A 72,089-nucleotide genomic window follows, 5' to 3' on the forward strand; every position below is an offset into this window, starting at 1 on the left:
CGAATGCAGCTGATATGCAAAATAATTTGAACATGCTGGAGTTGTGCGCATACGAAAATAGCTCAGTTCAATGTTAGTAAAGTCATTCATTTTGGTGTGATGAGATATCCAACGTCATATTATATTGGAGGGATTATACGAGAAGAAACTAATCCACCTAGGGATCTTGGAGTGTTAATAGATAGAAAGTTGAAATGTCAAAAGCCAAATAGCAAATATTTATTGCGAATACAACTCAGAGGATTATTTCAATGCTGCGAAGAACACTCTGATACGTAAAAAAAAAAAGAAAATGATTTTGCCTGTTTGCAAAGTATTGATACAATTTCATGTGGACTGCTGTGCGAGGATCTGGTTTTCTGGTTCCTAAGGTAATGCAGAAACAGTGGAGAGGGTGCAAATGAGTTTTGAAATAGGGAAATATAAATTGAGGAATATAATACTGTGGAATAAATTACGAGGATAGGTTAAGAATTTGCGGGTTGCAAACGATGGAATTAGAATGTGAGTAGAATGGAATTGGCATTGGAGGTGGGTGGCAAAAGCCTACAATGTGAATGAATTCAACAGAAGATATGAAAGCTCGTGTAAGTGAATTGGCCTCTCTCAATGAATCCCTGTTCTGGAGTCCTCTTATATAGTAATAATAATATGAAAGAAAAAGTGAATTTGAAAGAATGACTACTGAATTCAGGTGGTATGTATGCGAGTAATTGATGCAGAAGCACGATTGTTCAACTAATGAGCAACCATTTTGTTAAAACCTATCATCCTGGTATATGCAACATTGAACTCACCGCTACCTCTTCTCCGTATGAGGAAACTCATGTGGATGAAGAGGAAGTCCTAAATGCACACAAACTGGATAAAAATTCAACCGTTGGGACTGAAGAAATATCAGCACGGATGCTAAAAGAGTGTTCAGCTAAACTGGCTGTTCCTTTGACCAGACTATATAATTTCAGTCTCAGAACACTGAAGAAAGAATGTATGGTAATCCCATTGCACAAGGGTGGTGCAGACGGATATATCGAACTAGAGACCAGTTAGTATCTCAGGACTGGTGGTGAAGATTTCGGAAAAGTTGGTTAGGGGCTTGCATTCAGAAATGGGTTGACAGAGAATCTCTAATTTGCAATGGACAGAATGAGTTTACTAAGGCAAGATCATGTTTTAGCAAGCTGCTCACATTCTATAACATAACAATGTTACCACCAAGTTAAACAAGGGTGAATGGATACACCAAGATACTTCTGGATTTGCTAAGGCTTTTGACAGAACACACATGGTAGATTGTTGCATAAATTGGAGAATATGAGTTTGGGTTATAGAATATTAGTGTGTATTAGAGGTGGCTGACGGACAGACATCAAAAAGTGGTATATTGTATTGGGGATATGAGTCTGCAAGATTTGAGGGAACCAGTGGAGTACCACCAGAATCAGTGCTTGGTCCACTGTTATTCAGTTTGTACATTAACCATATTGGGAAATATTAGCGAGATAGAGCTATTTACTGATGATGCAAAAATAGATAGGGTAGTCAGGAATGTGGCTGATTTGCAGCATATGCATAATCATTTCAATAGCTGGAATGCTGGACATGTGAAATGGCTATTAGTTCAATGCTAATAAATATGAAGTGATACACTTTGTGTGCTTAGATATCCAATGTCGTATTATATTGTTGGGATTACACTAGTAGAAACTGATACTTATCAGGCTGGGGGATCTTGGAGTTCCAGTAGACAAGAAGTTGGAGTTCAAGGACCCATATGGCAAAAAATTGTAAATATAACTCAGAGAATAATTGCAACACTGAAACGAACCCTGACATGTAAAGATAAAGAATTCATTTTGTTTGTTTACAAGGCTTTGATAATACCTCACTTGGACTATTGTTCTCGGGTCTGGTCTCCTGATTTCCGCTGCGATTCTGATATCGTGTGGACAGTGCAAAGGGGAATGGATACGCCATGATAATTTCGGATTTTGCTAAGGCTTTTTAGAGAATATAGCATGGAATACTGTTGCATAAATTGGAGAATATATAAGATTCGATTATAAACTATCGGCTTGTATAAGATGATGGCTGACGGACATATCAAAAAGTCGTATATGGGAGTATGAATCTGTAAGATTCAAGGAAACCAGTGGTATGTCTCAAGGATCAGTCCTTGGTCCAGCGTTATTCAACCTGCACATTAATAACATTGGGAAGGATTTGACATGTGAGCTATTTGTTGATGATGCAATGGTTGGTAGGGTAATCAGGAATGCTGCTGATATGCAGTACTTTCAGAATGATTTGAATAGGCTGGAATTGTGGACATGGGAAAAGGGGTGTCATTTCAGTGTTAATAAATGACAAGTCATGCACTTTGGTATAATTAGATATCCAATGTTGTATTTTTTAAAACTCATTTTTCTTACATGTCCAATATATTTCATGCGGTAACTTCATTGTTTTAATTCTTAATGTAAGTTCATTTGCAAGACACATCTTCATCTGTACTTCAGTTTTTCTCTTATTATTAATCTTCGTTTCAAAATGAAATACCGTAAGTAGACACATTTATAATTATAATACCGGATAAAAACTCACGTAATATATTTTATTAGCGTAGAATTTTCGGCTTAATTCTGCTTAACCCACAAAAATTATACACGGCTTACTGCAGTAGTCATACCGGTGGAAAAAAATATACATACCTCGAGCTATCAAAAAGAATATGTGCCCGGATGGACTAACGAAAGCGAATCCCTCTATCGGGAATTCCTTGTAAGGATCCTGAGATAGGAGAACTGCTTTATAGTTTCAATGCTGCTCGAAGGGCAAAGTGGATCCAGTTAACTGAGAACAGATTTTAAATACTCTAACAGAAAAGTTGGTCGCTACTCAAGAATCTCAGCCCAAGCCCTTTTGTACCAAAGAAATCTTCGCCTCGACCCAAATCAGATAGCTGCTCGTATTGTTTCGCTTTCTAGAACCCCTATAGATAAAGAACATACTAGAGAGGCAAAACGTGAATTAAGGGCTATGAAGGCTGAAACTCAAAAGTATTTACAATTCTCCTTGCCTTTTTCTTGTGAAGAAATATCTTTGGCGCTTCAAAACATCAAAATAGGGAATGCTCCTGAATTCGATAATATTTATAATGAATTCTTTATACATCGTGGACCTTATGCTACATTGTGGTTGGCCAAATTATTTAGTGATATATAGTTGAAAGTGGCTGCGTCCCTAGGGAATTTAAAAGGGCAAAACTCATCTCTGTATTAAAACCTGGTAAGTCAGCAGACAGAAGTGAAACCTATTGCCCATAGCCCTTGTGATGCAACCTACAAACTGCTGAAGAGACTGATTTTGAATAGGATCAGTGGGAAAATTTTGGGATGCATTCCAATAGAACAAGCGTGGTTCAGAAGAGATTGTCGCTGCATAGATCAAGTCCTAAGTTTAACAACTTGAAGCAGGATTCCAAAGGTGTCTGAAGACTACTGCAGTGTTTGTTGACTTGACAGCTGCCTACGATACTGTCTGGAGGGAGGGACTCATATACAAATTCCTTAAGGTCATGTATAATATACTGGGGCACCTCATAAACAAATTATGTGATCGATATTTCAGGGAAGTATCAGTCAACAAAAAGTGCTTAAAAAAGAATTACCACAGAGCTCGGTGCTTGCACCACTGCTTTTTAGTCTTTACATTGCAAACATCCCTGAAACAGTTAGAAATTTTGCTTATACAGATGATTTAGCTTTGAAAGAAATCAATATTTCTTCAGAAAGAACTGAAGAAATATTGATGAGTGATATGTCGGCCTTATGGTAGTTCTATAAAAAAAATGGAGACTAACACCAAATCCTGGTAAAACTGATTGTTTATTCCAACACCTAAATACTTCGGGATAACTTTGGATAGAACTTTGTCATATAAACATGTGATTAATATCGCTGCTAAAGTACATACTAGAAATAATATATATAGTCCAGAAGCTCTGAGGTACTACATGTGGCTCATGCGCTACAACACTACGGTGCACCGCTTTGGAATGGCTTTATAGTGCAGCAGAATATGGTGCCCAAACTTGGCTTAATAGCCACCATGTCAACAAATTACATGTTCAACTTTATTTCACTATGCGCTTAATAACTGGTTGTAGCAGAAGCACCCGCTTAGAATGGCTCTCCATTCTGAGCCATATTCCTCTTCCAGAATTGCGACAACAGGAATCTTTGCTTCGTGAATATAAATAAAAGAATCTTAAATAACCAAAACCTCCCAATTCATGAGCTTATTCCAGATGCGTTATCTCATAGATTAAAATCCAGAACACCTGCGATTGGGACAGCCTGTAATCTTCTCAGTCAGAATGTCAGCTTGATGAATAAGTGGGATGAACTGTGGACTCAAGCAGTATCACTTGAAATCCGTAGTTAGGTAAATATTCTTCCGAAACCATCTGGATTTGACATGCCCAGGAATATACGGAAAACTGCTAATAGGATCCGTATTGGTCATGGTGTATGCGGAGACTTACTATCATCAAAGTGGGGAAAGATACCGAATCCCCACTGCTCCTCTGTAGCAGAGACACGAACCATCCTTCGCATAGTTCTGGAATGTAAGTTAACGGCATTTCAGGGTAACTAAAGGAGATTTTTGACCTATCCCCAGAAGCGATCAATTGGATTAAAAATCTAATTATAAAAATATGATTAAATTTTTGTTTGATGCTGTCATATTTAATGACTGTATTTTATTTGTTTCTCCATGTTTCAATTTATATATATTTGTATCTTATCCCTATTCATAAGTGCTTTATTCCCTTTTAGCCATGTACAGTATATGTGCCATACGATAAATACATAAAACAAATAAAGGATGTCTAAATATCAGACATCTTCAGTACAAGAATACAGAGGCAATTGAACATAAACAGACAGTTCTAAAAAAAAGCGCCACCTAAGTAGCTAATGTAAAATATAACTAAAAATGTCAAAACTTATTTTTAAAAAAAAACAAACTATATTTTTGGTATCAGAAGTCTAGAAAAACTAATAACTGGTATGAGACTTAACACAGAGAGGAATAGAGCTGCAAGTTGTCCAATTGTGTCATGCAGACTGCAAACAAGAGTATACAAAACTACATGCAGGTAGAATATTATATCTATCTATACACGAATGCTAGGAGTATCAGTAACAGAGTGGTAGAGTTTGTTGCCTTAGTCAATATGCTGGGACCTCAGATTATAGGCATTAGTGAGACTTGACTAACAGAATCATCCATACTAATACTAAATGGTATCTAGTGTAAAGGTTAGAGTATTTTTGGAAGGATGGAGAGGAAAGGGCGTGCTGCTAACGATATCGGATGATTTGAATCCAGTTAGAGTTGAGACCTGTCTGGTGTATGGTGGAATCTAACAAGGTCAATTACATAGTGGGTGTTGTTACAGACCTGGTGGATCGGTTGCTAGTGATGAAGAAATGCATCAAACAGAAAAGATGAGCGCGAAAAAGAGTAATGATAATGGGAGACTAATTATTTGAATATTGATTGGGTAGCAGTAGAATCTCATGCGAAGAATGAAAATGAATTTGAGCTGTTTTAGGACAAATTCCTCAAGCAGCATGTGACATGGAATTCGTGGTCAGAGTGTTTGATCTGATTACATAGTGTCAAAGTCTTCAGTTAAAGACAACTATTCTCCCTCCGGTTGGTAATGGTGACAGTGGCCACATTTGAGAATGTTCCATTAAGTTTACATGCTGAACTACAAAGCAGGAAATTATGACCAACTGAGGAGTATACAGAGTTCAGTGGAATGGGATAGGTTGCCAGATGGCAATATTATGAGCAGTGCATGGGAAAGATTTAAAAAATCTTTAAATGATCAGAATGTGACGCTATCAAATGGATGTGTGATCTTATTAAGCAAGAGATTCATAAGGAAAAGACGATGTGGAAGGAATACCGCGTGCATAAGGATGGTGTCCGCTGTGGAAATTATATAAGCAGCAGGATAGAACAGTCACAAGTGTAACCTGAAAGCGAAAGGCAGAATATGAAAATAAACTGGTTCTATTAGAACTGTTGCACAAACTCAAGAATTCAGCAATATGGATTGATGGGATATCAGCACGTGTGCTAAAAGAGTGTTCAGCTGAACTGGCCATTCTTTTGACCAGTGTTTAATATGAGTCTCAGAACAGGGAAGATTCCGCAGGAATGGAAAGAATGTATGGTAATTCCACTGCATGAGGGTGGTGCAAATACCGATGTATCCAACTATCGACCAATTAGTATCTCAGGAGTGGTGGTGATGATTTTGGAAAAATTGGTTATGACTAGCATTCAGAAATGGGTTGACACTTTTTTTTAACCCAAGTTGCAATGAGCAACTTGGGTTAAAAAAAAGGGGAAGGTTATGTTTTAGCAACTTGCTCACATTCCATAACAATATTACCATTGAACTAGACAAGGGGAATGGACACCATGATGCTTTTGGATTTTGCTAAGGCTTTTGACAGAATGCAGCATAAATTGAAGAAAATGGATTGGGTTATACAATATTAAAATGGATAAGAGGATGGCTGAGTGACAGATATCAAAACGTGGTATATGGGGGATGCATGTCTGCAAGATTTAAGGTAACCAGTGGTGTACAACAAGGTCAAAACTTGGTCCACTGTTATTGAATCTGTACATTAATAATATTGGGAAAGATTTGACAAGCGACATACAGCTATTTGCTGATGGTGCAAAAGATAGGAAGGTTAACCAGGAATGCCTGATATGCAGCACTTGCAGAATGATTTGAATAGGCTGGAATTGTTGGTATGGGAAAATGGATGTCAGTAAATGTAGTCATTCACTTCAGCGTGATTAGATATCCAATGTCTTATTATATTGGTGGGATTATGCTAGAAGAAACTGCTGAGGCTATCGATCTTTAAGTGTTAGTAGATAGGAAGTTGAAAGGGGCCATGTAGTAAAAAATTAATATAGTAAAGATTGCAAATACAACTCAAAAGATAATTGCAAATTTGAAACGAACGTTCAAATGTAAAGATAAGAATGTCATTTTGCCTCTTTACAAGGCTTTGATAAGACCTCGCTTGGACTATTACGCGCAGGTCTGGTCTCCTGGTTACCGTTGTGATTCTGATATATTGGAGAGAGTTCAAAGGAGAGTGTTAAAAATGATATCGGGATTGTGGAATACTGATTATTAAGACAGATTGAGAATTTGTAGACACTAGCAAACGGGAGAAAGAGGGGTGATATGATTGAGACTTACAAACTTCTGAAAGGGTCACACAAGATTTCAATTGATGGAGGGTGGGGGAAAGGATAAGAAGGCATACTTGAGCTGAGAATGAATGCCGCAAAGGGGGCGAGGGCTAGATTTTTCTCTCAGAGGGTGGTGCGTGATTGGAATCGATTACCATTGGATGTTTTGAGTGGAAGCAGTGTGAATGAATTGAAGAATGTGAATGATAGCTGATGCATGTACTATGTGGCCTCCCTCGATGAGCTCCTGACTCCCTGGATATCTCTCTAAATAATATTTATTACGAGAAAAAGTTAGGAAAGATTAGGTGATGACTTGGCTAGGGAAAATGGATGTCAATTTAATGTGGCAAAGTGTAAGGTTATGCATTTTGGAACAAAAAGATTAGCACTAGTATACCACATTGGTGGAACCGTACTCCAGGAGATTGATGGGGCTAGGGATTTGGGAGTGTTGGTGGATAGGGAGTTGAAGTTAAGTGGGACCATTGCAAAAGTGGCTAAATCAGCTAATCAGACCACTTGGTTGCTAAAAATACTTTAAACATGCAGAGACAAACAAGTTATTGTTCCACTATATCGAGCCTTGATAAGACCTCATCTAGACCATTGTGCCTAGATATGGACTCCAGGGTTTCTTCTTGATGGGGAGGAGGTGGAGAGGATCCAGAGACGAGTGAGCAAGATGATAGCAGGTCTGGAATGAACCTTATGAGAACAGGTTGAAGATTTGTGGGTTGCAAAAATTGGTTGATAGGCAGAAAAGGGGTGATATGATTGAGACATTCAAATTCCTGAAGGGTTTCTATAGGATTAATCCAGAAGATATTTTTGAGAATAGGACTGGTGGTGGGAGGACTAGGGCCATACATGGTAGCTGGGCAAGAATGGAGTTAGCAGGGGTGTTAGAGCTAGGTTTTTTTACTTGGAGAGTGGTGAAAGAGTGGAATAAGCTGCCAGAGTCTGTTGTGGGTGCCATGACCGTGAATGAGTTCAAGGCGAGGTATGATGAATATCGTGTGAATGTCGAATAGTTGTTCTTGACATGTTAAGGCATCCCTCGATGAGTCTGTCGACTCCTTAGAGTTGCCCGAAATAATAATTAGGTGATTTAAAAAAATTTGTTTTGTCTAAATAGTTTTTTTTTTTTTTTTTAAGTTATAAAAATTTACTTACCTTTTCATTAGTTACTTAGGTGACGCTTTTCAGATTTGTCTATTAATGTTCAATTGTCTTTTTTGTGTTCTTGTACGGAAGATGCCTATGACATTTAGGCGAAAAGTGTACGCTAATACAGTATATTATATACGTGAATTTTTATTCGATATTATAAGTATCTTAAATTAATCTTCATTTCTATGCTGCTTAGAATATTAAGTAGTGTCCTCTCAATCAAAAAAATTTCACTTTTGTGGGATTTATCTGTTCAAGACCACTTCATTTAGTCATGAACTGTCCAAGGTAGATGAGATATCCCAATGATGGTGCTAGCACTTTTTTATTCATCCACTTTTCCTCTTTCGTCTAAATGATTTAACACGACTCTCGCAGATGCCAAATGGGATAATTTCCATCTTTCACTCTTATTCCATCTTTAGTGCTAGACAACACGAATTAGTTATTATTAGAAGCAGAGGAAAAATAGCCATAAAATTTCGATCCGAATTGCTTAAGGAGGAGGAAAGATTGGCAATATAATTAAAGGGGTTTCAGTGAAATACCCAGGATTTTCTTTGAGGTGATCTACTGCAAATCTAAATCATACCTGCTCTAATAACAACTGTTATCTTAAGCAACACTAGAGCAAAGAGGTCATCACAAGGCATGTCTACTATATAGTAATAGCTTATTCCTGTTTGGCTAATAAGACGAGTAAAGTGAACAGTAACTACTTTTAATGGTCTCAAATGTCTCCATGTAAAGGAATCAGTGTTAAGGTAGTCTCACACTAAAAAATGACAGAATCAGGTGTCCAGTATTATTTTCCGCTTATGTTGAATGTTAAAAACTACATGGATCCTTCTCCTTTGGCCAATGGTATACTGTTCACTTACCAAAATGTTCTTAATGGAAATATTGCTCACATAATATTTTTAAAGGACATCTATGCTCTCCCTCGTGTTCATATGCATGAAGATCTGTTCGAATACTTTCAACCTCAAGATATCTATATCCTAATCATAAAAGCATACTCGTGCTACGCTGATGAGGATCTATCGCTAGTTTGAAAATAATTAAAATATAGTCACTGTGAAGGATATGCTTTACCCTTTCTAGCTTAAGCAACCAAGGAGTCTCGCAACCAACCCTTAAGTGTTACTTGAATATGAAACTCAAATGTTCATGGCTGCAATACACCATGAAACATAACATACATTAAGGCTGTCGTGGGTGGTTATTTTTGCACAAATTAGTTCATCACCGGATTCATCTGGAACAAGTTCATACAGCATTAAGTTTGGTTACTCTTCTGTGTACGTATTGAAATGAAGATAACAATACAAGTCTCGAAACAATTTAATTATATATCAATGTACAAATATACAAACCTCTCACAAAGTCTAAACACCTCGGAAATGAACGTTTTATAAAAAATAGTTTGGAGTTCCTGAGGTGTGAGGTTTGTAGTGAGAGCTGCATCTGCAATGTTATCTGCGTAAAGTCTTTCGCCGTATTTACACCACTGGAATTAAATATTCGTTTACGGAAACCTTTGGCGAATTCTCACTGAACGTGGACTATCGCAGATACAAGTTATAATAAACATTTTCATTTACCAAAAATATCGCAAAAGTTAACTATAAACAAAACACGTGAATATCAAAAAATATTTACAACACAAAGTCAACATTCTCAGTCACATGCAATAACGATTCTAGTTTCTGACTTTCCTTAAAAAAATAAAATTCTCGGTTAAACAAATAACGTTTTAGAGGAAGACGTTTATAAATGCTGAAGTTTAAATATGGAGTATCCCAACGAATGACACAACGTAGTTGATTGGATAGTTCCGCTGTGCTAGGAGCATCCAACTTCCACTTTGAATGGTTTCGTGGTTGTCGGATGGAATACGAAACTGCAACTCGTTGCATCTTTGCTGTCATCACAGATGGTTGTTTATCGAGATTTTGAGGTTCCGTTGTCGTTGCTGCAGTACATTTCGTCAATTGCGTGCTGGTAGTGTTGCTGAATCACTTTCCGGCGTAGCTTAAAGGCAGCCGTGACCAGTCCGGTGTCAGGCAACCATTCTTCGGAACACAATTTCACTTTGGTCGGGATTTCAGCTCGTTGAAGTCGACCTAGAAGAGGAAAAATATTTCTATGTTAAAAAAATAAATGGATGATTGGAGAAGAAATCTTCAAAAAGAATTACCTGAAAATGATAGTAACTGCTTAGAACAAATGAAGATATTAAGTTATAACAGAAATAAAATTGGAACCCTTCAAGCTTAATTCATAGAGAAGTCTTACGTTTGTGAACGATTGGATGAACTCTCGTATCCTGGTACTGTTATCGGATCAATGGTTGGATAAGCAGAAGAAAATCTAATAACTTTAAAAACTGCAGATTGGGAAAAATCTCCAAGAATAGGCAGCGATATGATTAATAAACATGAGCGGCAAATTACATGTTCAAATTAGGAAGGAGGATGAAAATTAGCTGCTGCTTTTAGGATTACACCACTTCTGTGTTTCTAGTATAGTCTGTTACTAAGGGTGAATTTCAGTTCGCCTCCACGGGGTGCACCCTGGGTAATGCTAAATGAGATAGGTCTGGCTGCCCAGAAATCGCTCTATCTTAATGATCTCTTGGCTATAGACACATGAAATCACAAGTCTGTTAATGGACTGTTTTTCTAATCCCATTTTAGGTGCTAGAAAACAGTTTTGAGGATGAAAAATCGTTCATTTACTTCAGTCGAAGTGCAGTCAAAGAAGCTGTGGAGGCGCAAGATGGATGCCTAAGTTTCCGTTGAAATTTACAAATTCCAGAAACTTCTCTTAATCAGTAAAAAGAGAATACTTAAACATTTAAGTTCTGCTTTGTTACCTAAGAACATGTAACATTAAGGTCTCAGGTAACAGAAACCTGAACCATACTCCAGAACAAAATTTTGGTTAGTTTAGGCTTCGTTGTTGTTGAGGTATTTTTTTTCCTAATATATAAATAAAAACGTGGACAAGCTTGGGTGTTTGTTTTTTTTTTTGCTCTGAAATTTTCCTTAACGCATAAAATGTGGTCAACTATAGGGATCCTGCATGATGGATCTCCACATGGATTTGCAACTTGGAAATCCTGCATGACATACTTTCTTGAAGAAGGTTCTTAACTAAAGAATCTTGCTGAAAAAAAAAAAAAAAAACAGGATATGACATAAAATTTTGTAGCCTATGAGCAGAAGCGATATCCTTCTGTAATTCTCATTTTTGTTTTAGATATTTTTAAAGCCATTCCCAAGCACCCAAGGTTAGAATTTAAACCTTTAGTACTTCGTAATCTAAAATAGGTTTTAAATTTTACATATAAAAAATTTATCTACTCGTAATAGATGTTTGTAAATGCCTTTATGCATTTACACACATCCATATTCACGGCGAGATTCAAAACAACTCAATCAGCAGAGTATAATAAGTTGTTTGAATCTCACCGATTTCATTTTTCTCAAGCTGTATACGTTGAAACTGACAGAGCAAAAGCCTCAAAAGGAAAGGCAAATTAAAGTGAAGACATTCATTATTTGTTCAAATTGAAAGTGGCCATGCAAGCACCAAACCAACGGTAGGGGAAAAAAAAAAAATGGCAAGTAGTATGCATCGCAATTTTTTCCAAATTGGAAAAGCGATTTCTTTCGAACTCGCTACATGATGAATTATGAAGCGAATAATCAGCAGTTTTTCTTCCAATGAAATAACCCAAATTTTTCAATAAAATGTCTACAACATCCCCTGTTCATGTGGATTAAATTACACTGTCAGACCTCAAGAAGTTTGGAAATAAGAAAAAGAGAACACGGAGATGTAAACAATAACAGAACACAACTCTGGGTTAGCCCTTCATTTCTCGAGGACAAACCATACCATCGAATGGAACAAAAGCTCCATGCCCTACTTAGAGCAAGATTTCCGCTCCCGAAACATAAAAGAAGCTATAATAGTCGTCCGTTCTAAACACAACCTAAATAGAAACCAAGGATTATTCTAGCTGATATTTGGAAGATCCTCATAAGATCATTAAGCACGCCAGAGTTAAATTTCGTTGCTAATTACAGAACGTTTCTGCATAACAACAGTTGACATACACGTTCGATGCGTTTGATGTACGCGTTCTTCTGTATTTGGTTCATTCCTTCATGGCCAGTTTAAGTTGTTTTCTATCTCTTATTCGCCCTGACGAAGCCAAACAGCTAAGTTGGCGAAACTTATAGCTGTTTCTTTTACTCAGTATCAATTATTAAAATCCTTCGGCCAATATGTAACCCAGTTTATGTTAATTTCTTACATAACCCAAATTTCCCCTCTTAGTCAAGTATTTATAAAAGATTCAACCCATATTACATTATTTTTCTGGAGATGCCAGTGTAATCTCTTGATGAAAATAAGAATGGTTGGGGGGGGGGGATTTCAACATTCTGCTTTAAGGTAATGTTCACAGTTTTTGGCCTTATGGTTAGACGTATACCTTCCCCATTTAACCGTACTACTCAGCCGAAGTTGGGGATACCAATTTTAGTCCTCCTATGTAAACTTTTTCAACAAATGAATTTGTCACCAATATCAGATGTTCTCAAAGCCAAAGAAAGGGGAAAGAGAAATGGATAAATATTCAACATCATCAACAAAGCCAAGAATTTAATTTAAAATAGTGAATGCATCTATGCTGGGAAAAAAAAAAAAAAAATATATACACACACACACACACACACACACACAAATCTTTTGTTCATTCTTTGTGGCATGGATATTACATGAACGTTTCTTAAAGTATTGATATTAAGTGCACGGCATTATATCATTTTATGGATAAAAAAACTTTCCAGCTTCTAAAAAAGGGACCAAAGGGATAACATTTGTTTAGCTATGCGAGTCCTAAAAGTCAGTTGCATGTACAAGATATATCAGGGATTTAACAACTGTAGGACATTTGGGAAGAGAATTCAGTGCTTCTCTAAAAGCTCATTTAAAAAATATACGATGTAGCCTGGTTATTATTATCCTGAAATTATGGAATATGTTGTAATTTTAGAACAGTCAACTCCAAAGGCGTGCTTGCCATGGATAATGAGAGAGCTGTTCTATCGAAAAACCGTAAAAAGGCAAAACACTCGGGGAGGTGCTGGAATGGCGAAAGGTTATTGGAATAATTTCATAAGATTCAATGAAAATTATTAATGAACCCGAAAAGTTCCTAACCTCTGGGCATAATAAAGGGAAGGGGTACTTACATCTTAGTCCATGTTCTGCAATAGATTTTGTAGCTGCATTGACCATCTCTTCATCCGTGCACATCTCTGTCAAGCTGAGTTTGTCTTTTCCTAAGTCCTTGGCTAAAGTGTTCAACTGCAATTGATTAGGAACTACTAAGGACACTAAATAATTCTGGTAACCGTTGGCTACCACACAGATGTTGTCCACCAATGGACACGTCTTCAACTCTGCTTCTACTTTACCCAGCGAGATGTACTCTCCAAACTGCAATTTAACCAAATCCTTCTTGCGGTCTAAAAAATAAAAGTTGCTATTAGAATAAGATCATCATAAAGTAGATAGAAGTTGAACTAAATGGTTTGACAGCAGGTAATTACCAATTATTTTTATCGTTCCGTCAGGGTAAAGTTCTCCTATGTCTGCCGTGTAAAACCATCGAACTCCATCTTCCTCCTTGTAGCTTTCTTCTGTCAGCGCTTCGTTCTTGAAGTAACCAAGTGTGACGTAGTCTCCACCAATCACAATCTCTCCTCGAGGATAAGGCTTATCTGTTGCTTGATACCCACCTGAAAAAGAATATTCAAGCGTTAGACAAAGAATGTCAATGGATTTCACTCAATTTTCCACCAACTATTTTATATTTGGCATTTCCAAAATAATCACTCACCTTCTTTCCAGTCCACTAGTTTAAAGTAACAACTGTTCAATGGTGCTCCCACTCGTCCAGTCGTGTAATCATCGACTGCAAAGAAAACCAAAAAGAAAGTCGTCAATGAAATCCTAAATCAAATTCTGTCTACACACAAACGAAACCAGAGTTAAATATTTCTGAAGAGATAGTGAAAAAGGCTTCAAAATAAAAGGACATAAACATGCTCAAAACACTCAAATCCATGCGGATATATTTAATCTATTAGTTTGGCAGAGTTGCTGGCTAGCCGCTGATTCTAGTTTATCTACCATTTGCTTGTCCAAGGAACGAATTATTATTAATTAGAAAAAAAAAGAGGCTGAATGTAACTCCCACTTGAATAGATACAAATTCAAGTCTTAAAAAAATATTCCATCTAACTGGAAGTTCAGATAATGGATTACATGCGCTGCTTAATCAGCAGGTCAACTATCTCCAGTTAACTATGTCGATATCTGACCTCATCTATTGGATATTAACAATATGGGTACAATGCCAGTTTGATTCACAGGGAAGTTAGAGTTCTATGGGGTGCAGGTTCAACTCCGAAAATGGACAAATGTTTGCGATTGTCTTTAGGTGGAAGATGAATTTCATCGCTCGGTGCGAGGTCTGAAGTGGCTTGAAAGTTCCATGTTTGGTATGTAGAGCAGAGTTTTAGGACTATATAAACAAATAAGTTTTAAAAATATGAAATAAAAAATAATAAAAATAGAAAAAAAATCTTAGTAAATCTGTACCATGGATGAACTATAGGTTTACAAGAAGAACCTTTTGTGGATAGGAGCAAAAAATAGAAGATTTGTGTAAATTGTAGAACAATGAATGTGGGGTTGGGAACTCCTATTAGGAATCATGCAAAATGAGTAGTATGTTCATTAACGATGGAGTCAAGATTTAATTGTATTTAACAGTAATTAAGAGCATCGTTTGAATCAAATTCGGTGTTTCTAGTTTCAAAACTACTTACGTGACATTATAGAGTTAGTAGCAGCGGTTTCAGTCATTCCGTAACCCTGGATTAGCTTTACATTGAGACAAGCTCGAATGAAGTCCTGAGTATCAGGAGATAGTGGCGCACCTCCACAAGCTATGATTCTTACTCTACCTCCAAGCAATTGTTGAATCTTTTTGAACATCAGTCTGGAATAAACATTAAGAAAAAAATTAAATACACCGAAGCATACAGTTAATACAAAATGCTCAGGAAATGAAGAAAAGCTCAGCACATTTATGGATTTTCCCCTCTCACCTGTCGAGTACAGGACAGCGGAAGCCTTTTTTCCACCAGAAATGTTTATATTGGACAGCATATTCAAAGAGTTCCAAAGCAAATGGACCTTTCGCGCCTGCAACCTCCATGACGCTTTTTCGAATACGATCCAGCATAAGCTAAAGAGTAAATCAAAAAATTCAAATTGGGAGAATATTTCTAAAAACAGCTTTAAACTAAAACAAGTTTGCTTAAATATAAAATATCCAACAGGCTTCATTTCGGCGATATAAACACTATTTAAATTACAGGGATATTAAATTCCACATTGTTTTAAAACTGAAATCAGAGAGTATCATGCCGAATATAGTAAACTATAAAAATATCGGCGAATACTAGCGTGAGTTAATGCAAGTAGTCCTAGTACAATATCGGGCAACTCGTTGCAAAGGTGGGGAAAGTTCTGATCGCTAATCTTGGTATTTTCCATAATGTAAAAACACACGTCCTAGGAAATGTATGCTGTTATTACATTATGGTAGGAGGTCACTATCCAGACCAGTTTCAGCCTTTTTTGAGGCTTCATCAGTGAGTAGCTAGACCAAATAGATACCAAAGGGTATAGCGAAAAGAACTTATATACTCTGCTATACGAGTTGTCCAAAAGGTCAACCTTTTGGACAACTCGTTTTCGGTTTTAAAACAATGTGGGATCTAATATCCCCTTAATTTAAATGTTTATATCGCCGAAATGAAGCCTATTGGCTCTTTATATTTATTTAAGCAACTTAATGGGTGCACCTTTTGGACAATTCGTATAGCCGAGTATATAAGTCCTTTTCGCTATACCCTTTGGTATTAATTTGGTCTAGCTACTCACTGATGAAGCCTCAAAAAAGGTTGAAACCGGTCTGGGTAGTGACCTCCTACCATAATGTAATAACAGCATACATTTCCTAGGAATGTGTTTTTACATTATGGAAAATACCTAAGAATAGCGATCAGAACTTTACTTACCTTTGCAACGAGTTGCCCGGTATTGTACTACGTACTAGAACTGCTTGCATTAGTTCACGCTAGTATTCGCCGATATTTTTATAGTTTACTATACTATATTCGGCATGAAACTCCATGATTCCAATCTCTGAGTTTCTTATTCGATTTTAAAAAACAATGTGGAATTTAATATTCCCTTAATTTAAATAAACAAGTTTTATATTTTACTGTTAAGTGAAAATTTTTTTTCAAGATACACATGTCTGCCCCAAAATATGCACCGAATATGAAACTTTGAAAATGTTTTAATTCACACACCAGCTTCATCTAGTCATCAGTGCAGATAGTGATATCGAAATCCAATAAAAAATTAATTGCCATAATACGCACTGAATTAAGTACTATAGAATAGCTTTCAACTACATCAAGCTTGCCATCTTCGCTGCTCCATAAACTATAAACTATTTAATTTTAAGGAACGATTTGGAGTTATTGTGAAAGATCATGCGAGGCTTAAGCAACATGCATTTCAATTAGACTCCGAGTGAGCCATTAATTCGAATATATTACGGCTCTACCATTGCAAAAACAGAAGTGTTTAACTTGATAAAATCTTGAAATTTCGGACACGCACAGTTCTTCCTGACTTAACTGAGCCAGAGGTGTTTCTTACCCTAGTTATAGAAGCAATAAACACACTATCAAATATCATGTGTTAAAATATTATTCTTTGCTGTCAGACTGCAAATATTTAGTTCATCTGAATTTGCTTTGCCTCAATACCCAAACGCTAATCATTTTAAAAGGCCAAAAGTTGGTTATGTAATATTATGTGAATTATATTTTTATTATCTCAAAACACCAGGGGGAAAATGCGATGTTATCGTCATCTGCACCTTGATATCATAAGTCGCGGAAGCATTTTGTCGTAATTCCTTAAGCTCCAATTTTGTTGCGGAAATGTACGAAACACTACACATGAAGAGGCAAGAATATTCATGAAGCTGAATTGCAGGCATGTGAATATTCGATTTGTAGAAATTTGAGCTGGTGGCGAAATATTTTCAAAATATTTTTGTTAAAAATAATCGTATACGAGACTAACCGCCCATCAGTAACACAAGTATAGTTAAAAAAGTTGTTGATAGATGGCAGCAGAGAATTACGTTGGATATTTCCATCATTTGAAAACAAATTATTTTTCCGGGGGGGGGGGGGGAAATACAAACCAGATTATTACGTAAAACTCGCGTGTATATTTCCGTACAATTGGTCTCGAACCGTATCTTAGTTTCATTTAAATGCTTTCGAAAATTCAACCAATTTTTAATGAAAATATCGACAGAAGTATTTATATAAAGGCATTAATAATATCACATCTGGACTACTACGCACAGATCTGCTCACCTGGATGTCTTGGTGAAGAAATGGTGGAGAAGATTATTTGGCGAGTTACAAAAATTGTTGCAGGTCTGTGAGCTCCAAAAAAACAGCTGACAGACGTAAGAGAGGAGATAGGATGGAAGCATTTAAGTTATTGTGAAAGAGTTTTCTAGGACTGATAGTGATCGCTCTTTTCTCAACAGTGCTGAAAGTGAGAGAACGAGATCGTGCAAGTGTAGCTAAACGTGCAAGTGTTAGGACTAGATTTTTTGCCTAGATGGTTGTGAATGGGGTTGGAAGGCATTGCCAGGAGGTGGTTGAATGCTTCGTCTGTGAATGAATTTAACAAAAAGCACGATAGGTATTAAGTTTTAAAAGAGGTAAACCGTGAGTAGACATATCGGTACACAATAAATAACGGAAAAAACTCACGTAGAAAGATTATTTATTAGTATAATTTTCGCCTGTGTGTCACAGGCATCTTCAGTACATTATACTCAAAATTAAACACTGACAATTCTAAAAAGCGCCACCTAAGTAGCTGGTGTAAGATAACTAAAAAGGTCAATAACTTTCCTAATAAAAAAAAAATTAATACAATAAAAAGTTAAGAAAGATTAGCTGATTTGTAAAGTACTATCTCCCATAAAGGGGATAGACGTAAGCCGTCGGATCTGTTTAAGTTAGGAGAATGAAGTAGAGTTTCACATGTTTCTTTATAAAGGTGTTCCATGAGAAACTGACTTTGCAGAAAGACAAGAGTTCTTCACAAATGAACTCTGTGTCTAGTGAAGATGGCATGTTCAGAAAGTCCAGACTTTTCAGGTTTAAAGTATTCAATATAAGATTGGTGTTCTTCTAACCGAATAGAGGAAGATCTTCCCGTTTGTCCGAAATAAGATAATCCACAAGAGCAAGGAATCTGGTAGACACCTGGATGAATAAGATGTGGAAGCTTGTCCTTAGGAGAAGTGAGAAAGGTGGAGATTTTTTTAAACGGTCGAACGGCAACAAAAATATTTAGTGGTTTTAAAACTTTTGCTATATGTTCGCTGATGCCTTGTACATAAGGGATAGTAATGCGCGTTATTTCCTCTGTGTTTGAAGATGAAGACATATTAAAACTACTCAAAGTTCTTTTAATGAAGCAATTCTTATAACCATTAGAAGGGAAGAAGTTGTGTATTGTAGTTCTTTCTGCAAAAGATCGTCTGAAGAACAAAAGGAGTGGGCCCGATGAACCAGTGTTTTAATACTTCCTTTTTGACTGGGATGGTGATGAGATTCCACATGGATATAATGGCCTGTATGAGTCTTCTTTCTATAAACTGAGAAATGTCGGTTACCATCTGGTTGGCGAAGAATTAGAAGATCTAAAAAGGCTAACTGCTTATTTGATTCTATTTCTAGGGTAAACTTGATCCTAGGATGAAATGCGTTTAACTTAGTGAGAAATTGTTGAAGTTCATCAGAAGAGCCATTCCATACAGCAAAAATGTCATCAAATTTACTCTCCTTTTCAACTAGAAGAACCGATACTTATATAAAAAATACTTTGGATTTCAAAAATAAAATTTCAGATCTTCATTTGGACGTTTCTGATATCATGATCAGTTTAGATGTTTCTTTATTTACAAATGTGCCTCTTTCGGAAAGTATTGAATTACTACAACAGGAATTTCCTTCGGACATTGTAAACGTATTTGATTTTGTAATAAATTCTGGTTATTTTTCCTTTAAAAATAAGTTGTATCAACAAATTGAAGGAACAGCAATGGGTAATCCTCTTTCTCCTGCTATCTCCAATTTCTTTATGGAACATTTTGAACAACGTATCTTTGACAATATTTCTCCCAGACCTACGCATTGGTTCAGATATGTCGATGACATTTTTGCTGTATGGAATGGCTCTTCTGATGAACTTCAACAGTTTCTCACTAAGTTAAACACACTTTATCCTAGGATCCAGTTTACCCTAGAAGTAGAATCAAATATGCAGTTAGCCTTTTTTAGATCTTTTAATTCTTCGTCAACCAGATGGTAACCTACATTTCAGTTTATAGAAAGAAGACTCATACAAGGCATTATATCCATGCTGAATCTCATCACCATCCCAGTCAAAAGGGAGGAAGTATTAAAACACTGGTTCATCGGGCCCACTCCTTTTGTTCTGCAGACAATCTTTTACAGAAAGAACTACAATACATAACTTCTTCCTTTCTATCTAATGGTTATAAGAATTGCTTCATTAAAAGAACTTTGAGTAGTTTTAATATGTCTTCCTCTTCAAACAGAGGAAATAACGCGCATTACTATCCCTTATGTACAAGGCATCAGTGAACGTATAGCAAAAGTTTTAAAACCACTGAATATTTTTGTTGCCTTTCAACCGTTTAGAAAAATCTCCACCTTTCTCACAAGGAAAAGCTTCCACATCTTAATCATCCAGATTCCGTGCTCATGTGAATTATCTTATTTCGGACAAACGGGAAGATCTGCCTCTATTCGGCTAGAAGAACACCAATCTTATATTGAATACTTTAAACCTGAAAAGTCTGGACTTTCTGAACATGCCATCTTCACTAGACACAGAGTTCATTGGAGAAAGACAAGAGTTCTTCACAAAAGTCAGTTTCTCATGGAACGCCTTTATAAAGAAACATGTGAAACTCTACTTCATTCTCCTAACTTAAACAGATGCGACGGTTTAAGTCTATCCCCTTTATGGGAGATAGTACTTTACAAATCAGCTAATCTTTCTTAACTTTTTATTGTATTAATTTTTTTTTTTTTTTTTTTAGGAAAGTTATTGACCTTTTTAGTTATCTTACACCAGCTACTTAGCTGGCGCTTTTTAGAATTGTCAGTGTTTAATTTTGAGCATAATGTACTGAAGATGCCTGTGACACACAGGCGAAAATTATACTAATAAATAATCTTTCTACGCGAGTTTTTTCTGTTATTTATTGTGTAACAATAGGTATTGTGTGAACAGGGCCATCGCCAGATTATATCGCGTCCTGAGGCAACAATTAAATATCGCCCCTGATGAATTATAAGACAAAAATATATAAAAAATCTCCAATTGCTATTGTGTTTTTATTACAAGAGAAACATTAATGCAAAACGATTACATAATAATATTAATTAAATGTTTGCTCTACGGGGATATCGCACAATCAAACTGTTTATAAGCTCTTCTAAATTTAAATTATAAGCCATGCCCGCCTCTATCGATATAGTTGCTAGATCAACCAATCTTTCTTGGGATATTGCTGTACGCAAATAATTTTTATTTGGCGAGGACCACTTTTCTCTTGTATTATTTTTGAGAGAATTTTTAATTCTTCAAATAAATCTATTGCATCTACATCAGATGCAAAATATCTTGTTGCCTTAATACGGCACCTAACGCAATATGGCTGAACGAGTGCCATTAAGTACGCGGAGCCGTGAGGCAGGCTGCCTCTATGCTACACCCTGTCGACGGTACTGTGTGGGAATAATGGTTAGTGCGTCAATGTAAAGTCTCCGCGATTAGTCTTCTGACTCCATGGAGACACCGTTATTATAGTAGCAATATTATTTGGAATAAGCCAGCTTCAATAGCGCAGTGTAATTTTGAAGAGAGATTAAAAGAATTTTACGAATGTTGAAAGAAGAACCAGTAGAGTTTAATTCAAGCAAAAATACAGCGAAAAAAATTCGCATTAATTTTATTGTTAGACGGTTTCGCTTTTCTTATATTGCGTGTTATTTATAATATATGGACCCTCAGGTGCTTAATCGGTATAGACGAAGCCTTTTGGTTTGAAAGACCTGGGTTCGATTCCTGTTCGCCTTTATCTAGTCTCTACTAAAGGCGAGTTAGCCGGTCTTGGACGGTGGTGGAAGATTTTTCACCCGGAAAGAAACGGGTTTTTTTTTTTTTTTTGTTCCTCAGAACAGTCAAATCGGCCTCGTGAAGACATGGATTTACAGCAATGAATACTTAGGACCAGTCATAGACGTGATTCTTCATCTATATGCCGGTCCCAAGCCTGTATAAAATGGGGAGTGGGAAAGCAATGGTAAACTACCTTGTAAAAATTTTAAGAGCACTTAACTACCAAGTGTCAGACATGACTGAAAGGTTAAAATCATTCATGATATGGAATGGGAAATTTTAATATGGGATAAAAAATAAACGAATAAAAAAAGTACCACAAAAATAAGCCTCTTATATTGTAATGTGCAGCAGTAAATATTGGTTAGGAACAAATAAAGCGAATTTAATCAGCTGAAACAAATTTACTTATGAAAAATGCCTTTTTATTAATCTATGTTTCCAGATTTTTAATTTGTATTAACATTAGAATACGCATTAACGTTTTTTTTTTGTTTAAAAAAAAAATAAATAATAAAAAAAAACACACACACACACAGAGAGAATAAATCATCAGGAATCGGGAACAAAGACAGACCAACATTACTTAGTTTAAGTATGTACACCGACTATCCACCAGTGCAGCCACTGGAATTTCCTTAGTAAAATTGGGCTTACAAAATGAAGACCCTCAACACTGTTATCATTAGAGAAATACCAAATTGTCAATAGCCCCTAATTACGTACCAGTAAGGTCTTACAGAAGTCGAGAACCGGCTGAAACACTTTCAATCAAATTTCAAAATTTCTAAAGCCTTCGAGATGCGACTGAGGGGTGGGGAGAGGAATTCTTTCGGACTTAATTTTTTTTTTTTTTTTTTTGGAAAATAGTCGGCAGCCGGTTTCTATCCTTGTCATGAAGGATGACCGAGTTCAGCGCTCTCAATGATTTGTGACACTCGGAAGAGCACACCATTCATGATCCTACACACTTTTATCGTTGCCTTAAATAGTGCGAGTTCTGTGGTCGTTTAAGTTGCGGGATTAAACACTACATACCTGTGTCAAAGGTCAGCAAATTCGGGAAGCGGCTGAACTACAAAAAAGAGTTCGAGCAGTCTAACGTCTTTCTTTTGGCGGTTTCACATTATGAAAAAAAGAGGCGTTTCCATGAAGATATGGAAACCAACCCAAATTTTAAGTGTTGGGAAAAATATTTCACCGAGTTAGACAGAATTTTTCTTAAATATAAAGAAAAAATATATATACAAGTACTTACCGGAACAGCGGCCATTATAGTAGGTCGCAGAAGTGAAGCATCTCCTTTGCATCCTGGGATGATTGCAGTAGACTGGACAGGAATAAAGAGAAAAGAAAAATTAAATAAGACGCATATTAAGAATTCGATTCTTATAGAAACATTAAAAAAGTTTAACATAAATAGCAATTAATTTGCATATAAATAGTATAAAACTGGACATTATGCATAAGAAGATGTATTTGGTGAACAGTGATTATGGGAACCACCGCGTATGTACCGCAGGTATTAAGAACAGTTGATGTAAATCCGAGCAATGTCCATCCAAATCGATGGAGAAAGCGTTGAAGAACTCAAAGAAAGAGCAACATTCTGTAGGTTATAAACTCGATGAAATTTTTTGGTTCTATGTTTAGAACAATGTTCTTTTCCCACGGATGGTAAGCACTTAAGTTTTATATTAGTAGATGGATACTTGTCCAGATCACAGGCTACTAAGCCAATATATAGGGTGGGCGCGGAAAGATATTGGTACTGGAGCGCGTATGAAGTTCATTTGCTAACCTCCGTCTGTAATCTTTGTCTGCTGAAAATATAATTGAGCAGTAGTTCATTCGAAGAAACTGGACCAGACCCTAAGAAGCGTCTTACAGAAGTCAAGAATCCTGACTTAGGTTTCTCAGACCCTATTGCACTTGTTGAAAAGTAGGGCAACCCCCCCACCCTCATGGAACCACTACGACAGTTGCCGACTAGATAGGTTTCTGAAGAGTGCAAATCAGAGAGCGATTTAATCGGCCTTTGGGAAATTGGAGCCGATAGAGAGGGGTCACTTGAATAGAGCAGCCAGAAACATTTTGGAAATAAGCGAAAGTAAAAACAAAGCACAGGAATGTAAAGAAAAATAAAACGGCATTGTAAAGCACGCATTTTTAAGAACAATCTGAAGGGCTACTGTTAGAGTATACGTATCTAAAAATAGAGTAGTTGGTGTTATTGTCTGGTGATTCTTGGATGATCAGGAGTAAGGAGGATGATGGCGCCTAACTCCCACACACAGTGCTGAAGAAAAAAACAGACAGATACTGGCTTTAACAGTTTCACTGCCTAAAGTGAGATCGCCACCCTGCTTGATTGCGGCCTTAATGGCTTGAAAGTAACATGGCTGGTCTCTGAAGTCCAGATCTGATACCAGATTTGTTTTCAGATGCGTTTTAGATCCACAACAAGAAATGTGTCATAGATTCGTAGACGGATGAGATCGACATAAATATCAAAAGGTTACGGAAGCAAAAATGGGCAATCAATGCTATCAATTTTAGCAACGGTCATAATACAATTGGCTATGGAATAAACGTTTTGTAGTTAAAAAATCTTATTTTTGAAGAGGGACGCTTGCACGTTTTGCAGAGCCTGTGCAAGATGCAATGCGGGGTCCCAAAGTTACTGGAAAAACGCGCCTAGAAATTTTGTGGACCAAAACAATTCAATCTGTCATTATTGATTGATCTCATCCATCCCTTCAGGACGGGTAGAATCCCCTCATGCGGGATTCACGACGAAATTAATGCAGCCGGTTCGTCACTCCTTGATGCATCCCCTAAGAGTAGGGACTAATCCGCATGTGTTCACAGGGCCGGTTTGCCTGCTTGCGGGATGAAAAACCCCAGATAAACTGAAGGAAAAAACCTGCTGTCCACCCACAAGACCGGCTAACTTGGCTATGGCTAAGGAAGATCCTTTAGCTCCTCAACTCTGCTAACCGCGCGGATTTGTCAGTATACATTTATATCATCACATTTTGGACTGAAACAATTTGTAGATGCAAAAATATATTTTTTTAACTCCTTGCAAGTTGTAAAAAGACTTCAGTTGAACAGTTTTACTCGCTTTCCTGATTTGTATTTTGATCAGTCACTCAGCAAACTCAAGCTGTTTTGTTGAGACCCTTTGAACAGCTTAAGTTTGCCGAGTCCCAAAGGGTCCCAACAAATCAACGCACAATAATAAGGAATTAAAAAAAGGGCTCGTTCTGATGAGAATAAATTTCGGCGTGCCTTCAAAACCAACGTTGACATCGGAAGCCAAAGCAATCCAACCAGAGTGGAAACGAAAAATGTCGCAGGATATTTCGTGTGGCGATTGCAAACGACGGACTAGTCGAGGAAGTGTTCCACTGAGAAGAATAATCTGTACATAGTTCGTTCCGAGTTTAATATTTGCGATTCAAGTAAATAGCAAGGATTTGTGAAAATATTAAGGATGTAATCAGCTGATTATTAGGGGAGTATAAGCATTATTGGGAGAATGCTTGCTCAAAGAACAGGCCTGGTGCAAACTTGTAGTCAGCCGCCTTTCATAACGTGAAAAATTGATAATTCGCAAGATATGCTGCCACCAGCGCTCTCGGAAACTTTCCCAATGCAGAAGCTTTCTGAGGCCCTCTGTTTGTGCCTCTTCAAAGCATGTTAGAGCTGGTAAAGAAAGGAGTCAACGAGCTTGCTGTGAAGGGAGTTCAACTATTTCCAATGGACACTGCCAAATGAAATATCTGGAATAAACGTAAACATTTTGAAAGGGGAAAAAATGCAATGTTAGTGTGGACGCATCGTGCCTGAGCCCAATTATATGGAATGATAGTTGAGTAAGATAGATGGTCAGGGTCAATGTTATTTTCCCCCCGTTTAAGATGAGACATCCCAGCTAATTGCATTTCTCGGGAAAGTCCCCCTCTCCCTTTCTTGGGAGTATGTCAAGGCAAATACAATTTTGATCTTAACTTAAGAGAAGAATTTAATACCTTCAAATGATTTAAGAAACTGTTCTTTACGATAATTTCTTGTAACGTGAAGAAATCAGATCTATTAAATAACACAAGATGATTAACACAGACTTACCTTATCGGTTATTGTGTGAGGAGATGAAAAGCCAACGCGCACTCCCATTATGAGGAAGAAGCACTCTGAAAAAAACAACCATTCACGTGATTATCAGAAACGTCTTTGCTGTCGTTAATATATTTTATTTAAAAAAAAAAAAGCTAAACATTAAGTATCGTATTTCCTATTTTGGTTTAAAGTATATTTCGGTTTTTAAGTGTTAACATTTTTTGCACGAATTAAAATCAGATGAAGCATGACATTAGATGGAACTTCAGTTCTTCCATCAGCGCATGAATTAGCCTCGAGAGAATTGGAACAATGCCAGACACGTTTACGTCGAATTAATATGAAACAAAGCGTGAATTACGTCCTTAGAATATGAGCATTTAACGAGAGAGAGAAAAAAAATAATAAGACTCGGAAAATAGTTAATTGCCGCGAATAACTGCTCTAATACGAGCGATGGAGTCATGGTTATTTAAACATTAGAATGCCGAAAGAAGATATATTCTTAAATATATTTAAGATCTGTATATACGAGGGTGGTCTGAAAAGTTCTCAGCCTCGACAAAAGGCAACACTATCGGCAAGCTTTTTTTTTTTCTAAATTGGTACATCCGTCATAAGAATCCATGTGAAATTGTAAGTCATTATATCAAGTAGTTTTTTTTTTTTTAAATATATAGCTGCCTGAAGCAAGTGTTGTCTGTATCCCTTGAAAAGGATAAAATTGAGTATCGTGCAGTTATAAAATTCTTTGTAAAAGAGGTTTAATGCCAAAAAGAATTCATTCGAAGTTCAGAGAAAGGTATGAGCACTCTTCTTTTTCGACAATTAAGAAATAAGCTGCCGAGTTTGAACGTGGATGTACCAGCCTTGAAGATGACCCATGTAAGGACGTCCAAAAAGTGTAACAACACCAGACATCATTGATTAAGTGCATGATATGGGTATTGGATGACCGGCGAGTCAAAGCGCATGCAATTTCGGAGACTATAGGCATTTCAAACGAACGTGTAGGATATATTTGGCATGAAGAATTGCAAATGAAAAAAGCTTTGTGCAAGATGAGTGCCTCGCTTGCTCACAGCAGATCAAAAACGCACTCGCATGAAAATCTGAACAGTGCTTGGAGCGTTTTAACAAGAATTAAACTGATTTTGTGCGTCCATTTATTACTATGGATGAGACTTGGATTCATCAGTACACACCAGAATCCAAACAACAGTCAAAACAGTGGACAGAAGCCGGTTGTTCAACGAAAAAGAAGACATCAGCAGGAAAAGGTCATGGCATCGGTGTTTTGGGATGCCAAAGGCATTTTGTTTATTAATTATCTTGAAAAGGGTAAAACAATAACCGTGGAATATTATTCCGATCTTCTAACCAGACTAGTCGAAAAAATTCGTGAGAAAAGACCCGGTTTGCAGAAGGAAAAAACCATCTTTCATCAGGACAATGCACTTGCCCACAAATGTGTTTTGGCAATGGGAAAATTAAGGGATCTGCACTATGAAATGTTGGAACATCCACCCTATTCCCCAGATTTGGCTACCTCTGACTTCCATCTCTTCCCAAAACGAAAACTCTTCCTCTCTGGTCAGTGTTTTTCTTCGAATCAAGAGGCGATTGCACTGTAGAAGGATATTTTGCAGATCTTAATGAGAACTACTACAGGGATGGTATAATAGAAGCAAATTTGGAATAAATGTATTAGTCTTAAGGGAGATTATGTTGAAAAATAAAAAATAAATAATTTTTAAATTATAAATTCGTTTTGCATTGTTAGGCCGAGAACTTTTCAGATAACCCTCGTAGAAGAAAGCAAAATTGTGTGTGTTTGGGGGGGGGGGGGTATTGCAGTTTATCCAAACAGTAACATTTTGGTTAAATAGCAGTGGTTCCAATCTTCAGGGATGGTAGCATTTTAAAAATGCAAAGAATGGAATAAGGTAATAGTCCGGAGAAGTGCGCATATCCGTGCACACGTCTCCGGACAACAGTTCCCTGAAGCAGCGCCACCTACCTGGGAATCTTGAAAAAAAAAAATCTCAGCGGTTTAGAACAGCAATGTGTTTTGAAAAAGGACTGCGAGTATAAAAATGTAAATAAACTAATAACATATACTATAATATGGTTTTGTTTACAAAAATAAGAATCCCCAAACTAAGTAGCAATGGCGTAACTACGACCGGGTGAGACGATTACAATACTACACTGGTAATCAGCGTTTGTTGATACTCTTGGACCACCCGATGATGCGTGGTTTCCCCGGCAGCGTACTTGCATCACTGGTAAGAACTCCGAAGGAGTAGGAAGTCAAAAATTGTCCTCGCAGAAGTCTGGAAAAAAAGCGACTTCGTTTTCTACTGAGTCAGTGTGATTGTGATCAGCATATAAATGAATGTTTACGAGTTCAGTCTGCAATAAAATTAGTCAAGTGCAATGATCTAATTACATCGAAATCCAGTTATGCAAGTCGGCGCTCGTAATGTGTTCGTAATTATCAGTTATTGTTTGGGATCTATGCAATACTCCCTAATTGCGTAAGGAGTATTGCGTGTGCATCTGAATGTGTAAGCGATGAAGTTACTACGTTCAGGGGTCCTCCATAAAAAAAGAAAATTCCAGGACTTATTTCAAGAATCCTCTTTCTCTATAAATTTCCCGAAATTGTGAGAATGAAGGGAAAATGTAATGGAGTATCAAGATTTTGATACTCATACTCTGGTTTTATTTTTAAAAAAACCAATTTTTGGTTTTATTTCATATAAATGGATGAGATACTTCGAAAAGCGACTATTAGACTATGAAGTCCATCGTTGTCAGTAGGCCTGGAAGAAAGTGGGTTACACAACGCCAATTACTGGATTAAAAATCACAAGTCTCCTATTTGACCTCTTCTTTCCACTAATTTAGTAGCAACATTAGCCAACACTTAAATTCAAAAAATTGGGAAATACTTAACAGCATACTGCTAATGGTTCTAACAAGGAAATGCAATCTTGGAAAGCTAGTTTTATTTCTATGCTAAAACCATTAACACAAACTGTTTATTTTACACAAATTGCTAAGTACGGCACAGTTTATTAAAAAAAAAAAATGTATATCTTAGTACTGGTTTATCGCAGCGCGAAACCAAGCATTAAAATGTAAGGAAATGTTAGATAGCCAAAAGCAGAAATTTTAATGACTTACCAGCAGAAATCTCCAAGATGTGGGCCAGAGGAAGATAAGCTATGTACAACTCATCAGACCTAAAAACATAATGAGAAAAATCAATGAAATATGGGTCAGTGAATTTTATACTTTTTTGTATTACAAAAATACTTCGTACAATATTTTCAGCATTTTTTTTTAATGTCCTAGTGTTAGCTCATCAGATAATTATGGCACCTGAGTTAAGTTTAATACTTACCGACCAATTTCACGATTTATTTATTTAACAAAAAGTCTACGGAAGAGAGATCTATTAAAATATGGAGGGGATGTCAATAGTGTCACTGGTTTTAAATTTAAAATTAACTATCAGGATTTAGACTTAATCAAGATCTCAGTTTGAGTTCTATATAGTTGAATTATTTCTATTCATTACTATTCAAGCAAGCCTAATCGAGCGTTTGTGTAAATAATTGGTTCCCTTGAGTGAATGCAAAAAATAAAAACCATGTATTTATGAGGTTAAGTTGTTTACTTTTCTTGCTCACTGGATTAAAGTTAATTCAGTACAATTTAACAATGAAAACTTACGTTAATGAAGGTATTGCATCATGGAGACCTCTAGTGGAAGTTACCGAGTTCTTATGCGAAATCATTACACCTAAAAAAAAATAATAAATATATTTAGCGATAAAAAGACATTAAAACAAATAAGGTATTAACTGAATACATAGTGACTGAAATTTGTTTTTTGGTATTTTATGTTTCATAATGTTTGCTGAAACATCGCAAGCATAATAAAAGAAATTTTAATTGCCATCGTATTTGCGCAGCCAAAAACAGTCCAAAAGGACTGTGCGTTGCCATGGCATCACACGAGTGACTGCTACTCAATGAGCTATGGAAGTTTAATGGCTTCCAACGCTGCATACAAGTTGAATGTTCGCTTTTACTTCAAGGTCATTGCTTACCTTTGGGAATGCCTGTTGATCCACTGGTGTACATGACAATGGCTACATCGTTAGGATTCGGAGGCTCTGGCTTGTTTCCTGAAAATTCATGAGAAATATTTGGGAATTAGCTGTTGGAAAGAAAAGACCTGTAAATTTTATATGGTGCTGACTTGCAGATTTAAAGGTTCGTTTTAAAAAGATTGTTAGATGCGACTGACAGAAATCTTAATTTCTAGCGAAATCGTATCTGTTTAAAACTAATTATATTTTTTTTTGTTACTGAATCCCAAGTGCCAGAACGCTGTGTTTAATGACAATCTGAGGTTATGGGAGTTATCATAAGGTCACAAGAAATTCAGGGAAAGTTCATTCATGTCGACAAAGTTTTTTAGCCGAATTTCCTCCCCATTCAATAAAACTAGAAAATCGCTTATTGCAACGTTATAAACTAATGCTGCAATCTAAGTTCACAACGGACCTAAAAATAGATCGTTCCCTTACCAGGATCACATGCGGTTCCAAGGCTTTCCATGTGAGACAGAGGAATGATGCTCACTTTTTCTGGGAATCCGCTGAAGTCCATCTCGGATTTCCAACCCTCCATATAGATCAAACGAGTCACACGAGGAATCTTTGGCATCAATTTCTGAAAAACAAAAAGAAATCCAGTTATGCTTTGAGACAGAACTGGGTGAAAAATTAAACTAAGTGACTATTATGAAAACGCATTTATTCCCAAGAGCAGTGAAATGATGCATGCAAGGAATGAATGAGTACCCTGACAACGTCCTTTATCAATTCGTTGATAAATAAATGATTTTGTTTAGTAGAGAAATGAAAGGACGTGTGTCAGAACAATCCAGCTCGTGATTGCACGGTGAATTGCAATGTAGGTGTCTACAGAGACCAAATATTGCAGCCGGAAATCCATCTTGCACCTAAACACATCCATGCATGCAGTGGGATTCAAGCCTTTTTATAAAGATAAGGCTGCAATTCTTTAAAAGCTCATTTTAGTCATTGTATAAAATGCTATTTATGAAAATTTTATTTACAATAGTAAAATTTCCTCCTCGTCTGATATACTAGTAATAACAAGTTACATTTAAAAAAATAATAATGGCTTTTCTTGTTCCGTATTACTAAAATAGATTAAAGTGGGTAGCCTATTTATTTCAATTACATTTACGTCAATTTAGAAGACAACCTTCATTTACGCAAGGCTATCCTGTTTCTTCTTATACTGTTGCAGTAATTTTTCGGCCCAGTTCACACAATGCTAGCATAACTAGTGGCACGTGACCGCGATTATTCACTGGATAATAAACTAAAATCTTGATCATAAAGCTGGTACGTAGGTTTGTCCGATATGCTAGTTAAAAAAAAAAAAAAAGGGGGGAGAAGACTGCTAATTATTAGCACCATTTCACACAGTGAAAAAATCCTCTTAGGTGATCAGGGAAAATAAAGAAAACTGCACCCAAGAGCAATCTCAAATATGTAGATGCAGTTCTTACTTTTCCAACTACTGTAATAGCAACCGAAATTCTGTGAATAGCAAGACCAGCTATGACCTCATCATGAGGCGTGTATGAAGGTGAATGTAGTAAATCTTCCCATAGCTAATATGTAAAAACCGATAGTCTCGTGAATAATAATTCGCTTGCAAGAAGTCTGAGATTCATTGTAGGAACACTGCACTACTGAAAATATTCGATCAAAATGTGAGACACATTTTGATGTTCGAAAAAAAAAAATCGAAGAATCCCGCAGTTTTAAAGTTATAAACTTGGCGGTGTGATGCAAATCAACTATACACAATGGTTTTAGGACAATGAAATTTTGATACAAAAACAAAGCTTCGAATAATGAGACTATCTACATAATGTTACATTAAAATCTACCCATCGGTACACTCAAGTGCATATTTTGTTTAAATGCACACGAGTTTTAAATAACTTCGAGAACAATCCAGCCGGTTCTCGAATTCGACGACAAGTGTACGTTAGCCGATGTAATTAAACTCAGTAACAAGATTCTGGGAATTTCATCATTGTGCTAGTATCGTATGAACCTTGCCTTAGTAACGCAGTTACGTGTTGTGACACATGCAAATTAATTCAATTGGGAGGAGAAGCACTTTCCCTCTTAGACTTTACTTGTAAAAAAAAGGCACAGATATTAAATGATTATCTGACGGAATTTGAATCAAAGTCTTTCATATCGAGATATGAATCTCCATACATATACAACCTTATCAGATACGAAACTTACCTTTAGTTTAGGTAACAATTCTTGGGATGTGAAAATATGAGTTACGTCTGTTTCGTTGATACCGTGGACAACTCCATCCTCTCCCAATGTTGCATATAAGGTGACAACTGAAAGAAAGAATTATGAATTAGCCTACCAAACATTTATCAGAGAGATGGGAAAACAGTCAAAATAACTACACAATAGAAGATCGATAAGCCAAGAAGACCCACCTGGTATGTTTATCCTGAAGCAAGCCTGAGCCACGAGGATCCATTCTAAACGAGTTTCTGCAAAGATTACAATCTGATGTCGAGGCTGCAAACCCATTGCCAGCATCCCTCTGCTAATCATTTCTACTCTTCTATCCACTTCTTCATACGTCAACCACCGATACTCAGAGAGCCTTAGCTGAAAGAGATCCCACTTAATTAGTGAGCAGTTAACTGCCGAGTGGTCTGCATTAAAAATTACAGAATACGTACAACTGATATCCGAAAATTTAGAAATAATTTCTACAAAAAGTTTAAGTTGCTTTGAAATAACAGCATCTACACGTAAGTGATAAATTGCTTTCTCTATACACCAGTTGACTTAGGATTTCTAGAGTTGGGAGATCTTGTGAAGTTGGTTTTAAAAAACAGTAACTGCTAAATTCGACTGACCTGTACGCATGCGTACGGATTTCAGTATTTCGCTACACCTCCCGGGCAAGCCAGTTATGGCTCAATCAATTTTTTTTTTTTTTAAATCAGGACCATTAAACTGCCCTGACAAAAATTATGTCCTTTTCAGTTATCTTGAAGCCGTTTCTTAATTACCCAAACAACGTTGCGAGTTCTTAGGCCAAGAAGCATCTGAGAAGCTTGTAGCCTTTTCAGCTTGTGAAAAATTCTTAAACTTGATTTCTCCCCCCAAGGGAGGGGGAAAAAACACATTCTCTCCACAGTCTGGCCAAATTCAGCGTCTCATTGCAAAATATTAATAGGTCAAATGCAACCCATGAAATTTTACATAGTAATTACTGGAATTAAAAGTTTGTGTCCGCAGATTTGTCAAGATGGATGCATAATGTCTTCCCCCCTGGAATTATCGTAACATCGATAAAACTACGAAATACGTCCGAGAGCTTACTTCTGAGCCTTTTTATCCTCCCAAATCCCTAGTTAACTTTCCTATATGCAGTAGGGTAACTTCTACAACTGGGCCACTTCGAAATGAGTGAATTAAAAAGCTCCATTAAATAGAATAAGATTTAATATTTGAGGTATGGCTAGTTGGTCAAAAGTTAAGCCGAAGTGAAAGAGCAACCTAAGAATGTCAGAACGAAGCAGATAACATGATTATATTCTTCGTTTTGAAGAGTACGAATATGAAGATAATGCTTCATTCACAATGATTTTTTTCTCAACTAGATATCGCTTCTGTGATTAAGAAGCGCAAAAATTCATTCGACCCCATTTCCAACGCGTTATCGTTTGGAAATGCATCTGGATACGACTTTCTTATCGTTGGACAGCCGTATAATCAGATGCAGATACATCAAGAAATAAAGCGGACACAAAGGTTATGGAGATTGTCCTGGGCGCAATGTCATTGGCACTGTGTGAACACTTAACGTGAAGGAACGCTGTTTTTGGAGCCGAACATTTCTGTGGAATAGGCCTTCTGAGGCCCACCACTTAGGTATAATAGTTACAGCATTTAAATCAAAAGACTTAACATATCCCTTACACTTCTAACAACGGCTTCCGTACACTTCCCCCCCCCCCTGGTGAAAACCTCCGGAATTTAATGCGATTGTTGACACACATGGACTATGGGTCTCAAGATGTCATTCCGCATTACAGGTGTTTACTGTGGGCGTAAGCCAAGTTTTCATTGCTTCCCAAACAGGTTTTTAATTGCATTGATCTGCTTGATCACGGTACACTTTACGACTGCATTAATATTCATTAGATACTCACGATCTCAGAGTCTACATTTCATGTCATATCCTCTACTATAAAAATTCCCAAAGAAGCTCTCATACAGATTTCGTACGCTATACTCACTGAGTGCTGCACAATTAGGCTTATCGTTGCTCACAAATGTTAAATAGAAAAGCTTTGCTTTTATGCATTTATTAATTTGCTCGAAAAAGTGGTCCTTCAAAGCATCCACAGATGATTATATCTGGGTTTCGGCTCTACTCCAGTACGCTAAAGTCTTATTGTAATGAAAATTGAGTGCTGTATAGAAATTATTTACGACCTGTTAGTTTATTTCATTTTTCGGGTGTCGATTAGCGATATGTTCTTCTCATAGGGAGTCAGGTCCGCATCATATGCAGTGCCACAATTTAAACGAAATTCCATTGCAGCAGTATATAATTGATGATTGGTCCCATTCAGCATTTCTCTCTTCTTCCAAGCCTGCACAAACTAAATTTTCTGAGAAGCCCAACAATAGAAGCACGGGGCTTTGCACTTGCCATTAAAACACGCCACTGTCAGTTCTTTTTGGCCTGTTATTTTGTGGAATGAAGCCACTATGGATGGTAAGCAATCAAAACGTATAGTATTCTGTTATGGAAGAACCCAGCTCGATCCCCTTTGATCTCTGAGATCGCTATCTTTTTTTCTAAACTGCAATGACACACTGGTGAACACTATATAAGTAGTAAATTTACGTAATACACAGGTTAAACAAGTTTTCCTTTTAGGATACTTTCATAAACAAAAAAGTATCCTAAAAGGAAAAGACTTCTGAAAATTACTTTCCTTATTATTAAGGAGACTTTGAGATGGGCGAATTGCCTTTACTTCCAGTATTTATGTGCTTTCAAAATATTTAATTATACATTTGCTAGACGTAGGGTATTTTTACTACCACCTGGCTTGTTCTATTAAAAGGTCCACTTTTCTAATCAAGGAAAGTTGGTTTTTATTATTACTCATTAAAAGAAGCACTTATTTGGCACTTACCTTTTTTAGCACTTTGCCATCTTTCTGTACGTGTTCTTCCTCCCCAAGCACTTGTCTGTATCCAAAGCAAGGCTTCTTCAAATGCAAGGAAACCCCCTTACGGAACATCTCATCCATTGTAGACACGTCATCCAAAATGTCGCCTTCGCTTTCCATCACTCTCACAATGGGACTGTAGGGATCACCTTCCCTAATGGGTTTGGCCTAGAGAGAGACAGAAAAAAAATATTTTTGCAAAATTTGTTGCGGTCCATTGCGATGAGTTTTGCAACCTTTCAGAAACTGATGTGTTTTTGAAGTTCAAATAAAAATACATTAAGTGCGAATACGTTCTTTGTTGCTTGGCATTTTCCTGACACTCCCTGTTTCAAATTAGTGTTAGTGGAACAAACGGTACTCCCTTGCTAATAATTCCTTTTTAAATCAAAATATTTAGTCTTTGTACTACGATGAGTACCAGCTGACAGCTTAATTGAAAAAAAGAAATTCACAATTAAACACTAAATCAGACTACAACTGAATCATGATAGAAAAAGTAGCAAGGCCCTTCTGCTATCTTTCGAGACGAAAAAGAAAAGTCAACAGAAGCTTTTGTAGACAGGTGAACATTTCCTTCACTGGGTGACACGATTACAAGGTTAACCTATATTTATAAGTTAACATTTGAAGCTCGCATTAGACCTTCACCTATTTAAGAAGGTCCAGACCAACAAGGAAAAATTTCGAAAATTCTTCTACTTGGGAAGCACAAGCCAGTCCTTACAATCCATCATTCATTTCGACAATACCATACAGAAGGAATCCTATTTACATTTATTTGGGCTTGTTAAGATCACATGCAATTCTCAACCTTTCTCTTGTTCGTTTTCAGAATGGAGTATGTACACCCTCTGTCCAAAAAGAAACCGTATTTTTCGAAAAATACAAGAAACTAGTGGCGCCACCTGCTCTATCTTTTTGTTGTCGAAAGCGGCAACCTTCATTAGTGTTGTTTCAACTGTTTATTACATTTGTTTCATTAGAAGCCGAGTTATAGTACCAATAGTGACAGCGTGTTTTGACGAACAGTCGGAAAATGAGTTCCAAACAGAGAGCTGCGATTCACTTGCGTTAAACATGGTAAAAGTTTTACCGAAACGCATCAGATGCTTCAAAAAGCATACGTTGATGAATGCCTATCCCATACTCAAGTTTACGAGTGGTTGAAGTGAATTCAAAGTGGACGTGAGAGGCTTGAGGACAATGAAAAGCCGGGCCGTCCAAAAACTGGACTGAGCGAAGTTAACATTCAAAAAAAAAAAAAAGTGCGTGATTTCATCCAAGAAAACCCGAAATCGTTGTGCGATTGATTGAAGATGAACTGGGGATTCCAAAATCAACTGTGCACATTTTGACCGAGTTTGGACTTCGTAAATTGAATTCGCGATTTGTTCCCCACAAGTTGACCGACGACCAAAAAATGCATCGAATTGAGTACTGAAAGGACCTCATTAAAACCGCTCGTAAGGACTCAAACTTCCTTGAAACGATCGTTACTGGTGACGAACCCGATGTTTTGAGTATGAGCCCGAAACAAAGCTCCAGAGTGCCGAGTGGAGACCACCAGAAGAGGGGCATCCGAAAAAAAAGTCGCTTGGAGAATTCAAAAAGTAAAGACAATGCTGATTTGTTTCTACGATTCCAAGGGCATTATCCACAAAGAATTCGTTCCGCCTGGCCAAACGGTCAATGGTGAGTTTTATCTCGAAGTTTTGAAGCGAGTGATAGAGAGAATTCGTCGCGAACGGCATAAATATCGTGAAGACCGACCGTTCGTCAAAACAGTCACTCTTGGCACTGTAACTCGGCTTCTAATGAAACAAATGTCAAACAGTTTGACACAACACTAATGAAAGTTGCAGCTTTCGACAACAAAAGAGATAAAACAGGTGGCGCCACTAGCTTCTATTTTCGAAAAGTTCGGTTTCTTTTTGGACAGAGGGTGTAAATATAAAAAGTGGTTTTATTTGCTTATATATAAATCTGCCTTATCTTATTCCATTGTGAATAATGACCAATTATAAAGATAAAATTTACGGACTGATGAAATCGAAGACGAAGTCAGTCACGCATCAGCCATTGCAAAAACCCGTGGACAGTTATTAGTCTTGAAGGCTGCAATCATGCATGAATTTGTTCTTGACCTTGAAGATGTCTTCATGTAATGCTCTTCAAGATAAATGGAAGTCTAGATAATTGCTTTTTCTGTGCCAGCCCCTGATAACAGAATCCATGAGAATGAAAAATGGCAGCATTCAACTTTTCCAAGAGATTCGATTGGATGAGACCCCCCCCACCCCTCCCATCGTTCAGTTGATGTCGATTTATTTTGTTCCATGTTGATCGAGGTGCAACTAATTTGTTTTGCATTTCGAAGGAGCAGGAAAGAATAAACACGGGAGGATCATTTTAATTCACTAATTCCATCCTTCTATTAAGAAAACTTTCCTTGAAATAATTGGGACTATTGTTGCATTGAATTAGTATCCAATTATGTCGTCTCACTGATTGTGATTTATTATTTCGATCATGTGAAGAAAGAATAATTCAGAACGCATTCAAATTTAAATACTGTTTAATTCATTTCGACAATACCATCGTGAAGGAAACCAATTTACATCTGGCCTTGTGAAATTGGCGATGTGCACTGAAGGGTGGTCTTCCAATCACTTCCTTGTTTTCACTTGTTATAAAGTTGGTGTTTAATAATTTATAATAGTATTATCCCACAATTAGTTAAAACAAATGCCTCATTTAGGGTCCTGGATATATTTTTTATTTTTGGGAAGCTATTTTATGTATGGAGTCTTAAATAATATTGGAAGAATTCCTATTCAGAAGTGGGGAAAAAATGTCAAAGTTCAATTACAAGTAGCTTAAAGAAAGGTCTCATTATTTTAAGTGATTTTTATGAACTTTTATTTATCGTACTTGTGGTTTAAGAAACAAAAAAAACCCGACCACAAGAGTTTAGTTTTTTTTATGCAATTTTTACTATTAAATGGCATGAATATTTTCGTTCAATCATGTGCGCAAAAACATTTGATAAACTAATGACAAGATGTCGTCGCTTACTTGATTTTTAACGTGCACCTCTATTAAAGGTAAAGTACTTAACGGGGTGGGAACCCTCCGAAATCGTATAACCCAGTGATTCTTAACCGGGGGCAGCGGAAAATTTATAGAACGTTTTTTTAGTTCTCAAAATTTTTGAAACTTGTTAAAATAATTATTTTTTGTTCTTAAAAAATAATTTAAGCTTAAATTTAAACTGGCAACACTGCGACTCGATCCATATAACTGCGAAAAAACAAAATTTAATCACCAACGGACGATAAGACACTATTGCAATTGACCAAGGATTAATGTCTGATCTCAGTTTAAGAAGAAAAGTTTGGTCTAATTTTGGATACATATCCAGAGGGAATATCCGCACTTGTTTACAATTGCCATTCAAAATCTGTTGCCTTTTGTTTCTACATATTTGTGTGGAAAGAGATTTTCCTGAATGGTACATTTCTGATTTAACAGAATGATAGATGATTTTTAAAAAACAGCTTAGGTTACACTTACCCAAACGACAGAATATTTCCTCCATACTCGCCACGGCCTCTGGATGATGAAATACAGGGGGAAAGTGATCAGATCATAAGCAAACAGCAATACTTTAACGACTCCAAGTTTGAGTTTCGTTCCCCAGGTACTCATGGTTCTGGAGGCGAAGATTTTGTGGTCAGGCCAATCTATAAAAATAAATAAAAAGATTTTTTAAAAGCCTATTACTTTAACATGGTTATTTAGAAATCTAAATAAAATTTAGATTGACACTAGTTTTAAGTATTACGTACTATTTGAAACGGAAAATTAATTAAGTGAGAAATTGCATAGCGTGACATGTAACCATCATTTTGGCAAGTCAAGGCGGATCTGATGGCTATAAGAATGACAAAAGGCCTACTTTTAAAGAGTCAATAAACTGAGTTTCATTTAAAAAACGGCCCGCTCATGTAAAAATCAACCTCATTGGATGGTTAATGTATTTAAAGCCGCGGGTTTAAATTTCAAAATAAAATTGCTCACAGTGCATAAAATGTTTTGAAAAGTCGACATTAATCAGATTTTTAAAATTTTCTTTTGCATTGAAACCTGAAAGTTCGCCATGATAGCCAACAATTGACCTACTTCATTAAGGAAGCTGACTGTCCTACATCGATACTTATATTTCGCAGAGGTCAAGGATTCCGGCTTGTGTTTAGTCTGAATGCAGCGAGGCTTAAAGACAGAGATAAAAATAAAGTGCTATTCCTTATCATAAGGACGTCGCATTTCTTTCATTAATTAAATGCAAAAACCACTTACCTGTGTGTAAAAGTGATTCTGATGACGCCGAGATGCAAAGGGCAACTGACACTTGTGCACTTAAGTCAAGGGCTACTGCCACGGAAAGAAAGAAGGGGAAAAAAATGACACGCTGATGACTCCACAGGTACTCGTCTTAACCGGCAACTCACGTGCACGGATTAGCTTCGGGGAGTGGGGAAGAGGGGTCTCAAAGGATGGCTACACAAGGTTTGTATACACATTCATTGTCTTACGACACCACCTTGTTTTTAAATTTTATTTTTTTTAAAAAAATTTCTCTCTCTCGTGATGGGAAGCAGTCGAATGTGCTGCTATAAATAATTTCTTCGATATATTAAAACTTGCGTGAAGTGTACTTGTGCACGACGTCATTACTTGCCCATGTCATGAAGCGCCATCTAGTGATCATTCCTTATTGGATCTTTTGCTACCGCGAAGTTTGTCGTTGGAAGCGTGCGCGGCACGAAGTTTGGAAAGAAAATTCCACAAATGAATTTCGTCAGATATCAAATGGCATTGCAATAAAAATGATAAATTGACAATTTAAGAAAAACATTTCAGTGTAAGTGTACTGATGCATTTACAATTATTATAAAACTTCCTTCAAAAACATACAAAAAAGGAAATAGAAAAAATATGGGTATTATTTCTATGGAAATAACACCATTTCTTCTTAATATGGAAAAATTCCCATATTAAGAGGAAATATAGCTAAAACCTCACCAAGATTCTTGACAGATTTGATAACAAAATAGAAGACATCCTAAATAATATTAACGAAATTAATCAACGAAGAAAGAGATACAGCACAAATAAGCAAGAGAAACAATGGTTAGAACATAATTTATGATAAGACCCAAATTTAATAAAAGAAATCAGCAATAATATAGAACCAATAAAATTACAAGAACTAAAAGGAATGAAAAAAAAGTATCAGAAAAATAGAAAATCAACCGGATTAGATGGCATAGATCCAGAGCTTTAGAAATATGGCGGAGAATATTTACATCGGATTCTTAAAATTAATAAATAACTGTTGGAGGAAATGAGGTTCCATCAGATTGATTAAAAGCTAAGGGTATAACTACATTTAAGAAAGGAGACGGAGGTGATTGCGGAAATTACAGATGAATAAGGCTATCGAATACCGGTTACAAAATTTACAGTAAAATTCTGAATAAAAGACAGAAATATTGCAATTACTCTCAGAAGAACAAAAACGGTTTCAGGCTTGAAAGATCACGTATAGACAATCATTTGCTAAAACAAATTATTGAAAAAAGATCAGAATTTAATTTATAGATTCATACGGCCTTTATAGATTACTAGAAAGCTTTTGATAAAATACACAGAAAAACTATGGAATATAATTAAAAAACTAGGATATCCATTACATTTGGTACAAGCTATACAAACTTTATATAAAGATAGTTAGGTAATAAATTAACAGAAGAGATTGAAATAAATCAGGGTGTCTGATAGATGTAGCTTATCTCCAACTTTATTCTATATATATCTCAGATTCTTAAAATTAGAGATTTTAATAATTAGAGACTATTAAAATGTGGAAAGCCGGAACAGGCAAAAGTCTCATCCTTGAAGATCAAGACATTTTCACCATCATAGTGTCAAAAAGAAAAACGGTATTTGAAGTCTACTTTTTGGTTGCTTCAAACTTCGCTTGTTCACCCGTGTTGCTACTTGGTCAGTCGAGTTGTTCAACTATTCAACGAATAGGCTAAGGGTTCGAATTCTGCCGTGGGCATGGATGTTTGCGGTTGTCTTTAGGGAAGATGAATTTCATCGCCCGGTGTGAGACAACCGCTATTCTTTTTGGACGCCTGAAAAGAATAAACTTTGGTTCCTAGAGTAAGACTTAGGGACTATGTAAAAAATAAAAACAAAATCTTCAGCCCACTCACGTTACGAATGTACTATACATTTACAAAAACCTTTCATGGGTAGGAAAAAAATAGCTTCAGTGGTTTTAAATAATCAGTCTCTAACTTCTGCTGGTAGGGGAATAATAATATATACTAAATCATTTTTGGTGCTATCTAAAAGGATTTCTAAGAATTTCGGATTTAAGGATTTCTAAGATCGGATCCAGTTTCTCAACTTTATGCAGTAGATCTGACTTTAAACTGTTGGGAAGGATTTGTGGTTAAAGTTTCGATGAAGACTTATCCCAGAGGGCAAACAATTAATGTTTTATTTTATTCACAAAGAAATTCTCGCTTAAAATACTTCGTCACAATAATTCAAGTATTTCTTTCATTATTGCGAAAGACTTGGCTTTCTTGTTCTTTGCATGGGTTAGAAAACTTCAGAGCCGGGTTTAAGCGAGACGAAACCGATGGGGTCACCATGATCCAATTTACGGATTAGATCAAACAGTTGAATAAGAATTTAATCCAGCCTCGGATTACCATATTCTAATGATTCACACCTCGGCATTATTTATTAAGGAGAGTGTAGGGACAATAAGAAATGAGAGAATGACAGATGACATTAAAGGTTGTCTTTAGATGTCACTCTTACAGAGTGGGGGGGGGGGACAGAATTTCTTAGGAAATTCGAATTAGAAATATTAAATGAACAGAAACCATTGATGGGGAAAGATTTTTACAAAGTTGGTCACTTTGCTTAGAGATTAGGTTGCATGACAATAAATTTCAAAATACACTGATAGTTAGGGTCTACACATAGTGTGTGTGTGTGTGTGTGTGTGTGTGTGTGTGTGTGTGTGTGTGTGTGTGTGGAGAAAGGGAAGAAGTCCCTCCAGCGGAGCTACACTAGGAGATCGACTTTATTATTATGGAAGCGGATTCGTCCATTGTTCCGAGCACATAAAATCCTCACTACACCAATGAACCAGTATTTGAGCTCGGGGCAAATATTCTAAGATGCGTCTATAAAAAATAAAATAAATAAATAAAAGATTTGTTTCGTTTCTCAGAATCTCCTTGCGAAGGATTCCAACCCACTAAAGCGCATCGCTTTAGACATTTCAACATAAGTGGTTCTGTATAATTTTGCTTGCATTAAGTACGATTCTTAATGAATTAAAAAAAATCGATGTAAAAAAAAACATAACACTGAGAAATTCGTTTGTACATAGAGGCATATGCCACCACACTGATCGAATGCGGAGTTTACCTCGGCGGGCATTACTAAGAATATGTTTCATAACTCGAACGCACAGGGATCGCTTTTCTTAATTTTTTTTTTTTTTTTTTTCCAGAAAAATAAAACACTCGCGTTTCAAAAATTGAGAAAAGGAACTCTGATATTGTGACAAAGTTTGTAATTTCAAAACGGAAAAAAAAAAAAAACTTGCAAAAAAGCAGGACAGAAGCGGAGAACTAAAAGTCGTGTACTTACGTCTGATGTGTGCAAACTCAAACCCTGAAGTGATTTAATTAGCCTTCTACGCGGATTGTTATGATCCCCTCCTCCCTCTTCTTTCAAAAGGGGGGGGGGGATGGCAATCGTCGGTGTACTTGACCGCCAGGCTATGACCTTGGAATCGTGACCTACCATCTCTTACGTACCAGACTGCAACCTTGGTACTACTGAACTTCTCCATTTCGCCATTCAAGATAATCCGGTGGACTTCGCACCTTGTTCGTTTGCGATCGTTACATGTTTTTCCCTTCTAAGAATGTATTTATTCTCGCAACAAACACTGAAAGATTTTTTTTTTTTTTTAATGATGAAAGAGATGGATTATGTTAGCATTACGTTTGTATGGCACAAGAGGATAAAATATCAACGAATATCATAGTTTCCAAGGAAACATACATACCTAGGCCACTCGTGTCAAAAGGAGAAAGTTTGTCCGCTCTTAGACATCAAACAGTGTGGGAATGAGAATAAACCCAACTTATACCGTTTGATTTCGAACACCTGCACAGCAATGTGTAGGGTTAAGCCAAGTAACACATCCGTTATTTCATAATTGTCAGACTTTGCAATGCGGAAATGAATAACGTATAAAATGAAGCAAGAGTTTGGTCTGATTTCAAAAATTCATGAAATCAGACCCGAATAAATACCGCTACGGATTTCCTTTGAACTGGAAAAGCCTTTGTATTAAACTTTACCGTTAAAAATCAAGAACAATGCACAGAAAACTTTAGCTTCGTATCAGCTAGCAAAAATTGAATTTATTTACTATAGCCAGAAACCCATTTTGCAACAATGACGTCATTTGCGTTATAAACATTGAAGATGTCAGGGGATTTATGGCTTATGTCCTTCAGACAGTTTGTTAGTTTGAAACTTCGTAAATTATGCGTCTAACGATGATCTCGAAATCATAAAATTTGAGATATAAATGCCGATATTGACCTAATTTGTCAGCCGGGTTAATCGAGGGTTAATCTGTAGGTTCGAATGTCGTCATGTGATCGGATTTGCGTTTCATTTTTATGGGGTTGAATGAATTTCGTCTCCCACTGTGAGCCCACCACCTACTTGTTATTGGAATCCCGAGGTACTGGGTTTTGTCTCCAGAATAGAGTTCCCACATAATTTACTACTTCCAATACATTAATATGTTGTTCAAGATCTTTCCGAGATTGGTATGGTTTAAAGTTTCAGACCCATTGGTCAAGTTACAAATTCGAAACCCATTTCCGGAGATTTTCATACCCCTTCTGTCCTCCAGTAGTGGTGTCACACTGGGCGATGAAATTCATCTCCACATTTACGATTTGTGAGCATTTTTATTGGCTAATAAGTAATGAATCTTTACTTGTTATTAGCCAACAGTACAAAGGTTTTTTCCTGTTATGGAATTGCAGAAGAAATTGCATAGCTGCGCATCTAAAATAGTTAAGGAAATTAATGGTTTCTTTCATTAGGAGGAAAAGAAAGAATAAATGGTTCAGTTGGTTCGAAAACAGCAGAATGTTCATTAGAGGAGAACAAGTCGTTACATCGTTTGGCCAATTTGTCCTGGAGCTCAAAAATCATTCGAATCGACGTAAAAATGCTAGTGCAAGGACAATCACGACTCAAAAACCAAATACAAAAGTTTTTCTATTGTAGATAAACAACTACAATACAAAGCCAAGTTTATTCTTGCGGGAGAATAAATTTACAGGACAGCCAGACCGTTTCATGCAGACCAAGAGGGGTGCGACTGTTCTACACATATACCGATCATTGAATTAGAAACTATTTAATACTGTCCTGGACCTCCTTTAGCTCGAATTACAAGTACGTATGCAGTTTGGCATAAATTCCACAAGGTGCTGGATTGCATCTACGTCTACAACATACAGACGTTCAGACAGTCCTTTAACTGGCTCAGATTTGACGGAAGAGGACTTTTGCTCCCGAATCTGTTTTTCTAAAAAATCCTATACATTCTCAGTGGAGGCGAGATCCAATATTTTGTGGTGGAAGCCACTGCCATGCTCGCTGAACCACTGCTGAACAATTCTTGCGCTATGGGAAGTAGCACTGTTGTCCATGAAACAACTGCCACTTGTTGAATAAAAAGTCAACATTGCAGGATGGACATGATCAGCAACAACGTTCAGATATTCCTTGAAGGACACCCGACCTTCCAGCAATATTAGGAGACAAGTTCAGTACCAACAGAACATGCCTCACACCATGAGACCACCTCCAGAAATGTGAGTAGTGTTTACAAGGCAAACTGGATCCATTGCTTCATGGAGCTCTACCAAACTCTGTTTACCGTCGGTAAAAACCAAGGTGTACCGTGACTCATCAAAACCACGACTTTTCCACTCTTCCAGTGTGGAGTCATGGCGTTCCCCATACCACTGTAGATGAACTTTCCGGTTATATACGCATGCGACTAATACCGATCCTCTTCAATTCCCTGCATAGGTCGGTGAGATATGGATCAGGAACAGCCTTCGTTCAATGCTTCGATCACTTGCTAAAACATAGCAAGTTCTGTTTGTTCGTGCAAGCCTTCTCAGACGCGGACGATCGCGTTCCCAATAGAATGTCTTAGGACCACAGTTACGCTTCTTAGACAAGCAATGTGGTCTATTTTTCCACTGATTAAAACGCCAGAGATATCTCACTTGAGAAACCACTGAGCTGTGCCGTTTTCAAAAGCGTGACTATCCAGATGGGCACCTACAATAACCGCTTGATAAAGCGGTTATTGTAGGTGCTTAAAAAAAAAACAAATTTTTTTTTTTTTTTTCCCATTCTAATTCACACTGTACCAACATAATTAAGTAGTTTGCCTGGAACATGGTGACACACATGACAAAGTATTTTGCATATACGCTGCGTAAGTGACGTTTACTGACATCTGCATAAAAGGTTTCTAATTTAGTGACAGTGATGTGTAGAATCGTAGATCGATGAAATTTTTGTGCTGTTAGGTACTGACATAAGAAAGATAGGCTACTTTCTCCACCATCTGACTACGATGAAATGGACAACGAATTCAATGTAATGTCAACAGGTTTAAATTGTTGATTTTTTATTATTAATTAAAATTGATCAATTATTAATTAAACATTAAATTAATTTGTGCTGATTTTCATTGACATATCCCATTCTGATCACCAAAAATTTATAATATTATTATAAGTACTTACGGGTGAATGCAGACTTTTTCTCCTGTGTGCTGGTAGTTTTCCCCTCCTTTTGTACATCCTGGAGATCGCTTTGTAGGCTTGAGGTGGATGACTCACTATCTGTTCCGTCACAAACACCTTCAATAAGAGATTTCTTAATACCAAAATTAAACAAAGTCCCTTGTCTCTTATTCATATTAAAATTTAAATCTGCAGGCCTATTACTTAAAAAAATTACGGCACTATGGTTTCGAAACTTGCACCCATACAATACGAACTTGCGAAGATAGTATTCATTATTACTAGATTTGAGAACCGGATACAGACTACCCTTGATCTTCAATTTTAGTGGAAAAATTTTCTTTATACTTCCTTGCTGATTGGTCATTAACATTTGCTGCACAGAAGTCATTTCCTTCAGTTTCGTGAACAGAGGATATGCCACCATTGTTATAATCCGCTTGCAGGCAATTTTTATGATGGGTCATAAACAGCGGTATTCCCTTTCCCGAATGTTGAAAGGTTTCGATGTTTGAAAATTAACGATAATTCATGAATATTTCCATGTTTAAAAATATGCCGCTTGGTCACTAACATTTGCTACACAGGTTTTATTAGGCGTTCTGGGTCTGAGCTTTTCGACATATTCACGAATATTACTCTCCTCAGAATATTTCCACTATAAAATATTTATTCATGAAAAATGCTTAGAAAACTAAAATGACAAATTCAAGGAAAACTTCACGCGGAACACAGTTTGGAAAACTCTGCTCTAAACGATGGAAGGGTGTTTCTGGTTTTATAGAAACCAGAAACACCAAGTTAACACACATCTATGCAATAGATTGCTATTTATTAAAAAAAAAATAAATCCTTTGTGATGTAAAATATTACCCACTTCCTTTTAGGAGGAGGAAGTATGGTTTTAGCTTGAACTTTTTTTTTTTTTTTTGGAAAATCAGCTAATTTCTTTATTGGACCCTGTTCTCCATCATTGGAAGATTAATGCACTCTCTAGCAGGGTATATAGACTAATAACATGAAAATATAGCAGAGTACTATCGCTATATGGTGTTCGTAATTATAATTAGTATTACTATGTAAATATCGTGAAACTGATCTATTCTTCTGCAGTTTAGGGGAGGGGGGAATGCGATTAAAAGCTATTATTCTTCCTCTAATTAAGATGTGCTAAAATGCCCATTTTCCAAGTTAATTGTAACTCAGAAAGCGGTTGAAAAAAAAAAAAAAGTCTGAAAACTACTAGAATCGAGCCTTTATAAATATCGTTTGATCAACGTAAATAGCATTACCACGAAACTAAAATTAAAGAAAAAAAGTACACGTGAGTCTACTTTGTGTAGATGTGTAGATATAAAAGATGTAAATCTTGCCTTATTTTGTTCTGTATAATACTCAGTCGATTTAAAATGATTTGGAGATTGTTAGTAGACGAAAGTTTTGATTAATACTGCAAAAACTGAAGTGCCGATTAAGGTTTCAGATTTATTAGTGCTTTATTTCCAGTGATACTGTCCGACCACAGATGCGAGAACCCTGGCTGGTAGATTGCGAAGAACAGTCAGTTCATGTTGAAGGGGGAGAAGGGAATAAGACGATGTACCAATTCGTCACCAACACGCCAATTCACGTGCCTTGTACGTAAAATTTTCCAACTGTTGTACAAGCAAAATAGTTACCACTTTAAATACTAAAATTTCCAAATAGAAAAAGCTAACTTTCCGACGTATAATAATAAACACTCATCCCATGCAACGCAATGATTACCCTGTTATCAGAATGGATTCTTCCAGGCGCAGAAGTGTCGAGGGGTTTCGCATCTGTGTCGGGAGTAACAATTTTTACTTGGAGATTTGTTAGAAGTAAAAATAGATATTTTATGTAGGTCTGTATATGGAAGTTATCCTTGGAACCCATTGCTAAATCCTAACAAAGTTTGCTTAACTCACTGACACAGAAATATCTGGTGAATTAAGCAAATTCACGTGTTTTGTGTCCTGATAACTTATTTCTAAAAAAACTATCATGTGTACCGTAAAAATAGTGCAAATAAACCCATGTTGATAAGAGATAGCGTGATGCTGGTACGATATCGTGGCGCCATTCCATGAGTGTATCGTTGTGGATATGGTATCACTTGACATTCAAAGAATGCCCCGATACATCGGAACTAAAATGTTACGAGTTGGAACAAAATCAACGTCTTCAAATAATTTTAACAAAATTTCTTGAATTTAGCATCCCATCTAAGACTTCCACCCCACTTATTGGTAGATTAAAGTGCCTTGGGGGAAGAAAAAAAAATCAGTGTTTATTTTTGTCTGTAGAGCAGGGAGGGTTCCAGATTATTTAATCTTTAACACAAAGTACTATAGGATTACCATCTTCCATGAATGGGATTCCCATTCTGACACTATCAAGGATGGGACATACCAAGCGATTTCACTCATAACAATTACTGATATACAATGCATGGGAAGTACCAAGGTTACGTCTAGTAGATACATGCAACCATGTATAAGCAAAAGATTTTTGAAACTAGTTACAAGCACAGGATCTGCTGCAGCCCTATTTGAAGGAACTGTGTCGAATGTTCAACCGATTATTCATTGGATTTTTCCGACTGACGCTTTTCTTAAAAAACCGTTACAAGTTGATTCGAAAGGTTCAGAGATAATACTAATTAATTACAAAAATTAATGCATATTTTCCTAGTCAAGGAAATATCAAGTATGTTAGATCAGGTACTAGATATCAATACATCAAGTATGTTACAGCAAAGCATCTTAAGTATTTGAAGGCGCTCACAATGGGAAAAATATTGCCGAATCCCACTTATAAAGAATCATTGAGTTGCATACGTGTGCCCTTCAGGAAGCGCAAATGGCAGATTAGTCTGAAATCGAGTACCCCAATAATTATGGACTCAATTATCATCCCATAATACCACTTTTAGAAGTTCTGTTACGAAGCATTTAATATCTGAATATTGTGTTGCTGGCTTCGAGTATTAACTAAGTGTTGAACTATAAAGCTCGTTTCTACGAATTCAAACTGAATTTTGAGAATCCTATAATACGGACAGTGCGCATTCTACAAACTGTCCTTGCACACCTGAAATGCCTCACGCATCAAGGTCATTGCTCTCTTTGCGAACTACAGTATTGCTAAATAATCAGCCTACCGCATCGTAGAGGCATTGTTTTTATGAGAAATGGGGACTTGAAATGTACAGCACAAGATAGCAGGTGGGCCAAGAGTCAATTCAAGGTGCGAAAGATGCCTGAAGGTCAGCAAACGAAAATCTCTCCCAGTAACAACTGAGATAAAATTAGAACAGTTGTACTAGACCAAATGTAAACAAGGGAAGGAGAGGTCTGGGAGGGGGGAGGGGTTAAGAGTAATGCACTCTTAGTGGATTCGCTCTTAATTCTTTGCGGGAAGAGAAAAATCGACCACTGGTAGAAAAAGACCACAATAGTGGTCATGAATGGCGCGGAGAGTAAATGGAGATGAATAGAATTAGATTTGGACATTTCAGTGAAATTCTCGGAATGCAACGATTGTAAGGTTAGGGAAGGTCACTTCCACTTCAGTTAATTCCCACACAACATTTCTTTCTGCCGAAAAAATCTTTGATGGGTGCTGCATTGGCTCCCAACAACAAAGTTAGTCGATCGCTAACATGAACACATATGGAGGTGTATCCGAGTCAAACTTCTAGGAAAGGGCTATCGGGAACCTCTTGCTTATTGAGGTGCACCATGCTGCTCCAGAATGTAATGTACACAAGTGTCCGGCCTGTTAGTCGAAGAAAGAATCAGAGCCCTGAAAATTCAAGCAAGTTTTTTTTTTGTTGTTGTTCCGAATGAAGTAGAGAGAGACCTCCTTTTGTACATGAACGGTCCTAGATTGTTGCTCGCCCTTGATCAGAGAACTTAACCTCATTTCACTAGCAGATAATAATCCTCATTCCTGGCAATTCATCTTGTTGTGTGGGAAAAAGTGATGAGTCATCCCTTTATCCCACCCAACGTTACGTTACCTCAGAAGGAAGGGATAAAGAACATGCTTATGCCTCCTGATGGGAAGTGTACCGTATAATGTCCAAAGAAAATGTAAACAACGAGATGTGTAAAATTCTAAACATTGTTAAGATAGCCCATAAGTTTATTGAAATAGTAATTGTGAATGAATTAAAGTAGAAAGTCATGTAGTATTAACAAATAAATATGTATAAGCTAAGTACAAGTTCAAAAGGCATGTAAAGACAGTTCGTAGCCACGGCGTCCAATCGGCTGCCGCCGTATGCGTGACGACACCGCCGAGCGAGGGAGCTGTTCCGGAGTATAAAAGTTTCGGCGGGAGTTCGAATCGCTCCCTTCTCTCTTGCCTCGGATCGCTTGTGTCTCATCTCCGAGTTTCCCGTAGGAGAGTTATGTAGAGCTTGCCGCCACGTGTAGCAAGGATCTCCCCTTGCTATGCATGTTAACATCGGTCAAAGCTGCAACTACAACGTGTTCAACCACGTTAGGAGAAAGAGCCGCTGATGAAATCTACGTCAGCGTAGAAGTCTATGTATGAGTGCTTTCGGTTCGTGTAGAACAAAGGAACAAAAGACCGCCATCAGAGGTGGTATGGTGAACAGATCAGAATACCTAGTCAAAGCAAGAACGGTAAGCGAAGATTTTCTTATGTTAATGTAGGATTAAAGTATCCGTGGAGTAAAGAAACAGAATTTAAGAACACACGCTATTTACGTGTTGTGCCATAAGAACAGTCTGCAATTTGGACACTTGTGTCTACTGTTAAGAGGAAAACATATTAGGCTCCAGCCGAACAGGAGGCCGAGCTCCGAACTGTTTAAGTGTTTAAGAAAAGTAATATCATATGATCAGAAAGTGATTAAGTGTTAGATATTTTGGGGGAGAGAATTAAGTAGAAATAAGTACCATTGTCCTAGAGAATTACATGTCAGATTTATTGAATTGTCCAGTGTTTATATGTAATGTTTCGTGTATGACTTATCAGGTAACTTAATTGTGAGAGTCTGAGGATAGATATATGTACAGAAGTGAGGAATTTATGCCCAATAAGAGATCATAGTGCAGAAGTTTAATGTGTTTAATTAAGTAAGGGGAACCCAGACTCTTTTAAGGTTAAGAATTTAAATAACATGTATACTTGTCTTTGTGAAATAATAAATGCGTTTCTTTTTACATAATCAATTGAGTTTGTCATATCTTCTGCGGATTTGAATTACAGTTTGGAAAATATCGTACCTTGCATTTAAAGGGGAAACCAATAGTGATGCGAGAGTAGGGACCACGACTGCATATATCTTGATCCCTACAATTTTCCTTAAGTATTTTAGATAGTGTATCAGAATTTAGTTGCCGGCTGGCGCAGTCTTAAATCTATACAAATTTGTCGGCAACCGAAGTCTGAGAAAAAGAGATACGAAAATTTAATGTAAAAGTTAAAGTAAAGACATAAAACTTGTAAAAAACTACAAAACGGGGATATAACAATCTATAAATAGAACCGACTAAATGCGAGAGTGTAATAGTGTAGACAAACAAGAATATAACTGTCAACATTTCGATTGTTAGGGGGAAAAAAAACGACATTTTATATGGACAAATATATAGGAAGACAAACCGGGCATACCTTTGTGGGATGTTGCTGGGTGTCTTCCTTTTCAGTGGCATCCCGGCGTATGGCAATATACATTTCTTGTTGGAGGGAGGAAGTGGGGTCGGAAAAGTGGGGTTTGAGAGATGTGGGAGAATTGGTGAGGCAAGAGGTATGCGAACTTTTGAAAAACCCGTTTTTTGTTGTTTTTTTTTAATTATTAAAAGGTGGGCAGAGAATACTTTGGATTGGGGGTGAACATAGAAATTTTAGGGGAAGGAGAAGGATATTATGAGACAAGATCAGGGGGTGGGAGCTCCCACCCGTGAACTTATCAGTAATGTCCTAAAATTTGAGTAAAAAGCTAATGACATTATAAAAAAGGGGTACTCCTAAACAGCCATAAAAATAATGTTTACTTAGGAGTAACATGTGGAATTTTCCAATAAATAATACATAACTAAAGCACAATTTAATAAAAAAGGCCAGTGGTCTATAATGGTGTGCAATTAATATCTATGCGCATAAATTAAAATTTTATGCACATGCCCTCGCCTCATCAGACAAATGTGCACTTAACGAAGCATCGGTCTTGCGTTAGCATCCTTATTTCTTGCCCGGATACAAATTAAATTTAAAAAAAAAAATTAATGTGTATAGAAATAGATTTTAATAAGACGCTTGGAGTTGAGTATTGTAAACATTTTCGTGATTGGCTGTGCATTCGCATCAAGTAGGTGTTGTAGCACCTGCTAAGTGAATGCTAATATTGAAAACTTTTTGTAGTCTAACGAACTTTTTATATGATAGATGGACGTTACCCTGCAGCAAAAGAATCCCGAATGTTGTCCGGTCTGTAATCATCCAGGAATCTCTACAATTAAGATTGTTTAGTAGGACAAATGAAGACTGTTGGGTCCATAAAGGGTGCATTCTTTAATTAAGGAAGGAAACTAAAAAGTAATATTGCTGGTTTCACGTGGACATAAATGTATTAAAAAATGAAACCACTGAAATTCGGTTTATTTTCGCGACTTTTATTACTTTTTTATTTCGGTATTTTAAATTAAAGCAGAGAATTCGCACCAGAGAGGAGCATCTTTCGATAATAATCCACAACTCTTAAGTCTAGACGATTATCTCAAAGGAAGATTGTCGAATATGTTTCAGTCTATGAACGACTTAAATTTCGAAAATGCCTTTTTACTCTTCTTTGCGTATTCACAGCCGCCTGCGCGATGGCCTTGAAGCTGCCAAGGACGCCCTCGCCTCATCACACCAATGTGCACTTAACGAAGCATCTGTCTTTCGCTGTGCTCTTTTGGCAGCATGAATTATAGTTATTAGTCCATTTTAGCTTAAGAAAAAAAAAGGCTAACATACAAAGTAACTCAGAGATGAACAGATTTTGAGAAAAATTTAGCATTTGCAATCCTTAATAAAAAAATATTTGTCGCCAATTCAGTTTTGAAGTAGACACTTTTTTGTACTTCACACTTACAACTTGCATTTTGAAATGTAGTTTTTCTTACGTATCGTTAGTTTTACGCTATTAGAGGGCGCTATGATCGATCGAGAAGTGGTATTAGTTTCTATTACGACAATTATTTCAAAAAATTGTACAGCGATTAACAAAATTATTAATCACGAGTTCTGAATATGTCTTGTTTGTCAATGTGGTTTTGTTATGACCTGTATCAATAATTTTTTCGAAGTTTTGCTAATTTCGTTAATAAAAAAAAAAATGTAAGTTACTTCGAAATCTTACGATTAATGAACTTCGCTATTGCTTGCATCGAATCAAAAATGCCTACTTGACTTCTCTTAAAGCAACTTACTTGAAGCGCGGGCACGCACACATACGGTGAACGCATATGTCCACTTAGTTTTATGTTAAAATGTGTGGCATGTCAGAAGCGCTCTTGAGGCGATAATCGAATTATCAGAATGGGGGGGGGTTAATATATGGAGAGAAAGGGGGGGAGACTACTAAAGGCTAGTTTGTCAGAAATTTACTTTTTATCAAGAATCTTCGAATCAGGATTAAAGTTATAAACCCCAAGTTCATCAACAATTGCCACAGCTATTGAACTAAGAGTAACAAAAGAATCCTCCTCCAGAAAATATTTCATGGCCTATTGTGTGCAATTCAATGCAGCAAATCATTATTCGACAATTTAACAGCTTAATTTTTGCTGAATTCAACTAAATATTAAAAATGTTTCTGTCAAATATATAGAAAAATATACCCATCTTTCATAGGAATCTTATCGAACAAAGTTACAGCATTTAAGTCTTAAACCAATGGTCTGTACTTAATTTTCTAATTAAGTAGGAAGTTACACTTAAAACATATTACAACATTTATCGAAACATTCAATTTAGTAGTAAAATAGCACGATTGAGAAGATTTAGAATAGAAAATTGTCACTTTTAGTTTGTCAGTTTTACACACTAAAAACTGAAAGTAAAGAAAATAGTTGAAAAAGAATAAATCTAAAAATAGAAAATAAGAGTTGAAATTCAAATTGCATTACTACAAAAGCACCTAAGAGTTCGATTGGATTGTTTAGAATTAAGATGGAGATAACTTAACCAAGATCTGGAAAGATCTCGGTTAAGTTATTCTGATAAGATCCAAAAACTGTTCCTCGTTTCTTAAGTGGGATTCGTATAACTTCGTCGGTGCGTGACCAAACAAAAATGAGGCAATAATTCCTAAGATTAGTTTTGGTTTTTGGTGAGACATCCTTCAAGTCTAAGATTGATATAGCTGAACGTTAGTGAAAGCAGGCTGAACAAGAACTGACAGAAAAAAGTCTTTGGGAGCGTCCTTTTACTGATGAGCAAAAGTACGAAAGTTATCATACAATCTATACTTTATTCCACTTTCCTCCATCTCCCTCAAAACAAAAATTCCACGATGGCTTGATGAAGAATATAGGCAGTTATTCTGTAGCAGGTTTTGTATACCATGCGCAAGGTAACGGATTTAAACTGGTTATTTCGAATGAGCGTCACTGTCGTTCGGGCCATTCAGAATTCTCGTTTAGCGCCCACTTTCGATTCCCCCCGCGTCTCAAGCACCCATCAGGTTGGCAGATTGAGGACATTTCCCCATTCTTTATGCTCGGAAGGGGACGAAGGATTTCTACCTTAGCGTTGTGTTATGATGTGACAGTGTCGGCAGCGATATTTGACAGCCCACAGGTAGACGCGGCTAAATGGAAATTATCTGCTTTACTTCCGTCTTTCACTACTGAAACCAACGCCTTTATCCTCTACATATGTGGAATACGTTTCTGGTCAGCCAGGTTACTGCTTGCTTGTCCAGTGATTGCACTCTTGTTTCAATCGCTGCTTGAGCTAATCCAGCAATCATACACTAAACATGTTAGAGGATTTAAATCTGTTCAATAGCAATATTCATTCTTTGTCAATTAAAAAGTTAAAGCAGCACTCTTTAGCATTCCATATTACAGTGTTATTATTATTCTCGGCCTTAATATTTATCGGCTCGTCCCATAGATACAAGAACTTTACTTTTTTTTAAATAATTGTCTTTACTTTGGGTTGCTAAATTTCGTTCAAGACTTGAGATCTTTATATTAAGATAAATAAATACGTTCCAACAAGGGACACAAGTTGTGTCCAATGTGAAATAAAATGGATAAAAACAGTTTCTTCTAAAGATTTAATTTTCTTTAGTAGCTAGATTATATAGCTGTTAATTTTTATCTAATAATTAAAAATAAAAACTTTGAAACTAAAAATCGGTGTGGAAATTTGAAAATAATTTAAGAATATTTATCATTAATAGCAGACAGGATGCGGGGCACAATACGCAGAAAGCCATCAAAATTAAGACAGGTGAGTAATCAAGTTTCTCAACGTTTACACGGGTGAAAAAGATTGAAAGAGATACTGTAAACACAGCTTGCTAACAAAATACGGACCTTTACGTCAAGTCCATTGCAGCAAAGAATGGCGGACAATTTTGTAAGGATTACTATATGAAAATGACAACTTGAAGAGTTAGTTGGAGCACATAATTAGCAAATGCAAATAAATATTTATCGATACATTCAGAAGTGGGAATATATAGAAAATGAAGACAAAACTTATTGACCAAGGGCGTATTGTATACAGCGCCAGAAGCGGATAAATTTTTGCAGTCATAGCCAGCTTTCAAAACTCTAAAGCGTGTAATTTTAACGAAGGTTTTTCTTATATATTTTTATTTCCATGATGCAAATGACACTTATTAAAAAATATTTCATGAATATCACTAATAACATTGTGCACTTCTTTTTGGTAGAAAAGTGCTCACTGCTAGTTAAAGCAGTATTTCCGTAGTTCTGTTTATATATATATTCTGTATAGTTCTGTTTATTAGCTAAATAAGCATTCGAAATTGCCTCGAAAATTGAATCAGTGCTTCCTCGGTTACGAACTTGTTATCAATAAAAACACTTCATTTAAAATTTATATACGATGACTGATCATATCTAATTATGTATTGAATTTAACAAAGTGTATATTAAATATAAACATCAAGAAAAGATATTTTAATCATCGCTATTTATGAAAATATAAAACGCCATATATTGTTTGTTTAGGAATTGGGCTATAAATATGCGTATTTCTTGTTATCTGTTACAATTGGTAGGGGGATTAAAACAAGATATTGACAGTTGAAAAACCAAACGACTATGACTCGTCTTCGTGTCTGAGATTTAAGCCTTTTAATGTCTTACAGAAATGCATATTTCTTTGCAGGAACAAAAATTCTGATTTATTTATATGTTGAGGTAAGAAGAGTCACCTTTAAATATGCCAGCGACAAAAAAATATTGCTTTTGAGTTCAGTATTACAGATATTAATAACAGCCCTAAATTACATTATTCTTTAGTCATCTATTACATTAACGATATATAACCATGGAAATAAAATTTATGCAAATTATAAATTGTTGCCTTTGACAATAACTTCATGGGAATTTTATTGTCGTGGCCTTTCTGCGTAAGGTTTTAGTAAGGTGATGAAATAATTAAATTGATATTTGACCTGATACATTTTACTGGGAGGCAAGTATGCACTGCAACTTACCGGTTTTTTTATGTCGTTATATAAGCGATCAACGACACTTACGTCCATAAAGACTTCAATCATTTAAGCTCTCTGTAATGTATATTGCGTACAGAAATCAAGTTTTACTTCCGACATTGGAGGGGGGGGGGGAGGAATACGTATTCGTCATGGCCACGTCGCGTTTCTCACGTGGCGAAATATCCTGAAACACGTATCTAATATCAGCTGACTTCTGATGCAATAAAAAGCACATGAAGGCGAACGATGTTCTTATTAAATAGTATGTTTATCAATGTTTTAATGATAAGAACTTCCAAAATTGTTTTGTTAAGTTGGTCACAATTACACTTTGTCCACAATTGTATTTTTTTTTTTTTTAATAAATAAATAAATAAATAAAAATGAATGTATGTCACATCTGGTTTCTAGGTCATAAAAAAAAAAAAAAAAAAAAAAAAAAAAAAAAAAAAAAAGACGTGGGACGAGACGATTATCAACAGGTAAAAACTTTTCATTTTTTTTTCGCAAGGAACACTTGTGAAAGAACTCGAACACAACGAAAGAAAATTACCTTGCTTCCACTATATATTGTGATATGGAGTTTGTCAATAGTGAAGCGATTCTATGAATATTGCCAGCAACTCAAACAGATAATAAATGGCGTGATGTTTATTACTGATAAGAGTTCTTTCGTTTTATGTTTATAATCTCAGTTAGAGGATTTATGATGCTGACAAAAGTTCAATTAATGCATCGGCACATGTCGTTGTGTGTGTGAGCACGCGCGGTATTAAAACTGGAATGTTTGCAAGTTAACAAAACGTGGCACTCTGCTTAATCTGCACTTATATTGTTCACCAGTCAAACAGTTTTAACTGCATTTTAATGTCTTTTTGGTTGTGTTAATTCTCAAAAGGCAACAAATAGTATTTTTTTTAAAAAAATTGACACCTCTGACACAGATAGTAACCTACCAATCTATTGTATTCTTACGGTATGATTCATGAGTTTATTCCTGTTGGGTGAAAACTATCAGATATTCGTGAGAAAATATCGTCTCTAGTGCAGTGAAAAGCGATAGCACATGCGCCATTCAATCGGAAAAAAGATCTGGCTTCAATCTTTCGTTAACTAAAAGTAAACTTACTGATTTTATTATCATCACTTATTAATTTTCAGAATTGGTATAAATTAAAACGTGATTTGATAGAGTAGATTTACATGTCTTGGGTGCCCGATTTATCGTTTACACAAATTTCCATATTGGATGGAAGTAGAAAAGTGCTGTAATTCTAGCTATGTCGGGGGGGGGGGGTATTCAGTCCAGATGAATTGACTCATTCTCCTTAAATTTATTCGTCATAATCAATTCGTTCGGCTTTCACATAACAGAAACGCTTATGTAAATAATTCAAATAGACTAGTCCACTGTCTATTTGAATTATTTACATATTTACATACTATACAATCAAAACGCAACACTTTTTTTTTTATTAAATACTTATTTACTGCATAACATTGCGTAACTTCTGGTTCTCAGAGGTTTTCAAGAAGGAAAAGGATTGAGTTGCGATTACCTTCGATTATGGCTGAAGCAACTTGCTACGAGATCAGTAGCACGTCTTAATTGAGCACATTTTTCTGGCCAGTTTGCCTTTGAGGAATAGAAACAGGGAGGTTGCTGATACCGTGAAACCCTTCAAAAACCAAGATGCGATGGTTTGGCCTCATGACTAATTAAAGCAAATGCTGATTAGTTAAAGTGATTGCCTTGACATCCTACCTTGTTAAGAAGTGTAATTGCGAAAATGCCTTTTAATCTCTCTTTCGAAGACTGAAACAATTCAAGGAAGCAATTTAAGTAGTTGAAACTTAAAGAATAACAGTTGAGGTATATAAGCATGTAGGCTACAAATATAAATGTAATAACATTAAAATAAATATATTCACGTATACCGCACTGACAATTACAGGTATATTAAAATATTCCATTTGTTTAATAATTAATTTATATGATGCGACCCCCCCCCCCTCAATCTGAATGCTATTTCTGTCAGTCATAATTCAGTTTCACTTAAGAATGAGCTGCAAGCTTACTTCATCTAACACCAGTAAATTTAGCGTTGTTTTAAAAGAAACCTGAAAAAACATCGCCGAGTTTGAACCAGAATTCCTTTTTAAATCAAGCTGAACTACAAAATCCTGTACATCGCAGGGATGGTAGCGTTCATGTTATAAAACAAACAGCCGACCGCAGTTCCTAGCCTTACTGTGTTGTTTTTGCTTTCAGAACAGCCTCTGATCTTGATCACCTAATTAGACTGTAGATTAAGGTCACGCACCATTCTAAACCAGATTTTGACGCATGGAAGCGTCCTTGTGGATCACACACTAAGTCGCTTAATATCATTAATTTTATGGCTATTTAGCCTATTTTTGTTTTTGGTAAAAAGGGATCTTTTCATTTTGCGTTAACCTTTTTATATGATGTCTGAGATCACAAAATTAACTGAAATGTTTAATTTCGCTTCAAGACAAATTCTAACAGAGCATTCTAAATAATTCATCGTATTTCTTTAAGTGTGCTGGATGCCGTGCATGAATTAACGTTTCTTGTGTCTAAATATTTGTGCAAACAACTGACGATACATGAAGAGTTTTGCATGTATTTATTTGTTGGGTATTATTTGGAGATCAAGTGGCCTCGTAGATAAGCACTTCCAAACACTGATTTTTCCTCTATCTCCAAGTAACATTTAAAAAAAAAAAAAAAAAAAAAAATTTAAAGACAAAACCTTTAGTTCAACCTCCAGGAAGTATATATATTGAAACTGGCCCTCGCGCTGCATTTTCATAGCATTACTGTAGATGACAAGTACGTAGAGGCGTTTATGCCAAAGGACAAAAGCGAATATCAAGTTCCATGCATCATTACCCAGCTGTTACTAATGCGAATGTAACAAGCATAATCACGCGCTACAACATTAAGCTGCAATGGTTAAGTACATATTTATTACGGATTGGATATTTCGAAAATTGTGCGTTTCATTAAAGCAATATTCAATTCACATTGAGATATATTTCACAGAAAACATTTATGTACGTCTCTTATATATATATATATATATATATTTTTTTTTTTTTTTGAAAGGAAAAGGCTCATTCTGGTGTTTTTCAGGCATTTAATGAATCGCAAAGTAATTTTATTTTAATTTTAAGCATTTTAAATATCATAGCATTCCCCATTCAAGAAAAATCTACGCTCTAATTCACTTACCTGATAGCAATTATTAACCTATGCCAAGGCTCGCTTATGAAAACACCGTTACTACTTTTCGGACTTTGATAACATCCCTTCTTAAACGAACAACGTTTTAACCAACAATGAATGACGTAATCTCTTTTGGACACGTTGTGTTTACGTCATGAAAACACAGTGCGCGGACACGCAAGGTCACTGATGCAACTCCCACACGAGGCTTCGTTTTTCATTGGCGTGACAGTGAGTCAAGTGTACAGTACTCGAAACATGATTAAAAAGCGCCTGACTTCTACCTACATCTTTCATTATGTACGGAATTATTAACTGATTCTGCATTTTATTTCTACTGTTTTATTAACTAAAACTGAAAAGCCTATGCGATTTATATATAAAAAATGTGTAAAATGAGAACAAAGTAATAAGCAAGCACACGATAATTTAATCTTTATTCACACAATGCCTTGTCATAGTTGCCTTAAACTCACTCATTGATAATCACTTCCGCAAAGTTCGTTCCGATTATTTACTAAACTCTAAAGAAGAAAATAAATACTCTTCAAAACCCTACCAGCCACACTTCGAGTTACCTTTCAAGGGGGATCTTCTTGTTCCTTCCCTAGTCAGAAAATCCTCGGTTTAAATCCGTTCTAATACGAAGAATCTTTACGAGGACTTTTCAACTGAAGGTGAGTTATAAGTCTCACACAAAGGTAAACGGTTTTCCGCTCCAGGAAACTCTGGTCGTTCTTCTCGCAACAAAACAGACAAATCTGCCAGATGAACGAGTGATTAACGGACATAATAACGGACAGGCCTTCACAGCCTGAGTAGCTTCATCAATTTCCTGATACGCATCCTCAAGATGGTGTTCAGGCTACTATGACAGCATTTCATCATTAAGTTTACATTATTATTAATATCCCATCAACAGCTTCCCTCCAAATTAGTCAATTACTCGTAAGCACTCCAATATTGTCGTATCTAATATTTTTTTCTTTTAAAACACTTCTGTCTGAGTCGATTCACCCAGACCTTGTTCTTCCTCTGGGTCTCTTTCCTGCTATCTTGGCATCAAGTATCTATTTTGCTAAACTTTAGTCACCCATTCTGTTTTTAAGTGGCCATACCACCTTAAATTAGTTCTGCTTATACATTCTTGAATTCTGATAGTTTCAAGTTCTTTTCTAACATCTTCGTTTTTAATATGATTCTGCCATTGAAGCCATTAGTTCACTCCCCTAATTTTTCTCAGAAACCTCATATTTGTGGTCTCTAGTCTTTGATCAAGTGCTTTATTTCTAATCCATCTCTCAGATCATTAACTAAACCTGTTGAAACACTGTCTTGTATAATTGAGCGGGAGATGGTAAATCCCGTTTAATTTTATAGCCGGGTACGAAACTCGGGTCGAAATCCATCGACATCCATAGAGTTTCAATGCCGAAAAAACTATCGGCGGAACCAAGTGTAAATGATCACTTGGGTAGTACAACACCAGGGCAACTCCATGCAAAGGTGGAGCAAGCTCCGTCACTAACTTTAATATTCTCTCATAATGTAAAACCTAGCTCCTAAGAGATGTATAAATACTGTTTTACATTATGAGAAGAGGTCACTACCCAGACCGGTTTCAACCTTTTTTGAGGTCTCATCAGTGAGTAGGTAGACCTGGAATATCAAGGTTTTAAGTGAATCGAAATTACGTATACCTCTACTATCGAATTGCCGAAGTGGTGTACTTATATATTGTTAAATATTGTTAATTACAAAGATAATAAGCCGAAAGGTCTTTGTAACTGTCTTGTATACTTCTAGTTTGGTGTTTTGACTAATTTTTCTCTTATTCCATTTAAATTTATTCAGCTGGCTACCCATCATACCAGCTTTGCTTATTCTCTTGTCTATTTTCATATTTAATTTACCATCCTCGTTAAAAACTGTGCCTAAACAGCTGAAATATTTTACTTGTTCTATGGGTTCTCCTTTGATTAATGCCACTGAATTTTTCTGTATTTGCCTATTCTCATCATTTTGGTCATCATTGCTGATTTTCATGCCAATTTTGTTACATCTGTAACTCAGTTTGGTTCGAGAATGCTGGAGACTTGCACTGGATGTGTTTACAAGCGCAACATCATCCGCATCTTTCAAAGAGCTGTTTGACATCTCCGATTCTAATATCAGGTTGAATGCCACCTTCTTACTTGCGTCGACAGTAATTCCAAAACAACAACAACGATCATCTACAGTGTCATGAATATGCAAATTAAACAGTAGTGGATCATGTACAGAGCCTTGCAGCACACCACTAGTCACCTGTTTTGTTTATGCTGCTTCACCTTACGCTACTCCGTTCTATTAGCCACCCAATATCTTCTTTCACTACGCGTTATTCCCGCTTCCTATGCAGGGTCCGCGTGTTACTTAGATGCGACTACTTGTTAGTACCACTCCCGACTGACCTGTCGCCTAGTCTGCCGCTAGGGGGGTATATTTTTGACTGTAGAAGTGTGTGTTCACGGAGCCGCTTTGTCTTCTTGCGGGATGAAAAACGCCAGTTAAACTGGCGGAGAAAACCCTACTGCCCGCGCCCAAGACCGGCTAACTTGGCTATGTCTGAGGAAGATCCTCAAGTTCCTCACGTCTTCGACGGGAATCGAACCTGGGACACTCGTTCCCCAGCCATATGGTTGCGAAGCGCAAAGCCACTAGGCTAACCCCATTATCATATCATCAATTTGATATCGTTAGCTCCAACTTACTTAAATTACAATGTAGTAACCTTTCCAATGCCTTTGCAAATTCCGCAGTATCATAGTATATCTGTTTCCTTGATAGAGCTCCTATTATTTTATTATAGAAGAAGAGTAAATTACTAACCCATCTTTTTATTCCCCTTTACATAGCCATTCCATTTCCCATAGACTATCACATTCCTGTCTCTTGAATTTTGACCTTCGTGAACTTTTCCCAAACCTCAACCACCAGTTCGGAAACATTAAAAGGGTGAGAAATTTGCCATCTCTTTTTGGATTTACTCTTATGCAACGGAACTGTCTTACCTTCCTTCTACTTCCTTGGAACCTTGCTGTTTCTAAGAGTTAAAGAGCCTGGTCAAAGGTAGTGTCTCTTCTCTTGCACATTTTCTTAACACACGAGCTGATATCTCCTCGAATCCTATTTCAAAGTGATCACTCACTAATTCAACTTTTCAGCTGCTGTCATCGCATCGCTTAAGAGAAAATTAACCTACGAGGCTAATTTTGCTGTTAGAAATTAGCCTGTTCGGCTAATTTCCTCATAATCCGATTTGGCTATTCTTATCACGCTGATTGCCCTGATTGATTGTGCTTTGTATTGTTCGTGAGTCTGCTAATCGCTTTTCTCTTTATATTTCCTCCACAATTTTTATCAGTTATAATGATGTTACTCATCCATCTAAATCGTACCCGATTTATCCTCCTGAATATGGATAGGTCTGATACTCTTTCCCTTAACCAACCCCCGACCATTTCCTATGCTGACATCCTTCCTTTACGGTTTCTTACCCCAACACACAACTCCAAGCTGCCTCCTAAGTTTGTAACAATCACTAGCTTTGTATTTCAACACAAACCCCATCCTAACCGAAAGTTCTACATGCTTGCCCACCTCTCAGGTCAACTGAGCATGATTATATTATTCTTTGCATCAATTAGAAAGTATTTTATGGCGTGGTGCATTTGCTGGAACACCAATTATATGAATCGAATGGCAAGCAAACAATGAGCGAGCATTATTGAGCAATCACTTCCATTTTTCCTCCTCTAGTTATTCTAAGAGTCAATCTAAATTCATAGACATGGCTATCTTTTCTTGTGAGCTCACGCACCTATGGTCTCGAGCTATAATGGAGCAGTTTGGAACCCACGTTAATCGAGTTTCCATTGTTGGCAATGCTGTACATTGCTAAGAAAGACGCGCGCACATTAGGGGGTTGGTTTGGTTAGAATTTATCGAGGCCAACTAATACTATGAGTTTGTTATGAATTAAATAAGCGAGGTTCATCTTTGTCTGCAAATGTTAAAACCCTTCCATATGAAGCTGGCTACTCAACCTTTGGCTAACAAAGAAAACATACAGTAATATATAGACTCAAAAAAAATTGCTAAAGTTGTTCATATAACTTATCATTTGATACACTAATGTGCGATTAATAATAATTATAATAATAAAGTTTAAAAATTCTACGTATTCCATTTATTAGATGTGTTAAATCCCTGTGTAATTGCTGTCGACAAAAATATCCTGTTGCAACGTACCGTAGTTGCCATCAGTAAACTCCCGCAGTGTGCCGATAAAATACCGGAGGTTACGACAAGAGCCGAATTAGGAAACGTTCCAAGTGGTGACGGAAAGGTATTTTTAATTTATTTGTTAATCTTGTCCGAAAGATTTGCAAAAGAGGAGGATGAACTCTAGGAAATTATATGATGCACATTTCTGCTAAAAACGCCGCTTCTGCTGTAATGTTTATCAATAAGAATGGTGTGACGAGATAGGAGGAATATATGCTGACACCTAGCGCTGATAACAGATGGCGTGATGTACTGATATCCCGTTTTGTACTCTACGAAAGAAAACAGAAACAGAAACATTTTTTATCAGAAAGATTAAATCTAAAAATTTTGCTTGTCTGAAGTTGTACTATACCTAAATAAATCCAATAAAAATCAACTTTTCTGGGAATTATGGGAATAATTGTGGTTCAAGAAAGGTTTTTGTTCATTTTTATTTATTTTTTGACTTTTAATTATTTACTTTTACTTTCATTTCTTACCTAACTCTGCGTGACTGTGATGTCATGTGTCGAATGGATCTCCCGTGATGAGTCTTAAACTCAATGGAGGTGCATGCGAGTGTAGTAGTAATAAATAAATAAACTTTCACAGATAAGAGCTTTTTATTTCCGCTCTTAAAAATCTTTTCATAAAACCCAATTTTTTTAGAAAAAAAAAAGTCAAAATTTTTAGAAAGAACGGATTGATCTTCTCTAGACAACTGATCAGTAATTTCCCTTGGCAGAGTCATCAGAATTGCCCCCTGTTTATGATCCAAGAAGTAGTTTTTCTCTTTTGCAGACATTACCCTTCCATACAACAAGAAAGGTGTTTGTATTTAGGTTGGCGACTAGAAGAAGCCCTTAATTATACGTTCTAACCAAAATGTTTCTATGCAAATACTTTGAAGACTCATTTGGTTTCTTACATCTTTGCTAGTTACCATGTCTTTTGATTCATATAAACAGCTCATATTGCACTGTTTATATGGATCAGGGTCCTTCACATTATTATTAAATATATTTTAGTTTGGTTTTATTATATTTGGGTAATTTTCATATATTTTTCAATCTTTGAAAGCATTATTTGCATCTGCGAATCTTTGCATTATATCTTTGTCATTTTCACCTTCAGTAGTAACATTTAGATCACCAATGTATCAAATTCTGAACTTCTATTGTACGTTGATACAATAAATGCAACATTTATTTATTAACATTAATTAACATTAACATTTATTAACCGATAATGTGATCACTGATGTTTAATTGTGGTAACAGGATGTATATCGGAGTTGTAATATTATGAAAACAATGTTATCTGCATCGTCCAGATCTTGCAACTGTAATGTGAAATTCTATCGTCTCATTCCTCTTCTTATCTTCGTCGTCCAGTCAATGACTATGTTGAAAAGCAGTTCGCACATTACACAACCCTCGTCGCTTTACTTGTCTTTATCTCAAGCAATTCTATTATTGTTTGCCGTGCATTAACACAACTTTTACTTTATACATTTCTTTTATTATTTTCATATTTATCAAGAATTCAGAAGGTTTTAATAATTAGCCACAGTGTTTTAATAACCAGCGTATCATCATCAGTGTGGCTAATTATTAAAACCTTCTGAATTCTTGATAAATATGAAAATAATAAAAGAACACTTGTTTCATCATTCTTTACTATTTCTTTCTGTCCATTGGAAGGTGGCCCAAATCCTGCCAACCTTTTCCGCCCAATTCCTTAAATCATTTATCCACGCCTGCCTTGGCCGCCCTCTTCGGTTTATACCATTTTACCAAGCATCAAGGTTTTGATCTTTCTACTGTTATTCTTTCTTCTGATGTCCAAAAAAAGCTTTAGTTTCCTTCGAATTATTTTCTACATTACATTCTCTTTGCAGTTTACTTTGCTATACAGTTCTTCATTTGTTATCTTTTGCACCCATCAAATTCGTAGAATTTTTCTTTAACATGTTCTTTCGAAAGCTAATATTCGTCTCAGAGTATTTCATCATTACCGTTGTCTCACAATCAGAGAGAATTTCGCAATTGCCGGTCCCAATCCGGGAGGAGAAAGAAGGGCGATTGTACTGGTGGCTAGCAACCACCATACATTTTTTTTCCGTTACACAAACCTCAAGTACTGAAAGAAATCGGTTCTAGTTTTGCTGAAGAATCACTCGAGGAAACGATGCAGGATGAAAGCTCTCTTAGAGAAGCCAACAGACGGAAGGCACCAGAAAGGATATTTCACACCGAAATCTGTGACCAAAATTGGATGTTGGAACATCAAGACAATGTATGAATCTGAGAAAACACATCAAATAAAGGAGGTGGATAGATACAGAATACCGATCCTAGGATTAAGTGGGACAGACGAGATCAGACTAACATCTCATATATTTTGCAAACCCCGAGGAAGAAGATCATAACAGGGAATGGAATTCAGTATCAGAAAGAACAAGAAAAGCAAGATCCAGAACAGAGAAAAAGATTTTTATAACCTATTACAGAGAGAGAGAGAGAGAGAGAGAGAGAGAGAGAGAGAGAGAGAGACAAGGTTAGCAAAAGAAATATGACCATACTTCTAGGAGATGCAAATACAAAGGTAGGTAAAGACAACGATGGGCATGAAATAGTGATGGGAAGGACTAGGAGACGAAAATGAAAATGGAGCGTGGAGAGGAGTAGACGCATGCACAGACCATAATACTGGTAATGGTAGAGATAAAAATGAAATTAGCAAAGATATTAAAATCATTGAGCAAAAGAAATTGGTATAATATAAATGGACTGAAAAATAAGGATACTGCAGAAGTAATTGCTTGTAAAATTTTTTTAATACGATTCTGATAAAAGGTTATAAAGCCTGTAGTACATTATACTGTGAGTGAATTAAGGATTTCTTTCGTATTTTTTTATTCATTTTATATATATATTTTTTGTATTTTTACTTCATTTTTACATAGGCTGGAAACTCTGCGTTAGAGACCAAACATGGAACTTTTCAAGCCTCCAGTAAACGGGATGGCTGCTCACACTGGGCGATTAAGCTCACGATAGTACAAAATGAAGGGAAAAGGGAAAAATATAAAACAATTATCTAATGAAACAACTGAAGAAATACTAAGAACACAGGAGAGAGAGAGAGAGAGAGAGAGTTCAAAACAATCGATAACAGCTAAAACAAGGCTCTTAAGTGAGGAAAGAAGAGAAATTAGAAAATTACTGCAAAATCAAAATAAAGAGGAGGAAAAGGAGATTAATAAAATGTACAAGAGAATAAAGTATACAAATAAGGAAAGGTGTAAGAGATCATAACAGAAAATTCATTGTAGAACTCTATAAGGAGGCTGAACAGGCTGTAGAAAATTTCGATTCTAAGAAACGTTTCGAAATAAGGAAGATAATCGGAAAAATATGAGAAAAGGAAGTCCAATAAGGGATAAACAAGGAAATATACTAACCAAAGGAAACCATGGAAAAGAGATGGATAGAACTGTTCCCGGAAATACTAAACTTTGAAACCCCAATACAGGAAAGTATACTCCCAGAAAACACTAAACTTGAAACATTAAAAATAAATACAGGAGAGATAACAAAAGCATAAATAACCAAGGCAATAAAAAACTCAGAAATGACAAATCTGCAGGGATATACAATATACTATGCTTAAAGCAGACATTCAGAGACACTGTATCCTCTTCTAAAAGAAATATGGATAAAGAAGAATAGCTAGATGGCTGGAATGCAGGATTATTGATGAAAATACAAAATAAAGGGGGATACAACAGAATGCAATAACTGGAGAGGAATATCTCTTCTGAGTAGTTAGTAAAATCTTCCCAGAATAATATTGGAAAGAATGAAACATGAAATCGAACTTAAACTAATGAAAGAATAAGCAGCTTCAGACCTAATAGAAATAATAGTTCTGGGAATAATTATTAAATAATCAATAGAATGGCAGAGCAGCCTGGATTCGGGATTCATCGACTTTGAAAAAACATTCGATAGAATAAACAGAAGTAATTTGGAAATTATTGAAATACTGTGGCATACCAGAGAAAATAACTAATATAGTAAAAACGATGTACGACAGTTATAAAATCAAGATAATATGTAATGGGGATTTAACTAAAGAAGTAAAAACAACAGGAGATGCAAGGGTGAATGCTCGTTCCTGTAATTTTCTTAATCTTAATTGAATGGACGATGAGATATACATTACATGAAAGTACTAATATGCAATAGGGATGGACAAATAAATTAAATTATCTAGATTTTGCTGATTACATATGTTTGTTAGCTCAAAAACACTAATATATGCAGAGGAAAATAAATACTTTAAACCTGGACGCCTCCAAATGTGTCTTAAAAATAAACTTAAAGAAAACCAAAATAATAAAGATTGACCCCAGAAAAAACACTCAAAATTATGGAAGAACCACTAGAACAGATAGACACCTTTATTTGTCTAGAATCAGTGGTGAACACTGACGGAGGAACAGAAGAGGACATGAAAAAATATATGGATAAGTAAAGAAATAAATCTCAAGATAAAAATAAGAATCTTCAACACAAATCTAAAGACTATTCTGCTTATATGGATCTGAAACCAGAAGACTAACCATAAGGAATTTAAACAAACAATGCAGATTTACATAAATAGATGGTTTAGGAACATAATGGAAATGTACTGGCCCAATAGATTTTTAGACAAGACATTATGGGACAAAATGAATCGATACGACATCAAAACAGAAATAAAAAGAAAATGAAAATGCATACGCCACGCAATCAAGAACCCGGATAAGGATATAACAAAGACAGCCGTGGAATGGAACCCACTGAGAAGCAGAAGAAGGGGATGCCCCTAGATGACCTGGAGAAAACAAATCGAAGACAGAACGGAAACAGCTGGGAAAATCCTTGATCGAGATTAAGAAAGAAGCAATGAACAGATCCCGATAGGAAGCAACGATTGAAGCTTATGCCCCGTGGGGAATGAAGAGGATACGCACAACTATAGCGCATACTTGGGAATATGCATATTTCCAGCACTCTTAACTTAGTGCATTAGTGCAGCGAAAATCTCTGAAAAGTCTATAAAATTTACTTCTAAGGAGATTGTGTGTGTGTGTGTGCGTGCGTGCGTGCGTGTGAAAGACGTCAGTAATAATGTAATAGTAACTGCATATTTGCAGACTATAGTGTACGAGATTATGATATAAAATAAACAAATACTGCAATCCCTCGATTAGTGCGCCTAATGCGCTCTTTAAAATAGGCGCATTAATCGAAAACACACTAAACGAATATAATAACCTATGGGAAAAAGTATAATTCGTTTCTCAAATTTTTTTCCCTTAATTTTTTTATAAAAGAATTAAGGTGTCTCAGGGCCTAGTTAAAGGAAAACCATGAAGCTGAAAGACAATAAAACATATTCGGAATATAAATTTTATTATTCTACTTATTAACAAAGAATTGAGCTAACGTACTTTGGCGGCATTTTTTTTTTTTTTTTTTGCATACAACCGACGGTATGGCCCTATTGCCTCTTCTGCAGATTTTACTGGTTCTCTCTTCACCAGGGTCAGTCTTTAAGCATTGCTGCTTAAAAACTTCGATTGTACGAAAAATATTTTCAAATTGTTTCTGTGAAATCTATTTTAGCTGACTATCGGTGGTTATTTCTTCATATTCTTCGGGATCTTCCCGCTGTGTATCTAAATTTTACAGAGCTGAATCACGGAATTTCTCAGAATGAGATTTAATTAACTTAGATTCATTCGAAAAGCCTCTAAAATCATTTGTACAATGCGGAAGAATGTGATTCCAAACGGCTCGCAGAAATGTCATTCGGGTTTGAGACTTTATAACCAGGCTGAGATTTTTCTGATTTGGCCAGAAAAGTCTTGGAAGGCACTCGCTTCAAAAAAAAAAAAAAAGCTGGTTCCATTGACATTAAATAGTTGTTAGTCACAATAGTCCCTCTCCCTCCCTTCTTCCACAATTTTCTTCAAAATCTCTGGATAATTTGTGGCCACCTCGTTATCTGCACTTACAGCTTCGCCTGGGATTCAAACATTATGTAGGCTATTTCTCTTTTTTGAAACGCTCAAAGCACTAGTGTGGAATTCTTCTTTTCTACCATTGATAGCTCTTTCTTTTAAGGTTGCAAAAATACTTAATGCTTTTGATTTAATAAAGTCAGTGTTTAGCGGGATCGGTTTTTGGTTACAATCTTCGATCCATGTAAAAAGAAGTTTCTCTAATTCAATCATAATAATACTTTGATTTCGAGTGGTCTGCATGATAATCTTGAAGCAGACTTACTTTCTCTTTGTATTCAGCAGCTTTGCTTAAAATTGCTCTTGTAGTTGATTCACCCATCTTCGTGTTCTTGTCCCATCTTTGCTCTGGACTCGCCTTGTTCATTTTTCTTTATTATTCCAAGTTTTTCTTCCAATGAAATTACTTTTCGAATAATTTTCACACATCCACTTTTTTGCTCATTAATTAATGCGCTAACTAATTGAACTCACGATGAAAGGCTGGGAAAATACTTTAAATTAAAAAAAATTAAGGAAAACAGTTGCAAAGTTTAAAATTCACTTTGTGAAATGTTTCAAATCGGTAACTAAATTATTTCATTCTGGTGAGTGGGTTTTTAAAATAGTTAGCCGTAAAAATGTACAAAGAGAAAAATGTTTAAAATCTGTAACATTTATTTTTAAGATGTATATAGGCGCACTAATCGAATTTGGATATAGAAAAAAAAATGACGTACTAATCGGGGGCGCATTAATCGAGGGATTGCTTGCTGTAAATAAATAAATCGAGTACTGCCGCATGTGTTGCTTTTATCAGCAGTGGACGTAAACGGTAGTGTCTTCAATACTTTACCCTAAAGACCTTTCTCCCCTAGTAGTAAATCAGTTTCCGATGTAAAGCCTGTTTTGAGTTGGGTAGTGTTTCATTTTTGTATTCGCTTCCTCTAAGCTGTGTTTTCCTCTCATTCTTTCTTCCCAAGTTCTTTTTAAAATCACGCTTCTTAGAACCAGTTCCAGTCTGGGCAGGTTCGGAGAAGAAAAATTAGAAAACAAGTCAGAGTGTGTGTGTGTGTGTGTGTGTGTGTGTGTGTGTGTGTGTGTGTGTGTGTGTGTGTGTGTGTGTGTGTGTGTGTGTAGAAAGTGACATTTACTTGCGCGTATTAATTCATTCGCCTCTAACTACTAGGTGCGCAGTTTCTCGTGCTATTTTTTAGCGACTTTTATTTTCCATAAATTACCCTGGCTTGTTTGAATTGGAGGAAACAATATTAGCCTTCGCTCTTCCATTGTAATTTATAAGTTGATGTATTGCAGCGGCTTCTTATTAATTTGATTGATTTGATTTTAATGTCAGCTTTAACTTCGAAATTTCC

The 72,089-nt window shown here is 36.3% G+C and overlaps 1 protein-coding gene across 3 annotated transcripts; it reads right to left on the reverse strand.

The window, feature by feature from the left end:
* Window positions 1-9,806: 9,806 nt before the first annotated feature.
* On the reverse strand, window positions 9,807-60,444 carry LOC150093515 (fatty acid CoA ligase Acsl3-like). Of its 3 annotated transcripts, none has more exons than XM_090413446.1 (17): window positions 60,354-60,444; window positions 38,963-39,132; window positions 35,351-35,554; window positions 32,618-32,795; window positions 32,406-32,512; window positions 30,633-30,777; window positions 30,150-30,227; window positions 29,770-29,839; window positions 29,218-29,276; window positions 26,035-26,099; window positions 23,159-23,230; window positions 15,675-15,814; window positions 15,393-15,565; window positions 14,399-14,473; window positions 14,109-14,297; window positions 13,749-14,024; window positions 9,807-10,604 (listed from the first exon to the last, which is right to left on the reverse strand). In XM_090413446.1, exons 2-17 carry the CDS (start codon window positions 39,095-39,097, stop codon window positions 10,423-10,425), a joined length of 2,148 nt encoding a protein of 715 aa, XP_090269572.1. In that variant the 5' UTR covers window positions 39,098-39,132; window positions 60,354-60,444; the 3' UTR covers window positions 9,807-10,422. The 3 variants fall into 3 exon arrangements, with proteins under 3 accessions (XP_090269572.1, XP_090269574.1, XP_090269573.1); XM_090413448.1 differs by lacking the exon at window positions 60,354-60,444 and adding an exon at window positions 43,136-43,237; XM_090413447.1 differs by lacking the exon at window positions 60,354-60,444 and adding an exon at window positions 39,749-39,996.
* Between the last annotated feature and the right edge of the window lie 11,645 nt (window positions 60,445-72,089).

This window comes from Typopeltis vanoorti, chromosome 24 (assembly GCF_054136105.1).
Source record: "Typopeltis vanoorti isolate ZY-2024b chromosome 24, IOZ_Tvanoo_1.0, whole genome shotgun sequence".
Classification (NCBI taxonomy): domain Eukaryota; kingdom Metazoa; phylum Arthropoda; class Arachnida; order Uropygi; family Thelyphonidae; genus Typopeltis; species Typopeltis vanoorti.

Bases quoted from the DNA above. Each gene is read 5' to 3' on its own strand.
- LOC150093515 (XM_090413446.1), bottom strand. From the start codon at position 39,097: ATGAGTACCTGGGGAACGAAACTCAAACTTGGAGTCGTTAAAGTATTG. The intron at 29,277-29,769 runs GTAAGTTTTCAT...TTATGTTTTTAG, and splicing joins GATGCAATACCTTCATTAAC to GTCTGATGAGTTGTACATAG. The intron at 15,815-23,158 runs GTAAGTACTTGT...TTTACTCTTTAG, and splicing joins CTATAATGGCCGCTGTTCCG to CTTATGCTGGATCGTATTCG.